Source organism: Neophocaena asiaeorientalis, unplaced genomic scaffold (assembly GCF_003031525.2).
Source record: "Neophocaena asiaeorientalis asiaeorientalis breed wild unplaced genomic scaffold, Neophocaena_asiaeorientalis_V1.1 scaffold962, whole genome shotgun sequence".
Taxonomy (NCBI): Eukaryota; Metazoa; Chordata; class Mammalia; order Artiodactyla; family Phocoenidae; genus Neophocaena; species Neophocaena asiaeorientalis.
Window position 1 is genome coordinate 1 of NW_020174277.1, and position 72,089 is coordinate 72,089.

General features: G+C 41.4%; 2 protein-coding genes and 2 pseudogenes across 2 annotated transcripts; 2 read left to right on the forward strand and 2 right to left on the reverse strand.

Moving 5' to 3' along the window:
• Positions 1 to 5,862: 5,862 nt before the first annotated feature.
• LOC112406854 (mediator of RNA polymerase II transcription subunit 1 pseudogene) lies at positions 5,863 to 14,314 on the reverse strand (annotated as a pseudogene).
• A 4,178-nt stretch (positions 14,315 to 18,492) lies between these two features.
• On the forward strand, positions 18,493 to 25,288 carry LOC112406839 (butyrophilin subfamily 1 member A1-like; annotated as a pseudogene).
• A 2,423-nt stretch (positions 25,289 to 27,711) lies between these two features.
• Positions 27,712 to 41,184, reverse strand: BTNL2 (butyrophilin like 2). Its single transcript, XM_024755848.1, has 10 exons — positions 41,106 to 41,184; positions 38,374 to 38,721; positions 36,412 to 36,693; positions 35,211 to 35,231; positions 31,742 to 32,089; positions 30,433 to 30,714; positions 29,631 to 29,729; positions 28,975 to 29,039; positions 28,507 to 28,564; positions 27,712 to 27,773 (listed from the first exon to the last, which is right to left on the reverse strand). Exons 1-10 carry the CDS (start codon positions 41,182 to 41,184, stop codon positions 27,712 to 27,714), a joined length of 1,644 nt encoding a protein of 547 aa, XP_024611616.1.
• A 19,603-nt stretch (positions 41,185 to 60,787) lies between these two features.
• LOC112406844 (HLA class II histocompatibility antigen, DR alpha chain) lies at positions 60,788 to 65,523 on the forward strand. Its single transcript, XM_024755850.1, has 5 exons — positions 60,788 to 60,965; positions 63,008 to 63,253; positions 63,695 to 63,976; positions 64,276 to 64,441; positions 65,114 to 65,523. Exons 1-4 carry the CDS (start codon positions 60,887 to 60,889, stop codon positions 64,428 to 64,430), a joined length of 762 nt encoding a protein of 253 aa, XP_024611618.1. The 5' UTR covers positions 60,788 to 60,886; the 3' UTR covers positions 64,431 to 64,441; positions 65,114 to 65,523.
• The last annotated feature ends 6,566 nt before the right edge of the window (positions 65,524 to 72,089 follow it).

Genomic DNA, 72,089 nt, shown 5'->3' on the forward strand with positions numbered 1-72,089 from the left:
CCCCTAAACCTAACCCTAAGCCTAACCCTTACCCAAAGCCTGACACTAACCCATCCTCTAATACTAACCTGTACACGAACACTAACGCATACCCTAACACGTGCGCTCACCCTAAAGTGTTTTTGTACCATAATCTGTACCCTAAATCATCCCAGAAACCGAACTCTAACCTCAACACTAAACCTAACCCTAACCCTAACCCTTACCCAAAGCCTTACAGGAAGCCTTACCCTAACCCGTGCCCTAATCCAAACCCGTACCCTTACCCTAACACATACCCTAACACGTACACTCACCCTAAACTATTGTCGTACCCTAAGATGTACCCTAAACCGTCCCCATCCCCTAACCCTGACCCTAACCCTAACCCTTACCCAAAGCCTTACCCTAAACCATCCCCTAATCTTAACCTGTACGCTACGACTAACAAGTACCCTAACACGTACGCTAACCCTAAAGCGTTGTCGTACCCTAACCTGTACCCTAAACCATCCCCATCCAGTAACTGTAACCTAACCCTAACCATATCTCTAACCCTAATCCTTACCCAAAGCCTTACCCTAACCTGTCCCCTAATCCTAACCCATATGCTAAAACTAACACATACCCTAACACGTACGCTAACCCTAAACCGTTGTTGTACCCTAAAATCCACCCCAAAACATCCCCATCCCCATTCCTTTCCCGTAAACCTAACCCTTACCTGAAGCCTTACCCTAACCCTTTCCCTAATCCTAATCCATACGCTAACACGAACCCGTACACTAACTTGGACGCTAACCCTAATCCGTTGTCATATCCTAACCTGTACCCTAAACTGTCCCCGTCTTCTAACCCTAACCCTAACACTAACACTAACACTTACCTGAAGCCTTACACTAACCCGTTCCCCAATCCTAACCTGTACACTAATACTAACCCATTCCCTAAAACGTACGCTAAACCTTAACCATTGTCGTAAACTAACCTGTACACTAAACCGTCCCCGTCACCTAACCCTAAATCTAACCCTAACCCTAATCCTAAGAATTACATGAAGCTTTACCCTAAGCCGTCCCCTAATCCTAAATCGTATGCTAACACTAACCCGTACCCTAACATGGACGCTAACCCTAAACTGTTCTCGTATGCTAAACTGTACACTAAACCGTCCCCGTCTCCTTAGCCGTACTCTAAGCCTAACCCTAACCCTAAATCTTACCTGAAGCCTTACCCTAAACTGTCCCCTAATCCTAATCCGTACGCTAACACTAACCCGTACCCTTACACTTACGTGAACCCTAAACCATTGTTGTACTCTAACCTGTACCCTAAACCATCCCCCTCCCCAACCCTAACCTTAACCCTAACACTTACCCGAAGCCGTACCCTAACCCGTCCCCTAATCCTAACCCGTATGGTAACATTAACCCATACCCTAACACGTACACTAACCCTAAACCGTTGTCATACCCTAACCTGTACCCTAAACTGTCCCTGTCCCCTAAACCTAAACCTAACTCTAATAATTACCCTAAGCCTTACTCTAACCTGTCCCCTAATCCTCACCCGTACGCTAACACTAACCCGTACTGTAACACGTATGCTAATCCTAAACTGTTGTCATACCCTAACCTGTTCCCTATACTATCTCCGTACCCTAATCCTAACCCTTACCACAAGCCTTACCCTAACCCGTCCCCTAATCCTATACCGTACGCTAACACTAATCTGTACCCTAACACATACGCTAACCCTAAACCATTGTCGTACACTAACCTGTACCCTAAACCATCCACGTTCTCAAACACTAATCCTAAACCAAACCCTAACCCTTACCCGAAGCCTTACCCTAACCCATCCCTTAATCCTAACCTGTACAAAACCCTAACCTGTAGCGTAACATGTAAGCTAACCCTAAACGTTTGTCGTACCCTAAACTGTACCCTAAACCGTCCACGTTCTCAAACACTAATCCTAAACCTAACCCTAACCCTTACCCGAAGCTTTACCCTAACTCATCCCTTAATCCTAACCTGTACAAAACCCTAACCTGTAGCGTAACATGTAAGCTAACCCTAAACGTTTGTCGTACCCTAAACTGTACCCTAACCCGTCCACGTTCTCAAACACTAATCCTAAACCTAACCCTAACCCTTACCCGAAGCTTTACCCTAACTCATCCCTTAATCCTAACCTGTACAAAACCCTAACCTGTAGCGTAACATGTAAGCTAACCCTAAACGTTTGTCGTACCCTAAACTGTACCCTAACCCGTCCACGTTCTCAAACACTAATCCTAAACCTAACCCTAACCCTTACCCGAAGCTTTACCCTAACTCATCCCTTAATCCTAACCTGTACAAAACCCTAACCTGTAGCGTAACATGTAAGCTAACCCTAAACGTTTGTCGTACCCTAAACTGTACCCTAACCCGTCCACGTTCTCAAACACTAATCCTAAACCTAACCCTAACCCTTACCCGAAGCTTTACCCTAACTCATCCCTTAATCCTAACCTGTACAAAACCCTAACCTGTAGCGTAACATGTAAGCTAACCCTAAACGTTTGTCGTACCCTAAACTGTACCCTAACCCGTCCACGTTCTCAAACACTAATCCTAAACCTAACCCTAACCCTTACCCGAAGCTTTACCCTAACTCATCCCTTAATCCTAACCTGTACAAAACCCTAACCTGTAGCGTAACATGTAAGCTAACCCTAAACGTTTGTCGTACCCTAAACTGTACCCTAACCCGTCCACGTTCTCAAACACTAATCCTAAACCAAACCCTAACCCTTACCCGAAGCCTTACCCTAACCCGTGCCCTAATCCTAACCTGTACACTAACACTAACCCGTACCCTAACAGGTACACTAACCCTAAACCATTGTCTTACCTTAACCTGTACCCTAAACTGTCCCCTTTACCTAACCCTAACCATAACGCTAACCTTTACCCTTACCCGAAGCCTTACCCTAACCCTTGCCCTAATCCTAACCTGTACACTAACACTAACACTTACCCTAACATGAACTCTAACCCTAAACCGTTGTCGTACCCTAACCTGTACCCTAAAACGCCCCTGTTCCCTAACTCTAACCCTAACCCTAACCCTAACACTTACCCAAAGCCTTACACTAACCCGCCCCTAATCCTAACCCATACACTAACCCTAACGTGTACCATAACATGTACGCTAACCCTAAACAGTTGCCGTACCCTAACCTGTACCCTAAACCATCCCCATTCCCTAACCCTAACCCTAACACTAACCCTAACCCTTACCTGAAGCCTTACCCTAACCCGTCCCCTAATCCTAACCCGTTCGCTAACACTAACCTGTACCCTAACATGTACGCTAACACTAAACCATTGTCATACACAACCTGTACCCTAAACCATCCCTGTTCCCTAACCCTTACCCTAACCCTTACCTGAAGCCTTACCCTAACCCGTCACGTAATCCTAACCCGTACACTAACACTAACCCGTACCCTAACACGTACGCTAACCCTAAACCGTTGTCGTACACTAACCTGTACCCTAAACCGTCCCTGTTCCCTAACCGTAACCCTAAACCTTACCCTAACCTGTACCCTAATCCTAACCCATACACTAACACTAGCACATACCCTAACACGTACCCTAACATTAACCAGTTGTCGTACTCTAAACTTTACCCTAAACCGTACCCATTCTCTAACCCTAAACCTAACCCTAAGCCCAACTCTAACACTTACCCTAAGCCTTACCCTAACCCATACCCTAATTCTAACCCGTACACTACTACACACCCATACCCTAACACGTACCCTAACCCTAACTCTTTGTCACACCATAACCTGTATCCGAAACCATAACTTTCCCTAACCCTAACCATAAACCTAACCGTAACCATTACCCTAACCCGTACCCTAATCCTAACCTGTACAGTAACACTAACCCATACCCTAACACGTACCCTAACCCTAACATATTGTCATACCCTAATCTCTACCCTAAACCGTACCCATTCCCTAACCTTAACCCTTAGCCTAAGCCAACATCACTAATTATTAGAGAATTGCAAATCAAATCTACAATGAGGTATCACCTCGCACCTGTTAGAATGGGCATCATCAGGAAATCTACAAACAACAAATGCTGGAGAGGGTGTGGAGAAAAGGAACCCTCTTCCACTATTGGTGGGAATGTAAATTAATACAGTCACTATGGAGAAGTTTATGGAGGTTCCTTAAAAAACTAAAAATAGAATTACATTATGATCCAGCAATCCCACTACTGGACATATACCCAGAGAAATCCATAAATCAAAAAGGCACATTCACCACAATATTCTTCGCAGCACTATTTACAATAGCCAGGTAATGGAAGGAAACTAAATGCCCAGAGACAGACGAATGGGTACAGATGTAGTACATATATAAAATCGAATATTACTCAGCCATAAAAAGCAATGAAATTGGATCATTTGTAGAGACGTCGATGGATCTAATGACTGTCCTACATAGTGAAGAAACTCAGAAACAGAAAAACAAATATTGTATATTAATGCATATATGTGGAACCTAAAAACTGGTACAGATGAACCGGTTTGCAGGGCAGAAATAGAGACACAGATGTAAAGAACAAACGTATGGACACTGAGAGGGTAAAGCCGTGGGGTGTTGGGTGGGAGGAGTTGGGAGATTGGGATTGACATGTATACATTTATATCTATAAAATAGATAACCAATAATAACCTGCTGTATAAAAAAGTAAATAAAATTAAATTTAAAAATAAAAAAAATAAATAAAATTTAAAGAAACAGAAAAAAGTTATTCCCTTCACATACATGTATTTATAGGAATGAATTATTTCCATGCTTATATCTATAAATACAAAAAAGAGGAATAAAATCTACCTTGAGCCAAAAAAGAAAATAAACCAAAAAGAATCCACCAGATATACAGAGGAAAACCCTATCAGGGCACTTGCTCCAGTGGTAAACAATTCTGAAGTTGGTCAGTGATGTGGAATCATCTCCCATGCAGCCAGCAGCACACCCACAAGGAGCATCCTCATTGCAAAGCTGGGGGACCATGCCGAGGCATCTGTGAGTAAACGTGAGCTGAGCCCCAGGCCAGATGCTGCTGAACTGTTCCCACCCTTCCCAGGTAATGGGAGGAGTTGGGAGATTGGGATTGACATGTATACATTTATATCTATAAAATAGATAACCAATAAGAACATGCTGTATAAAAAAGTAAATAAAATTAAATTTAAAAATAAAAAAAAATAAATAAAATTTAAAGAAACAGAAAAAAGTTATTCCCTTCACATACATGTATTTATAGGAATGAATTATTTCCATGCTTATATCTATAAATACAAAAAAGAGGAATAAAATCTACCTTGAGCCAAAAAAGAAAATAAACCAAAAAGAATCCACCAGATATACAGAGGAAAACCCTATCAGGGCACTTGCTCCAGTGGTAAACAATTCTGAAGTTGGTCAGTGATGTGGAATCATCTCCCATGCAGCCAGCAGCACACCCACAAGGAGCATCCTCATTGCAAAGCTGGGGGACCATGCCGAGGCATCTGTGAGTAAACGTGAGCTGAGCCCCAGGCCAGATGCTGCTGAACTGTTCCCACCCTTCCCAGGTAAAACACCTGAATATGTACAAGGACTTGAAAGCCTAGAGGAAGGGCCGTGGAGCCACACCAGCGACAGCACGCCAGCCAACTTGGTGCCTGCAGGCCAGCCATTATTGTCGTGGCCCCGGGTGCTCTTCTGGAAGCTTTCCATTTCCCTGCCTGAGATACCCGTCCTGTCCCGGCCCCCACTGCTTTTTTCCTTCCTCACCTCTGCCCAGGGAGAAATTCCAGTGGCAGTTACGGGTGACACATCCTCTTCTTTAGCAAGTGGCAACTTGGCAACTCCTGCAGAAAGTCCAGCAGAGCCCCACTCACACCAGGCCACCCAAAAAGCCGTAGCCCCTCACTCCCACGCACCAGCCCGGCCCCAACACTGCTGACGGGAAAGAGAATATGGCGTCAGGCACAGCTGCAGGGGTTCTTGCTGCCTGGAACAGTGTTTATATTGACCTCAACCCAGGCACACCTGGGGAGGGCTGGCCCACATGGTCAGGCTGCCCAGTTCAGCCAATCCTCACCCCTCAGGGGCTCACAGTTGCAGAAAATGGAACTTGCTGAACCGGCCAGGTCCAAGGAACAGGTGTGGCTCCTAAGAGTCAGGATAGACAAGGGGCTGCAGCTCTGCCTTGTCTTGTAATCATTTTATCTGGCCCATGAGTGGGAGACAACTTCAAGAAGACCCTCTCCTAATGAGAGAAACCCAGGAATCAGGGAGAGGAGGGGTGGTGGGTGGAGACAGAGGCCCTGTGCCCCAGCTGAATTGGAAGTCTCTGGAAGGCCAGGCAGAGGGAGGCCGCACAGAGTGATGCCCAGGGTCACAGACCTGTTGGAGCTGCTGTTTGTTAGTTCAAGTCCTGCTCTGAGGTGTTCTGTGTCAGCTCTGACCGAAAGGTGAGCTGGGGTTGCTCTGTAATCAGGGCTATGTGCACGGTTCCTGTGTGCTCAGCCCTGCTGGGGTACCTTCCCAGGGGAGCTCTGTATCATGCGAAGGGTCTGACCACGAGAGCCTCATGGGCTGCTGGGTAGCTGCACAGGTGAGCTCCATACCCTGGGAGAGGCCTGACCACGAGAGCCCCGTGGGCTACGGACAACCTGCCCAGGTGAGCTTCATATCCTTGGAGGGGCGTGACCATGAGAGCCCTGTTGGCTGCTGGGGACCTGCCAAGATGAGCTCCATATCCTGGGATTGGCCTGACCACGAGAGCCCCGTGGGCTGCTAGGGACCTGGTAAAGGATGTCAGGACAGTCAGTGAAGCCACTGAGGATATACATCCAGTAGTTCCTAATTCCTACACCCTGCTGGTCATTCTACCATCCAGCAGGACATGGTATTCTGTATTAGACTTCAATGATGCCTTCTGTATTCCATTAGTCTCAGAATCACAAGAAATTTTGGCTTGTGAGTGGCAGGACTCAACATACAACAAAAACAATATGATGGGCCGTCCTGCCCCAAGGGTTCAAAAATTCCCACAGCATCTTTGGGGAAACATTAGCTAAACACCTAAAAGTTCTACCTCTGCAAAAGGGAACTCTCCTTCAATATGCAGACGACATTCTGATTGCCAGCCCTACTAAGGAGGCCTCTGAACTACCTAGCCAATAAAGGATAGAAGGTGTCGAAGAAAAAGGCTCAAATATCACAGACTAAGGTGACCTGCCTGGGCTTCATTCTCACAAAAGGTCGGAGAAGCTCATCCCAGGAAAGGGAAGAAGCCATTTGCAGCCTTACCCCTTCTAAAACTAGAAGACAACGTAGGGGTTACTGGGGAGGCCAGGGTTTGCTGCATCTGGATCCCTAACTACAGTCTAATAGCTGGGCCTCTATATGAAACACTGAAAGGAAAAGATGATGATCCTTTTGAATAGAATCCAGAAGCAGCCTGTCAAGAACGCAAAGAGCAGTCAATTCAGACCCTTGCCCTGCAACTCCCTAATTTAGCTAAGCCCTTTGACCTTTACATCCGCATAGAAGGTGAATCACCCTTGGAGTATTAGTGCAAAAACTGGGACCACTTGAAATGGAACAACGCAAGAATGCCCTCCAGGTAGGATAAACTACAGTCACCAAGGGCTTGGCCTACTGCCCCATCCGGCCAGGGTCTGGGGGTATCTAAAAACCTGGAAATCAGCAGTCCACAAGGCCAACTCCCTCCTAAAGGAAAAGGACCCGATGTGGTGATCCTAACCACCCACCATGCCCTGAAGTTGCAGGGGTCACTCGATGGGCACACTGACCTCGAGTGAGGAGGCCCACCAGCTCCAACCTCCAGAGAGACAACCGGGGGCAACAGGCCCCCATGACGACTCGTGTGTCCATCACTTGACCTGGAGTTTCTCTCAGAAAACAAGAGTGTGCCCCAAAAGAGCAGACTACTGCTTGCAGGAGTTACTGCACCCAGAGGGGAGCTAATAAGCTTGGTGGAGGAACCGTATATCACGCTGTCACCATAGAAAATCCTACAGACATCGCAGTGACGGCAGTCAATGAGACCAGCTGGACTCCTGGTTACTTCAAAAGACCATTGATTCAGTGGCCGTCATGGTCATGGATCACCACCGGCCCTGGACTGTCTGGGAGTTGAGTGGGCAGGGCTCTGACATCTGGTGCTGTTTGTACGTTAATTCAGGGACCTAATTGATGAAAGCACAGACTACTGGTCAGAGCATCTAGGCTGGCAGAAACCGTCAGCCTAAGGTGGCCGAACAAATGTGGGGTGGGGTAAAACCGGCCCCCACAGCGTCTTTGCGCATCTATTTCCTGCACCCTTAAAGGTCATTAGAATCTATAACACTTCCAATGCTGGCACTCAGGCAGACGAGCAGTGAGGCAGGAGGCCTGGGGACAATCAACCTCACCTGGAGGCTGCTGGGGAGAAGTTCTGCCCCTCCCCACGAGTATGAGGACTCCCAACTCAGCACGAAGCAGTTACAGAAGAGGGGTCTGCACCCACAGCGCCCCAAGAATGAGGAATGGGACAAAAGGCAGAGGAGGGGCTTGTCACCGCCAAAGCCCATGAAAAATTCCTGGGAGATAAAAATAGAATCTGGGCAATAAACTAAAGTCTAACCTTTTTTTCCTTTGTGCTTTGTCTAATTTCACGTGCTCCTAAGGTTCCACAGGCAGAGGTCCCACACCCGGCACTTCAGACCCGATTTCCTAGTGCAGAATGGCTGGGTCGACACTTCAGCTCCCGGGGCTCCATGCACACTCTGCGACCTACAGCCTTAGCTGCAGCCAACCGGCCCTCGAGAGCTCCGCCCCCTCCCTCCCGCTGACGCTGCTGGGATCCCTAAACAGCAGCCCAGCCCACAGCACGCGTGGGAGCGCACGCTCTCATCTCTCCATTCTCTGATCAAAATATAAATTTTCGCTTGCTTCTGAACCAAACTCAGTCTCGATCTGTTGGCTCCAATGACACTGGGCAAGGGGAGCCTTGTTGGGGCCCACTCTAGAGGATCAGTAACAGAAATTGAGAACATTGTAACTTCAATGAACAGGTATGTGAGCCGCACTGTAATTAATATATAGCAGTGTACAAGGCTCGGGTAAAATAAGATGTTTCTAACACTTTCATTGGATATTTCCATCACTTTATATGGAGCACAGGGGCACTGCAATTCACCTGTTCCCTAACCCTAACCCTAATTCTAACCCTAACCCTAACCCTAAGCCTAAACCTAACCCTTACCCGAAGCCTTATCCTAACCCATACCCTAATCCTAACCTGTACACTAACACTAACACATACCCTAACACATACGCTAACCTGAAACCATTGTTGTACCCTAACCTGTACCATACCCGTTCCTTAACCCTAACCCTAACACTAACACTAACACTAAACCGTACCCATTCCCTAACCCTAACCCTAGCACTAACCCATCCTTTGTGCTTTGTCTAATTTCACGTGCTCCTAAGGTTCCACAGGCAGAGGTCCCACACCCGGCACTTCAGACCCGATTTCCTAGTGCAGAATGGCTGGGTCGACACTTCAGCTCCCGGGGCTCCATGCACACTCTGCGACCTACAGCCTTAGCTGCAGCCAACCGGCCCTCGAGAGCTCCGCCCCCTCCCTCCCGCTGACGCTGCTGGGATCCCTAAACAGCAGCCCAGCCCACAGCACGCGTGGGAGCGCACGCTCTCATCTCTCCATTCTCTGATCAAAATATAAATTTTCGCTTGCTTCTGAACCAAACTCAGTCTCGATCTGTTGGCTCCAATGACACTGGGCAAGGGGAGCCTTGTTGGGGCCCACTCTAGAGGATCAGTAACAGAAATTGAGAACATTGTAACTTCAATGAACAGGTATGTGAGCCGCACTGTAATTAATATATAGCAGTGTACAAGGCTCGGGTAAAATAAGATGTTTCTAACACTTTCATTGGATATTTCCATCACTTTATATGGAGCACAGGGGCACTGCAATTCACCTGTTCCCTAACCCTAACCCTAATTCTAACCCTAACCCTAACCCTAAGCCTAAACCTAACCCTTACCCGAAGCCTTATCCTAACCCATACCCTAATCCTAACCTGTACACTAACACTAACACATACCCTAACACATACGCTAACCTGAAACCATTGTTGTACCCTAACCTGTACCATACCCGTTCCTTAACCCTAACCCTAACACTAACACTAACACTAAACCGTACCCATTCCCTAACCCTAACCCTAGCACTAACCCTAAACCTTAACCTAACCCGTACCCTAATCCTAACCCGTGCACTAACTCGTACACTAACCCTAAACCCTTGTTGTACCCTAACATTTACCCTAAACCATACCCGTTCCCGAACACTAACCCTAACCCTAACCTTAACATTAACCCTAACACTAACCCTAGACCTTACCCTAACCCGTACCCTAATCCTATCCCGTAGACTATCACTAACCCATTCTCTAACACGTATGCTAAAACTAAACCCTTCTCATACCCTAAACTGTAACCTAAACCATACCAGACCCTAACCCTAACCATAACTCTAACTCTTACACTAACCAGTACCCTAATCCTAACCCATACACTAACACTCAACCATACCCTAACACTTACCCAAATCCTAACCCATTGTCATACCCTACCCTGTACCCTAAATTGTACCCATTCCCCAACACTAACCCTAACAATAACTCTAACCCTAAATCTTACCCTAACCCATACACTAACACTAAACTGTACCCTAACACATACCCTAACCCTAAACATTTGTCATACCCTAACCTCTACCCTAAACCATACCAGTTCCCTAACCCTAACCTTAACCCTAACCCTAACCCTTATCCTTAACCTATCCTGTACCCTAATCCTACCCTGTATACTAACACTAACCCATACCCTAACACGTACCCTAACCCTAATCTGTTGTCGTATCCTAAACTGTACCGTAAACCGTACCCATCCCCTAATCCTAACCCTAACCCTAACCTTAACCTTACCCTAAACCATTCCCTAATCCTAACCCATACACTAACACTAACCCATACCCTAACAAGTACTCTTACACTCACGCGTTGCTGTACCCCACCTCTATCCTAAACCGTACCCATTCCCTAACCCTAACCCTAACCCTGATGCTTACCCTAATGCACACCCTAATCCTAACCCTTTCATTAACACTAAACTGTCCCCTAACATGTACCACAACCCTAACCCTTTGGCATACCCTAAACCATACCCGTTCCTTAACCCTAACCCTAACCTTAACACTAACCCTAACCCTAACCTTAATGCTAAACCTAACACTAACCCTAAACCTTACCCTAACTTGTACCCTAATCCTAACCTGTACACAAACACTAACCCATACCCTATCATGTACCCTTACCCTATCCCCTTGTCGTACCTAACCTGTACCCTAAACAGTACCCATTCCCTAAGCCTAACCCTAACCCTAAGCTTAACCCTAAACCTTAACCTAATGCATACCCTAATCCTAACCTTTGTACTAACCCTAAACCATACCCGTTCCCTGACCCTAACCCTAACCCTAACCCTAATCCTAACCCTAACCTTTACACAATCCGTACCCTAATCCTAAGCCTAACACTAACCCATAGCCTAACATGTACCCTAAACCCAACCTGTTGTCGTACCCTAACCTGTACCATAAACCATACCCTTTCCTTAACCCTAACCCTACCTTAACCCTAAACCTAACACTAACCCTAAACCTTACCCTAACCCATACCCCAATCCTAACGTGTACACTAACTCTAACCCATACCCTAACACGTACCCTAACTCTAACTTGTGTCATACCCTAACCTGTACCCAAAACCATAACTGTTCCCTAACCCTATACTTAACCCTAACCCTAACCCTTACCCTAACGTTTACCCTAATCCTAACCCATACACTAACACTAACCCATACCCTAACACGTAACCTAACCCTAACCTGTTTTCATACCCTAACCTGTACCCTAAATCATACACCATTCCCTAACCCTAACCCTAACCCTAACCCTAACCCTTTCCTTTGAATACTAGGTTGGGGATGAATTACTTGTTGTCGGTAATTTGTTGGGAGATTGCTACACTGACTTGGAGCTGGAATGATGTGTGGCATATCCAGTGTGTCAGCTGTCATGCTGACATCAAAGATAGGGTCTGTGAGTCAACATCCATTGAAAATAGCTCCCTCTGAAAGTCATCTTCAGTCCAGTGCTTGGGTTTGTCAGGGGATAATCTTTATGTCTTCTTCTTCTTCCTCTGGTTGCTTCTCAAGCACATTTCCATCCAGGGTGTGCCAGAAGAAGAATTCTGCCTTTCTAAAGGGCTGCTTCCATAAAGGGTTGAGAAATCCTGGGCAGGAATATCTTTAAGAAGATTCATGAGCTTCAGGTGGTTCTTGGTGTTTCCAGCCTTCGAAGAGACAGGTGGCGGCATGTGATGAGGAGGGTCAGACTTGAGCCAATGGTAGACACCCTGTTCCCTGTTATTTGCAACAAACTGGTAAGAACTTGGTTCTGAGACACCTTGCTGAAGTCCTCCCCATGGCCCACAGACTCGTGCCTATCTTTGATGCTCATGCTCATATTAAACAAGGTAATATGGACCCCCAGAAATGTGTTGGTTGGTGTAGTGGTACCACTCATTGGGTTGTTGCCTATGGTCATGCCATACCCTGGGCTGCTAGCCAGGGGCAGGTTCTTTTTCACCATGTCTTCAACTGTCTCTGCAATGAGGGACAGTGCTGGGTGTTGGTCTGAATGGTTTCAGCTTTCCTCCGAATAGCCCTCATTGTCACAGGGATGGACATACATATTTGAACAACTTTGGCAATGAAGTCATCTGTGAAGATGAGTGCATCTGACAGTCCCTTGTAGAGTTTACAGCTCACATGTGTTGAGTCCTGTACATCCATTACCACAGACACCAGGGAGTCATTCACAGGGTGCTGAAAAGATATGCTGAAATGGGACTCTGAGAGCGGACACACTTCTAATTGGAGGAGCCCAGGAGAATCTTCTTTCAGAATAGTTCTTTTGACACAGCTTCCAATTAGGGTGTATTAAGCCCCTTGGTGTCTGATCAGATTCAGGATAAGGGGAACCCAGCCAGTGTGCTGAAAGGTGATTTTGCTAACAAGGTTCCTGGTAGATTTCTACCTTCTGGAAGTGGAACATCCTTGTTGAGGAAATAGCAGTGTGGCTGACCTGGAACAGCAGCATAAAATCACATGTTGTGATTCAAAGGTACAAGGTCAGGGTCCTTTGACATCTCAAAGTGAGTGATCGGTTCATAGATGGGTACATAAGTTGCCTGGGTTTCAAACAATGGAATTCCTGTGCAGTTCTGAAGTTTCTGAACAAATGCTCTAGATACTGGGATTGGCTGGGGAAATTTCAAGAAGAAACAGGAAGAAAGATCCACACTCTTGGTACTCGTGATTGAGGAGAAGGAGGGAGTCCATTTGTTGTCAACTGGGTGTGACCCCATAATTAATGGTGCAGTTGGGAGTTTATACATAATAGATGTTCCTTCAATTGTCACTGATGCATTCATGCCCAAAGATCAAGGAACATTATTCTTGTGCAAAACGATAGAGGATGTAGTCTTATCATCCAGCATGTCAGAAGGAGAGGCATAATACTTTAAGTTAATTAAATGACCCCCACTTCTTGGAGTGAGATAGCCAACACTTCCATGAAGAATCTTATCCAAGGGACCAGCATTCGTTACTTTCCAATACATAACTGCCATTTAAAATAGATCTTGTTCTAAGGATTGGAGAGCCAAGTACATTTTAGTCTTCAGTTTGTTGTCCCCTGGAAGGTTATAAAGATTAACAAGACCCTTAAGGTGCTTAGAAAATTCATCAAAAATTTTTCCCCTTAGCTGCTGTACAAGCTCTGGACAGCTCACAGGATTCTCTCCATTGTGAGCCACTTTTACATCACAAAACTGTCCTGCAGGATCTAACTGCACTTCCACATAGAACATATCTGATGTGATGTAACATTCAATGTCACTGGCACTGAGATGACAGCCCAGTCCATTCTGGCTTGCTATAGACTCCAGTCAGTCATTGCTGGTAAAGATGTTACATGAATTGACGCACAAGCTTAATGGTTTCACTCCAAGTTCTACTTTGGTTAAATTTTGCATGGAGCCGTTCCAAGAGAGAACTCATCTTACCCACATTTTTGGACTCCTCGGTTTCCCCCTGAGCCCTCATCCTGACGGCAGGGAGAGCCTGAGTCCTACACAAGAGGATATGTCTTTCCCCACCACTAATTGAGGAACCAAGTTGGTTAGGGCTCCTGGGATGCAGGGTGCCTGCAGTCCCCACTCTTCCCAGGAAGGCTCAGTCAGAAGTCCCTGGGGACAAGAAGAGAAGGGTGCTCTTGGCTGCCGCTGTCTTCCCCAACAGAACCTGCACCACATCTTCTTTATCCATTTGTCTGTTGATGGACATTTAGGTTGCTTCCGTGACCTGACTATTGTAAATAGTGCTTCAAAGAACATTGGAGTGCATGTGTCTTTTTGAATTATGGTTTCTCTGAGTATACACCCAGTAGTGAGATTGCTGGGTCATATGGTAATTCTATTTTTAGTTTTTTAAGGAAACTTCATACTGTTCTCCATAGTGGCTGTATCAATTTACATTCCCACCAACAGTGCAAGAGGGTTCTCTTTTCTTCACACCCTCACCAACATTGTTTTTTGTAGATTTTCTGATGATGATCATTTTAACAGGTGTGAGGTGATACCACATTGTAGTTTTGATTTGCATTTCTCTAATACTTATTGATGTTGTGCAGCTTTACATGTGCCTCTTGGCCATCTGTATGTCTTTGGAGAAATGTCTATTTAGGTCTAATGCCCATTTTTGGATTGGGTTTCTTTTTTTTAATATTGAGCTGCATGAGCTGTTTATATATTTTGGAGGTTAATCCTTTGTCCATTGATTCCTTTGCAAATACTTTCTGCCATTCTGAGGGTTATCTTTTTGTCTTGTTTATAGTTTCTTTTGCTGTGCAAAAGCTTTTAAGTTTCATTAGGTCCCATTTTTTAATTTTTGTTTTTATTTCTATTTCTCTAGGAGGTGGGTCAAAAAAGATCTTCTGTGATTTATGTCAAAGAATATTCTTCCTATGTTTTCCTCTAAGAGTTTTATAGTGTCTGTCTTACATTTAGTTCTTTAATCCATTTTGAGTTTATTTTTGTATGTGGTGTTAGGGAGTGTTCTAATTTCATTCTTTTACATGTAGCTGTCCAGTTTTCCCAACACCACTTATTGAAGAGGCTGTCTTTTCTCCATGTTATATTCTTGCCTCCTTTATAGAAGATAAGGTGACCATATGTACATGGGCTTATCGCTGGGATTTCTATCCTGTTCCATTTATCTATATTTCTGTTTTGTGCCAGTACCATATTGTCTTGATTACTGTAACTTTGTAGTATAGTCTGAAGTCATGGAGTCTGATTTCTCCAGATCCTTTTTTTCCCCTCAAGATTGCTTTGGCTATTCGGGGTCTTTTGTGTCTCCATACAAATTTCAAGATTCTTTTGGTCTTGTTCTGTAAAAAAATGCCATTGGTAATTTGATAAGGATGGCATTAAATCTGTATATTACTTTGCATAGAAGAGTCATTTTCAAAATATTGATTCTTCCAATCCACGAACATGGTATATCTCTCCATCTGTTTGTATAATCTTTGATTTCTTTCATCAGTGACTTAAGAGTTTTCTGAGTACAGGTCTTTTTCCTCCTTAGGTAGGTTTATTGCTAGTTATTTTATTCTTTTTGTTGCAATGGTGAATGGGATTGTTTCCTTAATTTCTCTTTCTGACATTTCATTGTTAGTGTATAGGAATGCAAGAGATTTCTGTGCATTAATTTTATATCCTGTAACTTTACCAAATTCATTGATTAGCTCTAGAAGTTTGCTGATGGCATCTTTAGGATTGTCTATGTATAGTATCATGTTATCTGCAAATAGTGACAGTTTTACTTCTTCTTTCCCAATTTGTATTCCATTAATTTCTTTTTCTTCTCTGATTGTCCTGGCTAAAACTTCCAAAACTATGTTGAATAATAGTGGCGACAGTGGACATCATTGTCTTGCTCCTGATCTTAGAGGAAATGCTTTCTATTTTTCACCACTGAGAATGATGTTGGCTGTGAGTTTGTCGTATATGATCTTTATTATGTTGAGGCAGGTTCCATCTATGCCCACTTTCAAGAGAGTTTTTTTTAATCATAAATGGGTGTTGAATTTTGTCAAAAGCTTTTTCTGCATCTATTGAGATGCATTTTTCTGCATCTATTGATCATATGATTTTTATTCTTCAGTTTGTTAATACGGTGTATCACATTGGTTGATTTCCATATGTTAAAGTATCCTTGCATCCCTGGGATAAATCCCACTTGATCATGGTGTATAATATTTTTAATGTGCTATTGGATTTTGTTTGCTAGCATTTTGTTGAGGATTTTTGCTTCTATGTTCATCCGTGATATTGGTCTGTAATTTTCTTTTTTTTTTTTTTTGCAATATCTTTGGTTTTGGTATCAGCATGATGGTGGCCTCCTAGAATGAGTTTGGACGTGTTCCTTCCTCTGCAATTTTTTGGAAGAGTTTGAGAAGAATGGGTGTTAGCTCTTCTCTAAATGTTTGATAGAATTCACCTGTGAGGCCACATGGTCCTGCACTTTTGTTTGTTGTAAGATTTTTAATCACAGTTTCAATTTCATTACTTGTAATTGATCTGTTCATATTTTCTATTTCTTTCTGGTTCAGTCTTGGAAGGTTATACCTTTCTAAGAATTTTTCTGTTTCTTCCAGGTTTCCATTTTATTGGCATAGAGTTACTTGTACTGTTCTCTTAGGATGCTTTGTATTTCTGTGATGTCCATTGTAACATCTCCTTTTTCATTTCTAATTTTATTGATTTGAGACCTCTCCCTCTTTTTCTTGATGAGGCTGGCTAAAGGTTTATCAATTTTGTTTATCTTCTCAAAGAACCAACTTTTAGTTTTATTTATCTTTGTTATTGTTTTCTTTGACTCTATTTCATTTATTTCTGCTCTAATCTTTATGATTTCCTTCTTTCTACTAACTTTGGTTTTTGTTTATTCTTCTTTCTCTAGTTCCTTTAGGTGTAAGTTTAGATTGTTTATTTGAGGTTTTTCTTGTTTCTTGAGGTAGGCTTTTATAGCTATAAACTTCCCTCTTACAACTGCTTTTGCTGCATCCCATAGATTTTAGATCATTGTGTTCTCATTGTCATTTCTCTCTAGGTAATTTTTATTTCCTCTTTGATTTCTTCAGTGATCTCTTGGTTGTTTAATAGTGTATTGTTTCGTATCCATGTGTTTGTATTTTTTACAGTTTTTTTTTCCTGTAATTGATATCTAGTCTCATAGCGTTGTGGTCAGAAAAGATGCTTGATATGATTTTGATTTTCTTAAAATACTGAGGCTTGATTTGCGGCCCAAGATGTGATTTATCCTGGAGAATGTTCTGTGTGCACATGAGAAGAAAGTGTATTCTGTTGTTTTTGGATGGAATGTCCTATAAATATCAATTAAGTCCACCTGGTCTAATGTGTCATTTAAAGTTTGTTTATGTATTTTATTTAAGTTGTTTATTTATTTTATTTAAATTGTTTATTTATTTTATTTAAATTTTTTATTTATTTTCTGTTTGGGTGATCTGTCCATTTGTGTTAAGTGGGGTGTTAAAGTCGCCTACTCTTATTGTGTTACTGTTGATTTCCCCTTTTATGGCAGTTGGCATTTGCCTTATGTATTGAGTAGCTCCTATATTGGGTGCATAGATATTTACAATTGTTCTATCTTCTTCTTGGATTGATCCCTTGATCATTATGTAGTGTCTTTCCATGTCCTTGTAACAGTCTTTATTTTAAGGTGTATTTTGTCTGATATGAGTATTGCTACTCCAGCCTTTTTTTGACTTCCATTTGCATGGAATATCTTTTTCCATCCTTTCACTTTCAGTCTGTATATGTCCCTAATTCTGAAGTGGGTCTCTTGTAGACAGCATATATGTGTGTCTTGTTTTTGCATCCATTCAGCCAGTCTGTGTCTTTTGATTGAGGCATTTAATCCGTTTACATTTAAGGTAGAGTCGGCGGGAAGATGGCGGAAGAGTAAGACGTGGAGATCGCCTTCCTCCTCACGGATACACCAGAAATACATCTACGTGTGGAACAACTCCTACAGAACACCTACTGAAGGCTGGCAGAAGACCTCAGAGCTCCCAAAAGGCAAGAAACTCCCCACGTACCTGGGTAGGGCAAAAGAAAAAACAAACTTTGTTATAAATCAGAAACTAACACACCATTGTAAAGCAATTATACCACAAAAAAGATGAAAAAAAAAAAAAAAAAGGAAGTGATTTTGAAGAAGCCGTTTTGGAGCTAAAGGTGATAAGTGAGTAATATCTGAGAATACATATCACTCTAAGGGAAATCTAAGTGTTCTGTACTTGATTTGGGGGAGGAGGATGGTGAACAGGACAGAAGCAAAAAAGCAGTTATCCTTAGAGCTAGTCAACATCTTAGACAGTGGATTTAACCCCAAATCCTCTTCATGTATTTATACATTTATTGTGCTGTACTTTAAAATTAAACTATTTCCATAAATATCTACCATAAAAATTGATCATTTATTTCCCTCTACATTTCCCCTCACATATTTTGAAGAAAGGCACCATGATTAGCAAAAAGTACCATTACTCTAAGAGACCAGAATTCCATCTGGGTACCATGATGGACAGAGGCTTAACAGGGAGTGTTAGTGGTCCAGAACCAAATCCACTGTTTGGAGGAAGTGACTGTGAGGGTTTGACAGAGTAGATTGAGGTGCTGGTTAGTTTTATTGTTTTTTAATTTCACATTCATAGGCTCTTTTATGTCTGGCTTTTTTTGTTGTTGTTCACCATTCTGTTTGAGATTTTTCTATGTAGTTAATTGAATGTAGCTGTAGTTCATTTCTATCTCTTTTTTATTGTTTTGCTTTTTACGTTTAGATCTTTCATCTATAGAAATGTATTTTTGGCATGAAGTTTAATGAAAAGCTCAAAATATTGTTTCATAATGTATATATTCACTTATCTCCATACCAGTAGTGAATAGTGTAGAAAATTTCCACCAGTTTTCAATGCATTGTTTCCCATAAACTTCTCATAGGTACCAGGGTAAGTCTAAATTTTCTGTGTGTGGTTATAATGATTTATCTGTCTATTTCTCTGGTGTTTCCATTTCTAAAGCTATATATTCTCTGCCAAGACGAACACATTGTTTCCTTTTAGTTGTAATGTTTTTCTCGTACTGTGGCTATGTTGGGCCTACCTTAAGTTAATTCTTCTCATTTAGCACCAACTGACAAGATATCGATATACTCATTTTATCCATCTTCTTTATGTATAACTTGAATGGAAAAAATCTAATCCATTATGTCTTGAAGGAAAGAGTGACAAACTCTCCTGAGCCATGTTACTGCGATCTCACTTCAGTATCCTCCCAGTAAGAGGTCAAAGATTTCATAGTCATGGAAATAACCTCATGCAGGTGACAGCATTTTTCAGTACCTTTCCCATAACAGTTCTTTGACTTATTGGTGTAAAGACAAGTCCAACCTTTAGAAGCAGTTGTTTGATTATATATCCATGCTTATCTTTCACTCATTTAAACTTTGTCTATTTTACAGCCACTTCTAATGCTCAGAAATGGGTATTCCTTCTCCTTCCTCTTTCTCAACATAGATATAGGTTTCATCTGCTTATGTCAACTTGGAACTTAAATGATTATATTCTTCCAGGAAATGCAAGGTCTCTTTGGTTTATTTGTTCTTGCTTCCTTGGCTTTGATCTGTTCCATTTTTCTCAGGAGCAGTTTATTTCCTTTTTTCAAGAGAATTGGCAGTTCCCTCAGGCAATTCTGAGAAGATGGATTGTCTTTCAGACTGCTTTCTGTTTTCCAGAAGTATATTCCCCCAGGAAGATCAGGGATTGGTAGTAAAAATTATTAGCTCTATTATAATTTTTAGCCAAAAAAAGATGATGTAGCTGAGGTTCCTAATATATTTCCCACAACTGAGAAACTAGAATAGAACTGAGCTTATGGTGGTTCCATACTTTGTGATATCAAGTTTTAAAAAGACAAAATAATATATAGTCTCAGAAGTTAGAATATCCATCATTCTTGAATAGACAGTGAATTCATCTAGTATTCTGGTGCTGTTATATTTTGATATGGGTGTTGGTTATGTGAATCTACTAGCTGACCTAGCCTGTGCAGAGTTCAAGAAGAGGAGGGGTAGTGGAAGGAAAAGAAAGGAGTGAGAATGGAAAAGTAAAAAGATCTTGACTCTTTCATGGACTCACTTCACCTTGTTACCTTCATGTTTTAGATAATCTTTACTCAGTGGAAGAAAGAAAATTTGGAAAAATGACAAAAGAAGATTGTTTAAGGAAGTGACTACATGTAGTCTCAATTTAAGCACAGAAGAAGTCTTCCTTGAAACTCCAATAAATGGAATAGACATATGATATAGATACAGAACAGATATAGATAGAGGGGCAACATGTCTACATTGGCAAATTTTACTCTGTTCCTTCCCTATTATCCTTCTATGGCCAATTGCAGATATGCTTGTGTAGAGGAGATATGACAGGCATTGGTATAAGTTCCAGTATCAGCTTCAATGTTCTTGTAATTTTTGAACTTCAGATACCCATTTATCTCATGGGAAAAGAAAAGAACCCCCTTCCATCCACAGAGAGCAATGGTGCTTTGTCCATCTTCTCCCACTGGTGTAGCTGTGAAACACGAGGACAAAAAATGTCCAAGTCTCAGATGAATGACTTTCCTCTCCAGGTTTGGGTTCTGGTACTCATATTTTCATGGTGGGTCCAGAAGATGAAGGAATAAGGCTGAAGTGCACAGGCAAGGGATGGTTTCCCCAGCCTGAAATACAATGGGAAGATGCAAAGGGAGAGAAGATCCCATCTCTCGCTGAGGACAAGAGACAAGATAATGATGGGTTGTTTCAGTTTGAGGCATCCCTTCTTGTGAGAGACAGGTCAAAGACAGAAGTGTCCTGTTCCATGAAGAACCCTTTCTTTGGACAAGAGCAAGTGGAAACCATTTTTATCCCAGGTCAGTGTTGCTCATTTGAGGGGCAGGACAGGAGTAAGGAGGGGATATTTATGACCTGGGATGGGCTAGACTTGCTTGGTGTATGTTTTTAATCAGGTTTGGGGAGGGGGTCCTGTGTCAGAACCTTTCTTCCCTAGGACCTCTCCTTGGAAGGTAGCATTCGTTGTGACTTTGGTGATACTTGGGGCTTTCATTGGTGCTGTTGTGTATTTGGCTCAAAATGAACGACAGAAAAAGAAGAAACTATCAGAAGTCAAGAAGGAAAAGGAGAAAGAAAGTAAAGCCAAAGGTAAAACTGTGAATCAGACTTGGTGGGGATCTGTGAATTCATGGGTTTGTTAACATGATTCCGCATGCGGATGGCATCTTTTGGGAACAAAGAGATATGTGTAAGGATGAGTTAGAGCGCCAAGACCTCCTATAAAACATGGAGCCCAGGACCTCCATGAGAAAAAAAAAAGTATTATAAAGTCCATTGGAGAGAGAAAATATCACTGGTATAAACATAGAGGTTTTTTTTTTAATGGTCATAATAATTCTCAATTAAGGTAATTTTTTTGTTTTAGGTATATGGAAGTAGCACTTAGGATCTGGGCTTAGTAACATAGTCTAGAAAATATTTACTTTCTGTTAAATCCATTTTGTTATTTTCTTTCCTTTTTAGAATCATTTGAGAAAGAGCTTGGTAAGTCTTCCACTTTCTTTGCTCTAATAGAGGAAGTAGAGTCATTACTGTATGCTGTGTGTCTGGCCTCTCACAGGCTGTTATTCCTTTCAGCCAGAAGGAAGAAATTGTATCGGCAAGGTGAGTTATACTGATGTTATGGTTGGATGAACCATTTCATTGGCCCCTCTGTTCTGGTCACCCCCTATTTACCTTGTTGGTGAGGGAGGGATCCCATACCCTAAACAGTATAAGATGTTCAAACACATGACACCCAACACTGGACAAAAGAGATTGACAGCAGTTTTTTAGTCACATGTACCCACATCCTGGGGAAGAAAGACACCTCACACCATGCAGGACCACATGGAGAATGCACCTGGGAGCAGAACGAATTAACATGGTCTGTAGGAGCCAGGATTTTCAGGAATAAGAGAATGAGGTGGCGCTGTTTTCTGTGGAAGTATGTAATTGGCTTGTTTGATATTTTTTGCAGGCTGACAGGGAGGTAAAGTTCATTAGGTTGAAGACCAGCTGTGGTTCAGCTGTTTTGGCCAACAGGGAAATTAGCTGAGAGGGGGAGCTTTTCCTGCTGGGTGGAGGGCATACCTGGTGAAAGCAGGAGAGCTCACGATTAGGCATTTGGAGCCCTGTGAAGCTCAAAGGTATCAAGGCAGCACATAGAATTTTAGGCTTTCCAATACACTCTCACAATTTAAGCCTACTTTTCCTTTCTTCCCGCGAAAAACCAGACCCTCATATTTTAACATAGATGTAGAATGTGGAAAGTGTGAGAAATAAAACAGGAGATGTAAAAGAGGGCAAGTACATCAGAATTGTCATTGAGATAATGAATGCAGAAATATAGTACTATCATAAACCCTCAGATTTCTTGTGGTCACTGCAATTTCACACCCTGAAGTGGCATTCCAATGAATGAGAGAATCTAATTCCTTTGTTCTATCTCAGATTGGAGAAAAGCAGGGTTATATGCTGGTGAGTAACTGATGTTGTCTTGGGGCTTCACGTACTTCAGGATTTCATGAGACATTTCCAGAGAATTTTTCAGATAGGTGCCATCATCTGGAGATTTTACTTTGAATCTGGGAGTCCAAAAAAATACAAGAGGTAAAGGGATAAGCATCTCACTAGTTCGGAGGAAACGTCCTTAGCATATTTTCCCATATGATTTTCTTTTTAGACTGGAGAAAGGAATAGTTCAAAGCAGGTGAGTGCCCTTACTATTTTGTCTCACTTAATCTCTTTTATACAAATGAGAAACTACTCTATTTGTATAAATTCCCAGTAATACCTAACTGGTTTTTCATTTCATGGCTTTCATTTCAATCTCATGCAGAAATGTTAACAGATTTCTTACTGTTCTTACACCGTTCATTCATCAGCATAAAATTATACAACTATTTATTCAGTGCCCAATAAATAGAGTGGAGCTGGTCTCTAACTTCATGGAAAAGCGCATGTACAAACTGTGATGAATCTTATGAAGGAATAAAAGACTGTCATGAGAAAAAAAAATCGTGGATTAAAGGAATTACCCCAAGGAATTGATATTTAATCTGAGACTTAAGTGATATGGTAGATCTATTCATGTGAATAACATTGAAAGAATAGTTCAGTCAGAAGGAAGTCTATTACATACCCAGTCTGATACACAGAAGAGCTTGTTGCATCTCAGTGGAAAAATGGCCCCTGACCATCTTAGGGTCTTTCCAGAATTATGAGTCGATTTCTACTGCTTGCTACTTCACTCTGAATATCCCTGTATCCACACACATTTCCCAGTTAAGTTAATCCTCCAAAAATTAAAATATATTATAATTTCTAACATACAAATTCTTATGAGAAAACTTTTAATTATTGAAGATGTTCGGTTTGACAAGAAGCAGATTAATTACTACTAGTATTAGCACTATTGCTATTATGAGTACAGGTATTAGTGTTATTACAACCATCAGAAGCTAAAATTTACCAAGTGTTCATCATGAACAAGATGTAGTACTAAGTTCTCTACACATTAGCTCGTTGACTTTTCACACTAGTCCTGTATGTACTGAGGTACCATAATGATGTACATCTTCATGAGATTAAAGTGGGACAGAGAGAGACAAAGTAACTTCAACATCACTGCCATGAAAGACAGAGTGATTATCAAAATCCAGCTCTTTCTGACCACACAGCCTGGGATTTCAACCATTAGAAATATAATAAGAGTGTATGAGAAGTAGATGACTTAGTTTTTACATAAGCCTAGAGAAAAATGACACCAAAGAAGCTTAAATGAAAGTGGGTACACTGTGATTGGAAATAAGGCATGGCTTAACTATTAAGAGCAAGCAGTAGAGCAACCAGCATTTGCAGGAGGTTAGAGAAACAACAACTTGAAATATATGATCCTGGAGATTTTCAGATGAGACAGACTTCTTGGCTAAATGGTCTCAGCCTGTCTGGAACACATGGTTACCCAAGGTCCTTTCCATCCCTGGCCTTCTATGATCTACACATCATGTGTCTCCTATGAATGAACATAGGAGAGAACATGCATTGTTTTACCTAATCTTCCATTTCTCTCCCCCTTATTTTTCTTCATTCTCCTTTCCCAGTAATTTGCATCTTCCCTAAAACTAACAAGTCTCCACTGTGGAATGACCTTTATTTTTTTTCCCCCATACCTACAGTGGTTTTTACTCTGGATCCAGTCACAGCTCTTCCCAACCTCATCTTATCTGAGAGCAGAAAACATATTTATTCAAAAGAGAGTGTTTCTCAGAATGGTGATGCCCCAACACACCAAGAGCAAGGGGAGTCTGAAGCCATCTTCAGTGTTCTGGGCAAGATTTTTCTTACTGTGGAGAGACAATACTGAGAGGTAGAAGTAAATATTGGGCAGAAGTTGGATCTAGAACTAGATGGGCTCTGGGTGTTTGCTCAGACACAGCAAAGAGAGAGGGGTGGTTTTTAGAATGTCCAGAGAAGAATTTCTAGGCGGTGGTATACAAGGCAGGAGAATTCATATTTCCCACCTCCCAGAGAAAGCCTCTGTCACTGAGGCAGCACTCCTGCAAGATAGGAGTTTTCTTGGACTGGGATGCTGGGAATGTGTCCTTTTACAATATGATCGATGGGTCCCACATCTATCCTTTTACTGGAATCACCTTCTGTGGGACCCTTCATCCTTATTTTAGCCTTCAGGGTGCTGGCGCATCTTTGACCATCTGTGCAGCTTCAGATCACACTGAAAATTGTCCTGATTCTTCTCCAAAGACCTCTTTAACTCATTTAAGTAGTTGTGATATAAGCGTCCCCCAAGAAACTCTCTATTACCTCCATAAGAAGTGAAGTGTCAGCACCTCTGCTGCCTCTGCTCAAGCTTCTTATAGGTATGTTGTCCAAGAAAGCTCTTCTTCTTGAAGAGTAGGTCATTCTCACTAGGTATAAATCTGACCCCTTTCAAAGAGAGGTAGAGGGAGAAAGAGAAATGGCACAGCTAGAAAATGTCTGAGGGAATTTCCTCCAGTGCTCCCTTTGGGGAAATACTCTTTCTGGGCAGCAACGATTTGTCACGAGAAAGCTCCAAGTTAATTCATGGGCCTTTCTTCAGTTCTGGTACTTACTGTGTTTTGAAGTAAATATGTTTAAAGCTACATCTAAAGAGAAAATCTCTCTTCTTACTATTTTTGTTATCAAATATGGAAGAGGGAGTGATGTTTAAAGGGGAGGGTCTCAGTTGAGCAGTACTGTTGGAGATACACGCAGAAATCTGTTCAAGTCTTTTAAAAGTTAATGGCTCAGCTTGTTCTTTCTTCAGACTTTGGTGTCCATCAACTTCTAAACTTGGACTTTGCCAAGGTGTGTTGAAGACTGATAAATAACTGTAAAACCATTTGAGGAGAACAAGCCTCCTGGGAAGGAAGAGCCTTTTTTTAAAAAAAAGAAAAAAAAACAAGTTCTTACTGGTCAGCAAGTCCAGAACTGTATGTGAATAAAAAAGGAATGGATGTTACAATTTATGTTTTCAGAGAAAAAAAAATCATCAAATAGGAATGGAGAAACATCCTCAGACTTCATGAAGAAAGAGTCATCATTAACATTGCCTATTTTTTTCTTCCTGACCAAGTTCTTCCCGCTGTTGAGGGTTTTTCCTTTGCCTTTAATGCAGCTAAGCCTTCTCCAGGTGTTTATCACAAAGTTTATGTTTTCAAGAATATAAAATATGAGCTCCTCCTGTTAAATGAACGCTCTCTTTCTGACAGTAGATGAGATCAACTTAGATCCACTTAGGTTTTTCTGCACTTCTAGCAGATCTTTAAGTGACAAGTCCCTTTAACAACCTCTCTTGGAAGGTATACTGCCATAGCAAAAGTTCCCTAACACACAGCCACTAAGTGGCAGTCAGTATTTGAACCCAAGAAGAATAAATCCAGAGCCCAGAATATTAACTTTACTGACAATAAAGGAAGGGCTTAAATAACAAGCGAGAAATAATAAAAGCAGGAGAGAGGTAAATGAATGGTGGGGAAAATATTAATAGGTATAATCAAGTGGACATGTGGATGAGGATATGTGAGGGTAACAACAGAATGGGTACAAATGGTATTGGAAGTATGATATGGAACAGGAAGGACAATGCGTTCAGTTTGGGATATTTTACTTTTGTCATACATATATGTGTGTGTGTGTATATATGTATATATATCACACAAAATGTGAACCCTGATGTAAACTATGGACTTTAGTTGAAAATAACATACCAGTATCAGTTCATCAGTTGTAACAAATGTACCACACCAATGCAAGTTGTTAATAATAGAAGAAACTAAGGGGTGAGAGGGGAGGGATAAGGGAGTGCTCTAGATTTTCCACTCAATTTTTTTGTAAACCTGAAACAACTCTTAAAAAATAAAGTCTTTTAATTTAAAAAAAAAAGGATGAAGTACTGGTACATGCCACAACATGGATGAACTTTGAAAACATTACACTAAATTAAAAAAATACAGACACAAAGAAATCCATATATAGTATTTTATGATTCCATTTATATGAAATACCCAGTATAGGCAAATTCACAGAAACAAAGTATATTAGGGGCTGGAGGGAGAGAAAAATGGGTGTAACTGCTTAATGGTTATGGAGTTTCCTTTTAGAGTAATCAAAATATTCTGGAGCTGGATACTGATGAAGGTTGCACATATTGTGAAGGTAAAAATACCACAGAATTGGACAGTTTATTTTTTTCTTTAAATAAAATTCTAATGGATATGAAAATTAAATACACTTTGATTACATTCCTTCCTAATTTTGATTGAACTCAGATTTGAGACAACATTTCAGTAATTATATATCTTTCTCATCTTAGTAATAACATCTTTCCCATTTTGCATTCTGCCATTGAGATTTCTCTCTTCAAGAAACTGTAAAATCAGAGTCTAAAAAGGCCTGAAAACTGTTCATGATTTTTGGTTCCCTTTAAGTTAAAACAACAATAAGAATTGGACACTTTAAAATGACTAAAATGATGAATTTGATGTGTATTTTACCACTACTGGAAAAATTTAAAAACTAAATCAAATAAATGTTCAAATACTTGTGAAATAATAATACTACAGTATTACACTACATAGTTTCAAACATAAGTTTATGAGTTTAAAAATAGAGAAAACATATCGTGACCCAAAAGAGAAAACTCCAGAATGCCGCAGATGAAAAATCCTCAAAGGACAGTTAAAACCGTGACGTCTGCCTTCCTAGAAAGCAGCAGCCTGTCATTTGCGGGTATTCCTCATTCTCACTTCAGAAGCTTTTAAGACTTCTTCCAGATCTTTATTTCTTCACATTCTTTCTTGTCCTATGTGTGGCTTCTCTCTTTTAATTCATTGTGACTTTTAAAATATTTTTATTTCCATTGCATTTTATTACTTGTGTTGCATTAATTGCTTATGTTTATTCTATAATTGTTAATTTTAAACTGTGTGCTTTTTTCACTCTAAAACAGAAATTGATATTTTCATAAACATAACACATTTTTCTCTTGGACTAAAATTTCTGAAAAATTTCCTTACTCCACATTCTTAATTAACTTTCTGAAAAAGTCTGGTGCAGGAATTACACAGTTTATGTGATTTTCAAGATTATGTCTTAGTGATCAGATTTTTCTCCTTATATTCAGCTGTATTTTCTTTACCTTATTTTAACCGTATTTTTTGTTTTCTCACCCCCACTTGGATAATTAATTGCCACTTTCCTAGAGAAACCGATCAAATATTTGATCATTCCTTGCACTTCCTCCTCTAGGCTAAATTGCATTTCCCATTGGATTTTCTAAGGGTCTTTTATCACCAGATATCAGATTGTGATCCGTAGGCAGGATATCAGAGAGCTTGGGATATGATAGGTCACAGAAGGGATCAGTCTCCAGGTCAGATTTGGTGCCAGAGTAAAGTTAAAGCCTCTTGATTAGGTAAATGGGTGATCGTGTGAGACCCCTTCAAGCGGTTGGTGAAAGGGGAAAAGAGCTGGGACTGAGAATATAATTCTGGTTTCCAGAATCCAAGGTTATTGTTTTCCTTGGAGGTGTTGCTGGGGCTCTCTTAGGTGCAGGGAAAATGTCAGGAGAACCTACAGTAAGGGACCAAAGAATGAAGGGGGTGCAGAATTTCAGAGAAGAAAATTAGGGGGGTATAGATAAGGCACTTGTTCATGTTATAGAAGGAGAGACATCCAGAAGTGTAGTCCAGAGAGATTCTAACCTGTCCCAGAGACATCTTCAGAAAGCAGAGGCTTAGAGGAGAGGAAATGGCCCAGTACTCATTTCCATAGCAACTCACTGCCCGAACCCATTCTCAGTTGACACAAAGATGACTCCTTCACGACACCATCCTTGGCAACACTCAGGACCCATACTGTCCTGTCCCCAACCTCCGCTTCTTGTAACCACCTTCCTGAGATGAGCCCCTCCTGGCCCATCGCAGTGAGGATGCCGTCAGATCACTGTAGGAAGTCTGGTTGCGTGACCGTCTGTGGGCTACACGCTCATTTCCCTCAGAAAGGATCAGTTCTGAGTGAGCTGTATTTGGATCCAATGTCTCATTCACTGCAGAGAAAGAAAATCCATTCTGATAATAATCAATACAGGAATATTTTAAAATATCAATTTCATGATATTAACATCCAAACAGGAAAACAAAAGTTACAATGACTTAAGAAATTTAAAGTGGAAGAACTTTCTAGGGCACACAAAACAGCCTATCAATACATGAGAAGTCCTTCACTGGTAGAGCAGGAATAGCCAATAAGCAAGTCACCATATTTGTAATGATCTTAGTGAAATGTTCATGCCAACAGAATCCCAGTTAAGTCTCAGCTCTCAACTTCAAAGTGAGGATGGCTTTGCCACTTTTTTTCTTCCTTTCCCTTAACTAAATCACTTGGGAATGTGCACTGGGAGATTAAATTATTGTCTTTTAATTCTTTTGCTTCTATTATCACTGTAAACTGAGCTTTTTCAGCACTGATCCTCAATTACATGAATGTAAGCCATCAACTCTCATGTTCCATGAATTACTGACTATCCCCTGAATGTCTCTGTGCTTCAGTGCCTGCTGCAAAGAGAGGTTAGGGAAAGTGTACAGTAAGGCTCCCATCACAAAGTGTGCTCCACGCTGTTTCTGTTTTCCTAACTTACCTTTTCTACAGCTCTTCCTCCAGATCAAGCCTACAGCCCCAACAAGAGGAAGTAATCCCAAAATAAGCAGTATCTTCCATGAAAAATTCATCCCAGGCTCTAAAATGGAAACCCCAGAATCACATTAAATCATGAAACTGGGAAATTTTCAAGATCGTTCTTTTCATCTGAGAGCTCCTAGACTGGAGAGGAAGGTGAGAATTAGTCCTGTCAAGAAGAAAGTGGGTCTGCTTCTCCTTGCTCTGCAGAGGCTGAGGAGAGGCTGGGGGTTTATGCTAGCTTTCTTGTTTGCTCCTCTCAGAAACACACACACACACACACACACACACACACACATACAGTTCTCCCCCTTCTCTTTTCCAATTATACCACCACAATCACTGGAATAATGAGGGCAGCAAAAGGATAAATTTACTGAGTCCACAGTCATGAAGATGGTGTTAAGGAAAATTAATTTCTAATCCAGAAGAAAACCCATCATGAGGGGGAAAGAATGATGTCATTGTTTTCACATTAGAAGAAAAGAGATTATAGATATAGTGATGATAGAGTCAATTCTTGGAATTCAGTAGATAATAATGTAACCATATAACCTTAGGGCTTTAGTTGGGAATTTCAGGAAGAAACTCTAAAGAGGAGAATCTCTAGGTGTCCTGAAGACCAGCTTTGCAAGAGATAGCAAGAGACTTCATCAGAAAGAAAACATAAAAAACAAAAAATAGAAAAGCAATAAAATGAGTAAGTTTGTGTTGGTCTACATATTTATTTCCCAAAGCTGAGAGGAGCACATGGAATCACTAACCTGAAGGAGAAAAAGTTGTCATTTTCTCCTCACCAAGAAGGGGGTTGCTGATGGAGCAGGTCACATTCACAACAGAGCTGTTTTTGACCAGTAGAAATGCCTCCACATGGAACAGGCCCTGGCTGCCTTGAGTCAGGTCCTGGGAAACTGATGGTATTGTCTTTCCTTCCATGTCCCTCCATTGCACATGGGGCTGTGGGAACCACCCTTCTGAAGTGCACTTCAGCTTTGTTTCTCCATCTTTCAGTGCCTCCATGGAGATCCGAGGGGAAGAACCCAAACCTGGGAATAGAGATGAAGGAAGGCAATTTAGAGTCTCTGCAAGTGGTTACACAGTCAGTGATTGCACAGAGGGGGAAGGAAGGGTTCAGAGACTTGGAGAAGAAAGCAAAGCTTAGGGGGGAATTATACTCCACTCAGGAACGAGACTAGCTGGAGCCTTTACTTGTCTCCTTTTGTTTGCAAATTTTTATTTTTATGCTTTGTATTCCTAAAATCATTCTGGGAGAGATTAAAGGATACAATACATTTCAAATCCAATTTTTTTCCTTCTATACCTGAAACAAAGTAACTTTGACCAGGTAGGTTATGAGTCACATAGCCAGAAAAATAAAAAAGACAGAATATCCTCAAAGAACAAAATCTTATAAATACATGCGTCCAATGGCAGAAAATGATGAAGTTCATTAAAAGTTTTAACATGTGCTCTCATGGATGTTTTCTAAACATATTTATTAATTTGAATACACCATCAATGGGAGAAACAAGTAGATTTTCCTCAATTTAGGCAATGTCCTCAATGGCATTTGCTAACCTTGGAAAATCAATTCTCACCCACAAACATAGGCAGTGGGAAATCATGATGCAGGGATTGATTTTGTCTTTCCTCCTCCATCCTGCCAATACTGTCAATATTTATGATTTTTGCTTATATGGTGGATCTAGTTTAGCCTTCAAATCATCATGCTTCCTAATAACTACATATTTCCCAGAATTTTAAAAACACACTGAAATAATGAGTCCTGTGTACTTATGGAGTAAGAATCTCACATTTTACTAGGTGTATGGCCACTTTATGGAGATCCTGGGAAGGATACAAATTTACACACAAAGGATCAAATCTGGTCCTTTAGGGTTTGTGGACTTTATGTATTTATTACAGCTCCTGTACATGGGAGAGTTTACTAAAAATTTGATGAGTGAATGGACATTAAGAAAATTTCAGGTGCCAGAGAAATTTTCCATGAACTAGCAAGTTAAAGCTGTGGGAACAAATGTTGATTTCAAAACATCTATCTAGAATCCTTACCTACGATCTTCAGGTCCAAATCAGCTTCCTGGTAGACACCATCTTTTTCAAAAAGGCACTGGTACTTCCCATCATCTGAAGTCCTGGCATTGTTTATCTGCAGGGTCAGCCTCCCCTCATTGATAGCATCACTCACCAATGCAGTCCTCCCTCGGTACTCGGCCATCTGCTCTCCAGCCACATGGTCCCCATCCATATAGACATAAACAGCAGGATAACGGTGTGATCGCACCCACCTCACCTCCATACTCTGTGCATCAGTCTTTGGGGACAGGGAACAGGTTAATTGTATGTCTTCTCCCACTCTGACAAGGATGGGCTGGGAAGGTCCAATCACTTTTAAGGAAGCTGTTAAATACAGCAGACAAAAAGCAATGGAAGATCCAAACTGGAGCAAATAGTGTCATCAGTAAGAACATCTTGAGTAGGGTTTAGAACCCAGGGACATGCCAGGGGAGCCCTGAGGTTCAAGGTCATCCCTTGGAGAGGTAGAGGTTTGGTGGAATCAGGATAGAGGTTGTCCCTATTCAAGGCAGAACCATCTCATTAGGTGTGTCTGTCTGAAAATTATCACTAACAGAACCCACACTTGCAGCCCCTACCTATAATCTTATTCAGTTTACAGCCCAATAAGAAAATAATTTTGCAATTAAAATTTTATCATTTTAAATTTGCACAACCTTAAACTACTTCTTAATCTGTGTATGTCTCAGCTTCTTATACCATAAGACAAATATATCACTATCAAAATCATAAGTTTTTACTGGAGTTAATAACCATATAAAGAGTTTGATGACCATGCAGTGTGAGTGGAGACCTAAGATTATAAGACTTGAGGTCATTGGAGCCAATCCCACTCTAGACCTTGATAATGGGAAGGGAACAAAACTGAGTCAGGTGGCTTTTTAGTAATGAAATGTGAAGAAACCTTCCCTAGTTTGTTTTATAATACCTTATAAGTCAGATCCGCCACCGTATTTCAGTTTCCCAAGCTCCCACATATGTGGGGCGCTAAACACACAGCAGTCGATGTTCTCAGGTCATCTTGAGAAATGTTATAAGATCAAGAATTGGGGAGATTGGCAAAATACGAAGCCCAAAGCAAGAATGAATACATAAAAATGAGTCTAATTCCCCCATTATGAAGAATGGAGATTTTCTCTGAGGGCTTTCCTGGTTTTTCCTGGACCCAACTTGCAGTTCTCATCAGGTCCTGGCCATGTTGATTATGCTCTATACTATATTTAGAGTCATCCTTTTCCATCAAATGGTAGAACGTTTTTACCATTCTAATGCTGAAGTGTAATGATCATTTATAAAGAAATACAAGCATAAATTTGTAAACTGTCTGGACGGGGAGTCAATGATCAAAGGCAAAATGTCCTCATTATGTATTTAGCCAAAATATTCTAGGTACTTCTCTAGAGAGGAAACTCGTTGCCAACATAATTTTAATTTTCAGATCATTTCATTCTATTCTTGCTAAAATTTGACTGCCAGTTATATCCAGCATGTTGTTTGCTTTGTTCTTCAATTTTACCTAAAACATATTATCTCTACTTCATATGTATCTGTTTAAATATAAAGACAAAAGTAGGAATCAGAAGAAAAAAAAAGAACTAGTAGTTAGTTTGCTGCTATTTCTCCATCCATGTATCTTATAGTAATAAAGCAGACTGTTTCCTCATCTCTGTTATCCATATGAGGTTTTTTTTTACTCCTGTCCATGACCTGTGGTACAAATCAACTCAACTGAATTACTCTTCCAGATATTGGTAATTAAGAGCTAAAATTGACTGTTTCCCAACTGTAAAATGATGATAAATCTATTCACCTTTAAATTATTGTAAGAAAAGAAAATAATTCCTGAAAAGCACTTAGCATCGTCCCAGGCATGTTATTACCATTTCAAAAACTTAGTCATTATCTGTATTACCAACAACATTATTTGCCAGAGAAGGGAACTAGGATTTCAGTCTCAGGACTTCTAAGGAAATCTCGGTTCACCAGCAGCCTCTGAGCTCTAATTCACAAGCTCTAAAAACACAAAGGTAGCTGTGAATCTCCTACTCTACTCTCTATTAGGAGCTCACCCTCAAAGCTCCTGAGGGCACAGCCCTCCTCCTGACAGGGAACCCACGGAAGCTTTGTCTTTTCATATTGCTTCAATGTGGGTCCAGAAGGTGTGCACAACTTAGAAACAACAAGACATCAGATTGTATTTTGTGTGCTAGGTGTCCAATGGGCATGTCAATTTGGTTCAGATAATTTAGAGAAATGAGCCTTCACTTAAATTTTTCTTAAGGGACAGAGACGTGGGTCAACCTGCCCAAACACTAGCTTGGCTTTCTGATCTGTAACTAACAAGCTCTGCCAGCCAAGGTTTCTGTCCTATCACAAGCAGATGTCACCTGGGTGGGAGGGTATCCGACTTGGAAGGTAAGACTCGCAGATGTGCACTCTCTTCAAACTGTGGAGTTACCTTTGACCATCCCAAGGCCCTTTCCTTTATCTTTATGGTCCAAAGGGGTCCAAAGTGTCACACTAGACTCTGACAGAGATTGGGGTGTGTTCGCCGCCCTAATTTTCCTCAAAAACTCCTACATGGGCCGAAAAGTGTGCTTAAACTCACCTAACATGTGCACAGGCACGCACCCACATAAGCATATATTCCTGTAACAGGTGACTTGAGGGAAAGCAGAGTACTGATGGAAGGAGAAAACGAGCAGGTAGGGGGCAGGTTGGTTGTCATGGGCTGGGAGAAGAGGTCACAGAAATGAGGAACAGGAGGAAGATGATAAGGCAACAAAGGAGAAACTGAAAGAGGTTCAAAAATCAGTTGGTTACTGTTTAAACCACTTATCTTAGGTACAGTAAAATCATACCTGCAGTCCAACTATTAAGTAAAGAAATAAAAAGGAAAATGATAACCCCAAGCACAGGGTCCCAGGCTGCATCTAAGAAAGTCACAGCTCCCTCCCGACAGTGATGAGGTCAGACTTACTGGGGTGAAGAGCAGGTACAGAAACCGTAGCAGGGCCAGAGGTTGCAGGTGGTGGGTGAGGACCGCCAGTTATCGTGATGGCACTGCTTCCTCACACTAGAAACTCACACTAAGGCCTCCAGAGCTGGGCCAGCTGTCCTTTGTCTTGCCCTACACACTCCCTTTCCTCCCACCCAGAAGGACAGAGCTTAGGTCTGTACCCATTTTAGGCATCCATCTGAGGCTCATTGGGGTCCCATGAACACTGAAAGTGGCAGGTTACGAGGTGCAAAGGTGCCTTCAGGAAGCTGCACTTTGCTGGTCCCTCTACTACTAAATGTGAGACTTGGGAAGGTCATGCCTCAGTTTCTCATCTGGATCACGAGGTGTCACCTTCTCTGTGCACGCTTTGTCCAAGGAGCACCACCCTCCCCTGGAGAGGGCAGAGGCTCGTGTATACTTGTGAGAGCCACCACCTCTACTTACCCAGCTCTGTCTGGAGTTTTTCTGGAAAAAGAATGAAAATAACATATCAAGGAATTTGGTCTAAGGGAAAGGAGAGAAAATATTTCCCAAAAAAAACCCCCAAAGTTCTACATCTTATGGAAACACTTGATTCATAAGAAAAATAAAATGTAAAAAACTAATGATTTTTCCCCATCCACCTCCTGGTGGTCCAGCTGTTTTTCCCTTTCTCTGCACAACAAAAATGCTCTCATTTCTACCACCCCATGATTCTGCTTGTTTCTGCTTATATTTAACATATCGATATTTAACTATTTCATAAAAATAATAATATTCTTTTTATAAATGCATGAAAAGTATAAAAATATATGGACATAGACAATTATCACCCATAATTACAAACTGAGAGATATATAAATATATATGTTTTGCAATTATGTGTATATATGTATTGTTCCTTTTAACATTAACATATAATATTTATTTTAACTTTTTTTCCTGTATCCATTTATATGAATAAGTATGTACTTATTTCTTTATATCTAAATGTAGAGGGTGTCCCAAAAGTCTTAGTGAAATTTTAAGTTATTTAAAGCCAATAATCTTTCCATGATTGGAAATATCTATTTATAGATAGATAGATGATAGATAGATAGATAGATAGATATAATCTTTATCAATTAAGTAGTCCATCAGGGGGATATTTTCAACCATTAAAATTATTTGAAAATACCATTTTTCATCAATACTATAAGTAACATAAGACACTTAACACTCCACTGCTGTATTGGATTTTTGGCTGTTGTTTTTGTTGCTATTTATAAATGAGGCTATAATAAAGATGCTGCTATGTAAGCAGCTGTCTCCATCTCTGATTATGTTCAGATGATAAGCTCCTAGAAGTAACTGGCACAAATACAGCACAAGAAAACATTTCAGTTGAAAGAATATAGTTGTATTTCCTTTATAATGTAACACATACTTGTGAGTAAAGAAAATTAATAAAGAAAGAAGAAAAGGCAGAATCTGAAAGAAACTGGAATGCCATTAACAATAGCTATATAGTGTATATATTTCCAGCCATAAATGTTTTATAGTTTTTAATGCATATTACAAAATATTAGATATTCTTCTTGATTAAAAAATATTAAGTGCTATGGAACAGTCCCTGCAACCTTTCCTGCTAATCAGAGCATCTTGATCCTAGAGGCAGAGCACTGACCTGGGATGGAGATGTCTGAGCCCCTCTCCTCAGTGAGTGTGGGGCTGTAGATAAAGCAGGACACAATCTCTGTAGAGACATTCCTGACCACAAGAGTGCTTTCTACATAGAACAAGCCATCTTCATCTTGGATGCTATGCTTAGAGATAGTCAGCAACTTTTCTCCCCTGATGTCTTGCCAAGAAATCTGAGGTTCTGGGAACCAGCCTTTTGCAGTGCACACAAGCTGGAGTCCGCTTTCCACAGATCCATCCATGTGGATGTAAGGGTCAGACCCCAGACCTGTGGTGGAAAGACACAGCCCTGAGTCCCAAAGCCCATGGAGGCACAAATCACAGAGGCTGGGAGTCCAATGACATTGTATAGGGAGAGAGCAGAAGTTCAAGGTTCTGGGGAGCAAAAGATGGCCCAAAGTCCTCTTCCCATTCAAACTGGAGTTCACATACACTTTATTTATACCCCAGTCTGGATTCTTAAATTTTAACACATGAGCAGTATTTTTATTCAGACCCAGACATGAAAATAAGAGAAAGGGACATAATAACATTTTGCTTGTGTCTCTAGCACAGCAAACTAAGATGTGTTAAAATTTACTCACGAACTCCCTCACGCCACAGACTCTGCCTGTTTCATCTTAATATTATTGTGTCAGGCACTTTGACTTGTTGGATAATATCTTGACTCCAATTAAATAGAATATTTAATATAAAGTGAGACATCATTTCCAGGGAGAATATTTTTCTCATTTCTTCTGTTGGTGGTTGTGAACTTGGGGTGCAAACAGATAATCTGGGCCATGTAAAATGGGAAGCTTCATGTTGAGTTTCTGTATCTAAATATTCCATTCCATGGGAAAATGTTGTCAAGACATCCCAGTTTTATATAATCCTGAAATTCTTTCTCTATTCAACACAACTCTCAAACCCAAATGAAGAGGATTCTATTTTCCATAGATGGTCGTTCTGTCTCTATCACTTGCTGGGGACAGAGACACACTTTCTTCACCTAGAGGCTTAGAAAATGCATGGTTTCTTTTCAAATGTCCCTGATAGTGAAATGCCTTAGTACGTGCCCTCCCCACTCCACATCTCAGAAGTATGTGGATTATTTCATCCATCTTGAATCAACTTGAACATAATAACATTAATAATCATACATAGGTGTTGAGACAAAATGTGTTAGGGAACAGAAAGAGGTCACATCAGCCAGAGATGTTAACATCTCCAGAGAACTATTTCCCTGATAAGGCAAGCCTGATTTTCTCTTTAGCACATGGAGGAGTTATTCCTGCCAGGGAACCATACGATAGTTTACTTTTCAGATATTTGTTTCTCCACAGAGACATCCTTTCTTCAGTCGTTCCCTTCTTCTGACTCTGTCCTACTTTGCTAACACAAAAACATCATGCAGACCCTTGTCACTCACAATGGGTATGTCCCCAAAACAGCTGTGAACCCCCAATTCACTGAACACTAGTATACAGTAATCTCCATAAACGCATCATGTTCTTAATGTCTTAGTCTCATCACTAACTTTCTAACTTGAGGTGGCGTTACACAAAGAAACAATGTGTTCACATCTCAGTGACTGTGTACTTGAGGCTGAGTAGAGAATATGGATGCAGGGCAGTCCGCTAGGGTTGCTCACCCAGCAATTGACTTGCCCTTGTGCACTAGCCTATATGGCACAAATTCTTGCCTCAGCAAAACTGCTAGTGACTACATGTCATCAATGTTAAATAATCCTCAAGAATAGTCAAAACTGTGTAAGTTAAATTTAGGGGAATTGTTTGTGAGTTCACTTTAAAGATTTCAGAACCACTTGCCTCCAAATGAATCAGGATAGAGGACTGGACAGGAGCAATTGCCTTGATGATTCAAAGGGAATTCTTCAATTGGAACCAAGCTTAACACAAATTAATACACTTCTTCTGAGTCCCTATGTCTTTTCTGAGATGCTCACCTGCTACGTTGAGCAGCAAGCTTGTTTCTCCACAATAGTTTCCCTCTTGGAAATGGCACCAGTACTGCCCATGATCAGATGGCCGGATGTTGTGTATCTTCAGAGCCACACTTCCCTCAGTAACGTTGTCCTCTATCCACTCTACCCGGCCTCTGTACTCCTCCATCTGCATCTCCGTCACCTCAGCTCCATCCCCATACAAAAACACAGGTGTGCTGAGCTCTGAGCGGTACCACCTCACCTCCATGTGCCTCGTGGTCCTCTTAGGGAGGAGCTGACAGGTTAGTAGGGCATCTTCCCCGACCATGACCAGGGTAGGATGGGCGGAACCAATCACTCTAAAGTCATCTACAAAAGAGTGACAAAGAGAAACCGGGAAATGCCAACCGGAGGATCAATATGATTGTTTTGGGATGTCTACTCTATGAAAATGGAGGCACCTGGAGGAGGGAAAGTTTTATTTGCAATGTTTTAGAGAAACCCAGCATTATGATTTGCATCTTTGGTTGTACAGAGACAATCTTGTGTACCGAAAATAACACGCAGTTCAAAAATTTTAGTGTGATGGGCTTCCTTGGTGGCACAGTGGTTGAGAGTCCGCATGCCGATGCAGGGGACACGGGTTCGTCCCCTGGTCTGGGAAGATCCCACATGCCGTGGAGCAGCTAGGCCCATGAGCCATGACCACTGAGCCTGTGTGTCCGGAGCCTGTGCTCCGCAACGGGAGAGGCCACAACAGTGAGAGGCCCACGTACCGTAAAAAAAAAAAATTTAGTGTGCGTGCTAAATCTATTACTTACCAGCTGTGTGATTCAGGGGCAAATCCATTATTCTCGATGAGATTTTAAGATTTGCAATCTCAATTTATTCATCTTTAAGATTTTAAAACCACCGTCTCTGGGTTGCTTTTATTCTCAAATAAGTTAATGTGTAAATTGATTTTTTTTATTGGGAACTTTATTAGTTAGTGGTTTATTTTATATTTTACAGTGATTTATTTTCTAGTTAGTAATTTCACTTTGGTGACTGACATTGTAATCACTTTTCCTAAAATTTAGATAATAGATTTATTCAACAGATTTTTCAGCTTTTCAGAATTGTTTTTGTCTTGTCCTATGTAACAAACTGGATTTGTTTTGCTTTGTTTTGTTTCATTTTGTTTTTGTCTGGACTGGGCAAGAATCTAGTTACTGGGGCTATGTAAAATGCAGTTTTTGCAAGGACATTTTGTGGTGGATTAAGGGTAGTGATTAGTGAAGTAAGTCAGAAAGAGAAAAACAAGTATCATATATTAATACATATATGTGGAATCTAGAAAAATGGTACAGATGAACCTATTTGCAGGGAAGGAATAGAGACGCAGATGTAGAGAATGGACATGTGGACACAGGGGGGAAGGATAGGGTGGGACAAACTGGAGATTAGGATTGAAATATATACACTACCATGTATAAAGTAGATAGCTAGTGGGAGCCTGCTGTATAGCACAGTGAGCTCAGCTCCATGCTCTGTGATGACCTAGATGGGTGGGATGGAGGGGAGGTGGGGAGGGGAGGTCCAAGAGGGAGGGGATATATATATACATATAGCTGATTCACTTCGTTATACAGCATAAACTAACACAACATTGTACAGCAACTATACTCTGTGTAAAAAAAAAAAAAAAAGAAAGAAAGAAAAATAAAAGGCAGTGATTAGTATAAAGAGTTCAAGCCTTCCAATAAAATTTTAAGTCATGTTTGACGTCTTCTTTATCTGCAAATTGAAGAGCTGTTTAATAATTCTGTATGTTCCTATGCTTAATAATTTCATATGTCATGTATATTATGTTTTTTCTCATCCTAAAATGCTCCAGGGCCATTTGCACTTTGTGCAGATCCAACCCTCCTAAGAAGGAACTTCATCTCGTTTAGTTGATGCTCAACATCAAGTAGATGGTGCTCAAAAGGTCACTATGGAACATAGATAGACATCTGTTTGCATTGTGTTTATGGAATCCGAGTATAAAGCTAGAACTGAAGTCATACCATTTGGGTGACTTCTTTTACAGGTTAGGAAGTTGCATCCCATATCAGGGAGGGAAGCCTCACCACATCATATAGTTTCTGACAGCCTCAGTCTGGAGCCTGTGTCTTCTGATGTCCTATCCAATGTTTTTTCCCACCTTGCAATCCTGCATTTTCCTTGGGGCTCTGATATTACCCACTGACATTGAATTTTCACAATCCCTTTTCAAGGTACAATATTTTGACCAACAAAATTCAGCTACTGAGATTTCCAACCCCATTTCTTAGAAGTCTCCTTTTAGTTCCTTATTTCCAAGTACTTTTATGCTGTTTAATTTATGGTAGGAAGCAGCCACTTTTTTCTCACCCCGGAAGTGTTGTCCTAAATAGAAGCAGGAGAATGGATGACTTACCATGTTCCAGGTACTGATTCAAGTGTTTTCTATGTACAGCCTGATTTAATCTTAAAGGCTGTGCTAAGCTATGAGATGTAGGTAGGTTGTTATTCTTATCATAAAGATGAGAAAACTAAGGCAGAAGGTATTCAAGTAACTTTCCAAAGGTAACACAGCTGGAGGTGGAGGAGCCCTTTTTATAACACAGGTGCTTTGACCCCTGAATCCCCACTCTTAATATTGTACTAGCCCTTTTGAATTTAGAACTCTGCACCCAGACTGGACCTCTGAGACACTCGAATATGCAGTAAAGGGAAGAAGAGCATCCTACCTGACTGCTTCATGCTGAGCAGTACAAAGAAAAAGGAGGCAACTACACCAGACAGACTGTACCCTGGAAAATCCACCATCTTCCCTGGAACAAACACAAGAGAAAATATGACTGTACCTAAATGAGGCTGTAATACAGCAAGCACTTCCGTGTTTCCAGTGGTTACGTAGACATAAAGAAAAATCAACATCAACACCTTCCACAATCAAATGATGAAATGGGCTTGGTTCCCTTTCTCTGCATTTATCGATCATTTCCAAACTCTTACTTACTGTGTTGTACTTTAACCTATTTGGGGTCCCCGAGGGAAGATTTCTGATTTAAATGAAAATGACTTCTGGGCCAAAGGGACAATAATATTTAGATAATTTTTTTAAATCTCCTTAGATCCATTTATTCTGAGCATGCAGAATTTCAGAGACCTCCTTCCAGTCCCTCCTGCAAAGTCCTTCATCTCTACGGTCTCCAAGATGTAAAGGAAAGAGCAGAAAGGCTCTGCATCCTCACGCTATAGCCAGGAAGCCATTACTAGGGCCTCGGGAGGACCCAGGGACAGGGGATGCCTTGGAAAGGAAAGGAAAGAATAGTGGAAATGGTGATACAGAAGAAGACTGGCAAAGAAATGACTTGAATGACCTTTCAGTATCATCTAGAAGACATATAGAAATGAATTTTTAAAAATAGCCCAACTGGCAGAGATGGGCAAACCCAACATGCCCATTGTACCAGCATTATAAAAATACTTCTACACAGGGCTTCCCTGGTGGCGCAGTGGTTGAGAGTCTGCCTGCCGATGCACAGGACATGAGTTCGTGCCCCAATCCAGGAAGACCCCACATGCCGTGGAGCGGCTGGGCCCGTGAGCCATGGCCGCTGAGCCTGTGCGTCTGGAGCCTGTGCTCCACAACAGGAGAGGCCACAACAGTGAGAGGCCTGCGTACCACAAAAAAAAAAAAAAAAGCTTCTACACAGATTTTAAAAAGTTTTAAAACTACCAGGAAAAAAAAATAGAATGCTAACTTTAGTTTTGGAAAATGAAAAATTCAGAGTGAAAGACGTCTAAGACTTATTCTATCTGCTGTGTCAAGTGTTTTATGGAAAGAAAAACTTGCTTCGCACCAAATGGAAGAACCTGCACAGGAGCAATGATAAGTTACTGCTTCTATCACCCCGTAAACTAATGTCAATACGATTTTATAGAGCGGGGCGGCAGGGGGAACAACAGTCATCTGAAATGGGGATGATGAACCATGTGGTTCAGGAGATTATTTTTACTCCATTATGACTATTTACTTTCTAAAGTGATGCATACTTTCATCTAAAATATCTCTAGGAAAAGTGATACAAACCCAGTCACAAAGCCACAATACCTGAAAGAGTGCTCAAATATTTATGGAAAATTAGACTGAGCATTAGAAGACAGCACAGAACAGTACTAGTTTGCCACTTGAAATAGATCAGTCATGTCCCCTCAGATGAAAGGAAATTGCCTTCTTGACTCCTTGACTCCTCCTGTGAAAAGCAGAAACGTGTTATTCCACCAAGTAAAAGCAAAGAAAACCCACAAAGACCGTGCTAAGCTTCACTGCCCTTTCCTGTGAGAAAGAAGGACTCACACCTGCTACAAACCAGTTTATAGGTTTGTGTTCCTTTAGGCTGTTTATGTGAAAGCCAAGGGGAAACCTACAAATGCCCTCTAGAAAGAAAGCTGTCCAAATCATTGAAGCTTTTGAAGAAATTTTGAAAATGCATCTTAACCTTCAGTGATGCTCAGAAAGAGATTTGTGAGAGAGTATAAACAGGGTGAATAAATGCCTTAGACCAGGGTTCTCAAAGGGGATGGAGATGGTTTTGCCCTTGAAGGACATTTGGCCAATGTCTGCAGACATGTTTGGTTGTCACACCTCAGGGGAGGGGACGCCCAATGGGTATTAGCCAGGGATGTTGCTAAACATCCTACAATGCACAGGAAAGCCCCTACAGCAAAGAATTACGCAGCCCAAAATGTCAATAATGCCAAGGAAAAGCATTGCCATAGACCATCAGCTGTCAGCGTGCTGAAAATCTTTGGCACTTTTTTTTGTAAATAAATAACTGGACTCACATTGTAAGCGTTAAATCAAAACATTTTAATAATAAGCTTTTGACATCTCCACGTTACGACTTGAATGTAAGCCAAGAATCTTCTGAAACCGCCATTGATATTAAATATGGTAAACTTCGATATTGTCAAGTGATATGACCTGATATGCATGTGTTCCATCAAATTCTCAAAAATCCATGTTTCATTTAGTTTTCTGGATAAAGTGCAACTGTTAAAATGAGGTGATAAGTGGTGGTATTTAGGCATTGGGTAAATAACATTCCAGATTTCAAGATCTATGCATGTTCTATTAAAATTCATGCCAGGGCTTCCCTGGTGGCGCAGTGGTTGAGAGTCTGCCTGCCGATGCAGGGGACACGGGTTTGTGCCCCGGTCCGGGAAAATCCCACATGCCGCAGAGCGGCTGGGCCTGTGAGCCATGGCTGCTGAGCCTGCGCGTCCGGAGCCTGCGCTCCGCAACGGGAGAGGCCACAACAGTGAGAGGCCCGCGTACCGCAAAAAAAAATAAAATAAAATAAAATAAAATTCATGCCAAAGAAAATTACAAGTTTCTACACGTCATTGGTTGTTAGAGGATTTTTTTTCAGTAAAAAACCTCAAAAGTTAAATTCTCAAAATGCCAAGTAACCATAGTAATTAACTGGTGATAATGAATTAAATCAGTTCATGAAGTTTGAAGCTTATTTACCTACATACACTTGAACAACAGATCCCCATTTTATAGAGAGAAAGCAAAGTAACATGAGATTTCTTGGAGCCAAGGTGACTTGGTATTTACTTACGTGACCTTGAGAATCTCACTCTATTTCCTTGAACCTCTCCTTTCTCTCCTCTCTGAAGGAGACAATCGTTCCTAAAATTTTTCCAGCTGTATCATCGCCATGTGACAGACAAGGAAGCAAGGCTCAGAGGCACAAGCACAACATCCGACATGACAACGGAGTCATGTGATCCTGGTTTTCTGAGGTTTAATCTAGAGCCCTTTCCTCACCCAGCCCGCTTCACAGCAATATTGTGAGGCTCGAATACACTATGGCAGCACTTTGAAAAATGTAAAATGGAGTTGAGTATAAAATAGAAGTAGGGGGAATTCCCTGGTGGTGGAGTGGTTAAGAATCCGCCTGCCAATGCAGGGAACACCGGTTCGAGCCCTGGTCCGGGAAGATCCCACATGCCGCAGAGCAACTAAGCCCATGCGCCACAACTACTGAGCCCACGTGCCACAACTACTGAAGCCTGTGCTCTAGAGTCCACGTACCACAACTACTGAGCCCATGTGCTGCAACTACTGAAGCCCGCACGCCTAGAGCCCATGCTCCACAACAAGAGAAGCCACCGCAGTGAGAAGCCCGTGCACCACAACGAAGAGTAGCCCCCGCTTGCCGCTACTAGAGGGAAGCCTGCGCACAGCAACGAAGACCCAACGCAACCAATATTAATTAATTAATTAATTTAAAAAATACAAGTAGGTGATATGACAACAAGGGGCAGAGGACCCCTGACAGGTGTCTCTATGCCCCGCTTCATCATCTTAGCCAACTTCCCTTTCCTCCCCAAGCTGTCCTCTACCAGAGAGTCTCCAAACCACTCACGTGTCCCCCTCTTTGCTTGGGGGAGAAACCTGGGGCTGCTGGGGCTTCTCCTCACTGCGTCTCAGCTGTACCCTGCATCAACAGAGCAGATGTCCAAAGACAGGTCAGAGCTTGAAGTGCTGACTAGAGCAAGAATTGAGGGACAGGCAGATGGGGTGGAGGCAGGACCCGTCCCCCAGGGAATTGGGCGGAGGAGGATTTAAGCCATCTCACCCAAACTGAAGGAAGAGCCCGATCCCTGAAGATGAGATTCCAGTCAGAATTGCATGTTAACCTCCTGGCTGTAATCCTCTGGAAAGTGAAACTGAGATGGTGAGTGAACTTTGGCTGGGTTTAGTTATGAGTTCTTTAGAGCTGCAGACCAAACCGTGACGTTTACACTCCTCACCCTTCCCCAGAAAGCCAGGTCCCATTGGACAGCCATCTGTGCCATCTCGTCAGGTCCTCACACAGCACCTCAGGCTGGCTGTCTGTCTACAGCATCCCCTCTACCTACACACACGTCAAGGATGTCCATCTACTGCCAAGTTTCTACCAGAATACAGTGTGCATGGGGCTTAGAGTTGGAAGCACGGCTGAATACCAAATATCCTTTCCCTTCTTTTTTTTTTTTTTTTTTTTGTGGTACGTAGACCTCTCACTGTTGTGGCTTCTCCCGTTGCGGGGCCGCTCCCCGGCATGTGGGATCTTCCCAGACTGGGGCACGAACCCGTGTCCCCTGCATCGGCAGGCGGACTCTCAACCACTGCGCCACCAGGGAAGCCCCCTTCCCCCTCTTTTTACTGATGAGAAAACAGAGGCCCAGAGAAAGGAATTACCTTCTCCTGGATCAGAGCACCAGGCCAAGGTCTCCTCCGTGCTAGATTATTGCTCTTTTAACTTTGGTTCTTTATCTTTGCTGGGTAATAAAGAGTTTAATTATTCTCAGACATTAAACCAAAGAAATTTAATAAGCTTCTCAACACAATGTTCAGGCACAAAAATTATAATGATGGAAGTTATAGGTACATTTTGTGTGTGTGTGTGTGTTTTGGTTTAAGTTAGATTTTCCTTTAAAGTCATCTTAAGTCCATTTTCTTGAATCAGAGTGCAAGTACCCCTGGGGGTCTGCAGATACAGGCATACTTCCTTTAATTATACTTCCCAGATATTGCATTTTTTAAAAACAAATTGAAGGTTTGTGGCAACTTTAAGTCAAGCAAGTCTATTGGCACCATTTTCCCAACAGCATCTGTTCACTTCATGTCTCATGTCACATTTTGGTAATTCTTGCAATACTTCTAACTTGTTCGTTATTATTATTTTTGAATGGTGATCTGTGATCAGTGATCTTTGATGCTACTCCTACAGCTCACTGAAGGCACAGATGATGACTAGCATTTTTTAGCAATAATGTATTTTTAATTAAGATATGTACTTTTTTAGACATAATGCTACTGTACACTTAATAGACTACAGCACAGTATAAACATAACTTTTATAAGCACTGGGAAGCCAAGAAATTTGTGTGACTTGCTTTATCGTGATACTTGCTTTATTGTGGCGGTCTGGAATCACACCAGCAGTATCTCTGAGGTATGCCTGTATATTCTCAGGAATTCAAGAGTTCTCCAGAACAATTTTTTCTTTTTTAAATTTTTATTTATTTATTTATTTTTGGCTGCATTGGGGTCTTCATTGTTGCACGAGGGCTTTCTCTAGTTGCGGCAAGTGGGGGCTACTCTTCGTTGTGGTTTGCGGGCTTCTCATTGTGGTGGCTTCTCTTGCTGCTGAGCATGGACTCTCTGTGCGTGAGCTTCAGTAGTTGTGGCACACGGGCTCAGTAGTTGTGGCTCTCAGGCTGTAGAGTGCAGGCTCAGTAGTCGTGGCTCGCAGGCTCTGGAGTGCAGGCTCCGTAGTTGTGGAGCACGGGCTTAATTGCTCCACAACGTGTGGGATCTTCCCGGACAAGAGCTCGAACCTGTGTCCCCTGCATTGGCAGGTGGATTCTTAATCACCACGCCACCAGGGAAGTCCCTCTCCAGAACAATTTAAATTTAATTTAGGTGTTCATTTCAATGTAAAATAGAAGCATATGCAACATTATGGTGTGGTAGTGTTTAAGCTGATTTTTTTTCCTGAAGTTTCTTCCTTTCCTCTGGTATGATCAGCCCATATTTGGGCCATCTAACTTGAAACTGCTATTCTTAATGAAGAATTTTTTCCCTCCAATCTTCAGTGTAGATAAAGACCCCTCCCATTGTGGAGGATGAGGGGTTTGAAAAGGAGAAAAAAAAAATTAAACATTGGTGAAAGTTCCTTTACCCTGTTTCTTTCTTTCAATGAGGGTAGAAGGGACCGTGCTCCACTTCACCTCTGATTCCCAGAATGGCAGTGGTGCCAGAGACGTCTCTCTCCTACAACAGAACCAAAGAGCAGCAGCAAAGGGAAAGCTACCCAAGGCAAGAAGAATTGGGCCCGGGAAGCTTCAACTATTAGAATGAAAATTTGCTGCCTAATATGCTGGCATGGGATGATACAGGAAGAAGAAAGCGATGGTATGGATATAACAGTCATCATCACCAACATGGGAAGGGCAGGGACGAGCAGGGGCAGTGTGACCATGACATAGAGTGGGAGCCAACGCTGTAAATATGAGAAGAGCCTTCTGCACCAGTCCTGCACCACCTCCTACCTGGGGACTTAGAAATAACCCTGGGCAGAGAGCTGTTTTTAATTATTAATTGTTGTGAAAGCCACGGAATTTTCTGGAAATTACTAGATTGACCCCTTTGCTCTAAGACATTATAGGGCTTGACATAAAAATTAGGATCAGTGGGCTTCCCTGGTGGCGCAGTGGTTGAGAGTCCACCTGCCGATGCAGGGGACACGGGTTCGTGCCCCGGTCCGGGAGGATCCCACGTGCCGCGGAGTGGCTGGGCCTGTGAGCCATGGCCACTGAGCCTGCGCGTCCAGAGCCTGTACTCCGCAAGGGCAGAGGCCACAGCAGTGAGAGACCTGCGTACCGCAAAAAAAAAATTAATTAATTAATTAAATTAGGATCAGTAATAGGAAAACACAGAAATTTATTTTTTTCTCACCCAATTTTGTGGTATGAAAATATTCTACCCATGACACATATTCTGTATCATCCTCATGGTATATGCTGTCGGGATTTTCCCAGGACCTTAGGACTTGTCTTTGCGCTTTTTTTATGGTCAGTCACATTAGCACCAACTGACCACTTAAAGAAGCTCTATTTAAAATTTTATGCATCTCTTCACAAAGGGCCCGTACATACACTTTTTCAAGGGGACCCCAGTTTTGAAATAAGAACTGTGTCCTGAATTATGCTGTGGATTATGGATACTCATTTTGTGTAGGGACATGTTGGTATGTGGAAGGGAGAGGCATGAAAACAAGACAAATGCTCCTATCAGTGAGGAAACCAGGGAGAATGAGGATTCCAGAGAAGGCAGGAGGGAGGATGGAGGGAAAGGGTGTCATACATCAATATGGCCACCAGAAGGCAGCAGAGACATGTTCACTGTCTGCCCCTCAAAGGCTTTTGTTCAAAACCTGATTCACTTCAGACCTTTCCTCCTCCAAATGCTACTGTCCTGTATGACACACATTCGTGACTCTCTTAGCTGGTAGATGACAAAAGGAGCCCTGAACGTAGGATGCCTGAGATTTAAATTCTAGTTTTGCTATAAATTTGGGCAAGCTTCTTCTTTGGATAAGTCTGTTCATTTCTGAGGTTTCAATTTCATTAGCTTTAAAATGTGCGCTACTCACATTTAAACATTTCTAAAGGGTATGTGAAAATATAACTGTGACACAAAATCCCTATTTAGGTTTCATTATTGGGAGTAGAGAGTCTTGGAAAGGCCAGAGGCTAAAACAATAGGGGAGATAAATGAAAATAAGAAAAAAAATGTCTTATTGAGAGAGGACATCAGGGCTCTGGCTATGAATTCAGAGAAATTCAGGTGATCACTGTCAACTTCTATTTGGGGGACCTGGTGGAAATCTATTTTGAGAGTTGTCAGGTGGACTCACCATAAGGGTAATAATTATTTCACAGACTCCCCTAGCAATGGGTCTTAAAGATGTACAGTTCTCTCTGTGCAAAAGAAAGAAAAAGTATCAACTCAACTCTCATATCCTCGTGGCATAGCAGTCTATCATTCTACTGTCTTCTTCGTTTGTTTTCTGACTAGAGGGGAGAAAGCACTGGCAGGGCTCTGAGATGCCCACCCAAATGCTGAGGCACGTGTCTAATGGTCCCCAAAGCACAGAGTGGGGAGGGGGGTTGATGCTCAGAGTTGGACGGTGGCCTTTCTTCATATGTATGACCACAGTGCAGTTGGCACCTCGGGAAGGGTAACCTTCTATGTCTCTCTTCTCCATTACCCTTGACGCTCTGGAACAACTGCAGATAGGAAAGTCTGACTCTCACTATTGTTTGGAAGAAGCCCGAAGCTCTAAAATCTTGTTTAAAATAACATTTCTTGGATCTGTTCCTCTTGCTAATGTGTTTTTCTGACACAGGATAAAAGATAATTAGCTTTGATAGAGAGGGATGATTCCCTTACTTGAAGGTAATATTTGAGCCTAAAATGAGGAGTTCAAGCTACCCGTAACAGGGACAGTAGGGGGAGGAAGTAGACCCACCAGGGGGCTTAGTGTGCAGGAGGAAGCTGACCAACCAGGTGCAAGTCAGCAACCCTGACCTCTGGGAATGTTGCACCCCAAAGGGTGGTGTGTTCCCAGGTATAGACAGCCTGAAGATTAACCCAAGTCCTGAAGGGGTAGAAGCAAGTTATTCTGTGTCCGTGGCCATATTGGAGGCCCCGCTGTGATATCTCAGGTTCATATAGATGAAGGTGATGTGGTAATAAATGCTCGGGGAAGAGCTCTGAGAACTCCTTGGTGTGTATGCCTCCCTGTCCTACTCTACCTTATCCAGTGTCACCTTGGCCTCAGTAGGGGACACAATGGACATGGAATTGTGCTTCCCTTCCGGAGATCTGCAGGGCTTAGGGCCATGACCATGTTCCTTTAAATCAAAGGGAAGCACGGCATTGCCGTCTGGCCAAAACCCAGGAGGAAAAAGAATCAGTGACAAAGTGAGATCCTACAGACTGAGGAATCATTTAAAGGAGAAGGAAGAATATAGTGATTTCTAAAGTTCCTGCCACAAAAGTAGGGTAACTGTAATACTGTGATCGGCCCCAAGGACTCTCATTCAGATCCAGCTTTCTTAATAAAATCTCCCCATCTTACAGATTTTCCACCAGAAGTCAGTATAAAAATAAAAAGCAGTGGAATTTCTGCACAGCGGTGCTTAAAATACCGAAACATTTAGGGTTGGGGGACTGAGCTAAATCCTAGCTGAAGAGCTCATTGTACTGTTAGAGCCATCCCAGTCTTAGAATCCAAAAAGTGTCTGACAAACCAGTTCCTCCTCTGAAGTGTTTAAATTTTTTAAAATGTACTTTTAAATTTCAGTTTTTACTTTGAAATTTACTTTTGTGAGAAAGTTACAGAAGTGTAAACACAGTCACTAATTATCATCCATGACTTTTTGAAAGTGATAAAATTATGTAAAATTGATTCCGCTGCAGGTTTAGCCTGTAGGAGTGAAGCTCATGGGAACAGTTGGTGAAACACACACTGACTCACTAGCAAACTAGCACAGATGCCTCAGTTTGGGAATTAGGAGGACCACAGGATGTGTCTTAATAACTACAAAGTCCTCCCAGGACCCGAGAGAATGCACAATCACAGAGATAGCCAAGCATCTCACACCGGAAATAGGAGAACCTTCTGAATGTTGGGGAAAAGAGGGTTAAAGAAAAGCACACCAACCTAGCAAGCCTCCTGCCTTTGCACCCTTGTACCCTGCCATACTTCCTTGGTTCAAATACTGCGCTTGGCCCTCTGGCACAGTCCCAAGCAGGCTATTGCAGTTCTTCATGTGACCAGTAGATGGCATGCTTGTCCAAGAACGTGCACCAGGTTTCAAGGAGGCTAGCGACTTTCTGAGCGAGGTGGGGAGGGCTGAGAGCTGGGTCCTAAAATGTCCCAGATCCTAACTTCCAATCTCTTCCTTTCATAAATTTTGCGAAATGGGAGCAGAAATAGGAAAACTGATGCTGCTGAATCTGCTCCAGTCTCCTGGGGCTCCAGAATTCGGTGACTGAACCACCCTGTAGATACTGGTGGGGATGGGAAAAGAAGAGGAGAGAAAGACACGGAAAGAGAGACTGAAGGGGAGGCAAAAGGAAAAAGGAAAGGTTTCTTGAGAGAGAGGCTGCTTCCTTATCTTACATTCACTCTTACCGTGTTTCATCATCAGGTACTCTTAAAGAAGCAACGATGAAAAAATTATAAATCCAGTTCTCAAGGGCATTTACAGTTTTAAGAGGAGAGAACATAGGCACTAAATTATAATAGTTCAGTGACGAATGAGGGAGTCAAGAAAATCTTCATGGAGGAGATGCTTCACGGGATGGAACATGCGGCATAGTTCATACTTCACTGAGAGCTGTGAGCCACAGGTGTAGGAGCTGGCGGGTGTGGAGCATCTATCAGGGACACGGAGCTTTCAATATCAGAGAAATATCTACTTGTGGACACATGTGAGAATAAAGAGTATTCCAGATATTGGCAGAGAGAAAGGAAATCTACACCCTGAAGGCTATGAAAATTATTTAAACTGGAACATGGAAACAATTTGTGACTAGTTCCATGATCATGTCTAAGACGTTTAATTAACTGTATCTGGTTGTAATTTAACATAAAATTGGGTATGAGAAACACTCTTTAAAATATTCTTTAATGTTTTTGATTAATCAGGCTTTATTTCTCAAAATAATATTACTTTAAAGTTTAATATGAGTCAAGCAGATTTCCCGTTGTTTCAGACTCTTTTTGACAAAGAATGAACATTGCAGCCTGGAAAGCATTTTATATGATTACATAGAAAACCCTAAGAAAGTTATTAAAATGTCTAGAATGTGTGAATTTAACGAGGGCAATATACAACAAAACAATTGTAATCTTATATGCTAGCAGCAGAATACTGCGTATAAAATTAAAAAGCAATTCCAATAGCAATAAAAACATAAAATACTTAGAGATGAATTTAACCAAAATATGTTTGCTCTCTCTACAGTGAAAACTATAAAGCTCTGATGAGAGAGATTAATGAAATCTCAAATATATGGGGAGATAGTATATGGCTGGTTGTGGAAGAATTGATATTGTTGAAACACCAGTTCTCCTCAACATAATCCTGATCAATGTTCCCAACAGGTTTGCTTTGTAGAAATAAACAATTCTAAAACTTATAATATGCAGGGTGAAAAGAAAAAGTGGTAAAGGCAAGAAGAAACATTCTACAGCAAAGATACCTAAATTATATACAAATATGAAAAGTTGTTCAACCTCCTCAGTACTAATCAGAGGATTGCAAACCAAAAACACACTGGAAAAATAATAAAAATGTCAAAACATATCAGTTGTAAGCAAGGATGCGGAACACTGTTTCTGCCAGTATACAGCTGGTGGGAGTATAAATTGATGCAGTCATTTTGGAAGTCAAAATTACATAGTAACATTGAAAATATGTACATACTGCATTACGCCTTAAATATACACCTAGAAAAACTGTTGAGAGCTCATAACTTTATTCATAAGAGCAAAACATTGAAAACAACTTAAGTATCTGTTAACCATTGAATGGTGAAATAACTTTATATATCTTCATATAAATTATAGCTAAATTCACAAACATAAATAAGTTTTTTAGGGCTATTGAAAGTGGCCTTCACCTGGATTTTCGGAGTGGTGCGTATTCGGCGTTGGCTCCTTCCTGCTGGCCACTGTGTAGGGCGTTAGAGTCACGCTCGCACGGTAAGCAATCACTTTCTGATAGTGTTCCGTGCTGACGGTCTTCTTAAGCAGCTTAGTGATCATAATTCCCTTATGGACGTGACCACCCCCTGGAAGGGCTCAGCAGTCCCACAATCCTCACTTCTTGCCTAAATAAGATCAGCTTAGCTGAAATTAATTCCTGGTTCATGATGACTGGTGTGTAGTTGACATAATCAGAAGACATAAAAGCAGGAAACATCACCAAGGAGGAGCATGTCCACGTGGGGAGAACACTGTCTGCAGCTGCTCACACGGTCAGATTTTTTTCTCTGGTCTGGAAACCATTCAGAGATTTTTATCATAAAGAAACATTTACATCAGCGGAGGAGAAGAGTGAGGGAAAATCCAGGAACCGGTGGTGAAATTAGGCAGCTCTCCACGATAAGCCCTATGTTTGGCTCCATGGTCCAGTGACGTTATTTCTTCTGGGAACCAGTTCCAGCTTCTGCCTTCAGTTGTAGCTTCTGCTGCTCCAATTACCGATACCTGCAAAGCCCAGGCCAAAAGTCCCTTATTCTAGGGCTTCTCTGCTTGTCCTCTCCTCCCTCATGATTACTTTTAACAGCTTCATTGCACTGTTGTGTGTCTGTACTTTATTTGTTCAACCTGTCACTTGAAATGGACATCTGAGCTGTTTCCAGTCTTTTCCTACTGCACATAATTTTGCAGTAACTAGACTCATATGCCCCTTGGGCAATTTTTCTTGGGGAGCAATAAGACTGGCAGGACCGAGGAGAAATAAATCTAAACAGAGAAGAGGAATGGCAAAAAAATTTTGTCAGGAAAGTACCAAAGCCCCCTCCAACCCTGGCCTGCACCCTAGCACATCAGAGCCAATCTGAGAGACAAACTTTATAGGCTTATGGACTCTGACTTTCTGCACCAAACTTGCTCCAACTTTCCAGAGCCATCACCTTGAAGCATGCTGAACATATAGGCAGATTGTCAAGGGTGAGAGATGCCTCCAGAACAGGAATATAATCCAAAGAACCTGCTTCTCTCTCAGGGCAACTCACAATAATATATCAAATCCTTCACAAAAGAAAAAAATATGTATATCTCTAGGGCTCCTACCTTTTCTCCAGGGTCTTCTGTGTTGTGTACTGGACCTCTGGTGAGACCCATCCTTGTGATTTCAGATTTGGGGTCTGAACAGGCTGAGTGGGTATGGGGGTCATTGGCAGCCCTATCACCTCCCCTCCACCCTTATCTCACTGCCCAGCACCACACAGCCATCCCTACTTGAAACTTTATCCTTATACCTTCTCCAGGTGGGAGCCAGCATAAAGCAGAAATTGGTTCTTTGTGCAGGGTTAGTGCCTGATCATCACTCCTGGCTTTCTCTCTTGGCCTCCAGACATGCCCACAAGGCTCTGCATAAGCAAGTTTGGGTCTCTAGCTGCTGACCATTACCAGCAGTTGCTCTGCTGTCTCGTCCAGGGCCAAACAGCCCATGCCACAGCTGAATATGTTGAGTTATTTCCCCACATGTGACATCAGTTTCACAGAAGCCTGACAGGAAGTCTACCCAATTGCAACAGGAGTGCCACTGAAACCAGCCTGATGAGGGGACACGTGGGAACAGTGTCATCCAGTGCCTGGTTGTTTAATGATGCCCAGTGAGTACACTGGTGCATGATCCAGGTGTGACATGGTGCAAGCAATATGAATGGAACATACCTCCACCATTCATGTGGGGTCACCATCAGGGACACATCCTAAGTGTCGTAAAAGCTCCTACCCAAGACTAGGTTTTCCAGATCATGGACTTTACATGCCTAAAGGTTTAATGATGGTAACTCTTACCTCACTTTTTCACAGGAGACTTCCTGTTCACTGTATGCCCCACCCCTTTCCCCAGAATCCCAGGGATATCTGCAGAGTCCAGGTGAGCATCAATCCATGTGAGGGATGGAGGACCCTTTGCCCACACCCTCCTTTGGGGGCTCTAGAGAGCTTTTTAAGGAAAGTCCCAGCTTTGTAGTAGGGAGGAGGCTACAGAGGTGGTACATCTCCCTGGCATTGAGCATCAAGACGATCCCAGACAGGTAATGCCAGAGGAAGGGGTGCTCTCCTGTGCTGTGAGTGCTTTCAGAGTAGACAGAAACATGTTTCCTGCAATCCACATATACTGAAAACCTAAATTATCCATGCAGGTAGGAGCAAAGCAATTCACAAAGAGAAATGGTAGAATTTCTTGATTCCCAAAGCAGCGTTGATAGACAGCAAGAGTGATGTCATGCAAAAAAAATGTATGAGTCTAAAGATAGAAATAGCATCTTAAGGATATTCAAGTACCGATTCCAAAAGTATTATTTAAAAAAAATTTTTTAGTGTTTTCACGTGATGTACATTGGGACAAATCAAAAGAAATACAAATATTAAATGTCATATGGAAGTTAAACCCACTGATTATTAGACTTAATCATGAACATATAGGGAAACTACCTGCCTCAAACTTTCTGCCACTTTGATAAATCACAAAGTGGTGGTGATAAGGAGACTTGTTTGGGGCTATGGTCCTACTACAGGAAAATGGGGGAAGAGTGATCAAAGCAAGATGGGACATTAGTAACCCCTTTATCTGTGTAAATGTAGAAGCAGACACTTCTTAGAGGGGGCTCTCTAATAACACTGAGGATGTCTCATATACACATATTTGTGCAAAACTAAATAAAATGAAAGCGGTCCATGTATGAAGGCCCAGGGAATCTTCTTAGGTTTAATCAAATAATCAGGCTTACTTAGCTCTCAGATTCACTCAGAAGGATAGCAGACAGAATCAAAGCATTTCAAGGGAGCAGCATCTGATCATTCTCTTCAGTGGGAGAAGTTCTTGAAACAGTCCATAATGCAGCCCAGGTGCTGGTCTCTGCCCACCTCGTCCCTAAGTGACAGCTTAGGTGGAAGATGAATTTACACCTGTGAAAGTGGCATCTACCCTGTGGTAGAATCCTCATCATTTTGGAGTCAATGCCTTTTGCATCAAGTTCATGTGCATAGCTTCCAGACCCCTGGTAAGTGCATGCCCAATTACAAGGGTCACTGCATTCAGAGATGCCCAAGCTATGTATGGGTTCCCACACTTGTTATAATTCGTCAGATATTCCTCCTAGCCAAATACAACTGACCAAGCAGAAGCCATTTTTACAATAGATAATTTTGTCTAGAAAGTTAGCTGACATTCTTCCTTTCTTAGGTTTCCTAAAAAGAGCTAGAGATTTAGTCTGAGATTAAATTTGTCCTGGAGAAATAGAAAGGGTATTAAACTTTTACCCGCAAGAATGAAAGTGATTTACAGTTACTTGTTTTCTTTATCAAGCATCATTTTATTTTTCAAATTACTTAAAAGAAACACATTCCATGTTTTGTTTGTGTGCTTATCCAAAAAAAAAGCATTGTGATGCTTAGTGTAAAAAGAGTTTAAAGGTTTTTAAATTGTAAACCATTTAAGCAACCTAATTAGATCAAACACATCTGGGAATTTCTGAGTATGTACACGAGGAAAAAGTTAGTTAAAGCAACCTGACTTTTAAAATCTTGGATCATTCACTAGCTTTCTGAACGCTCAATGTCAAAAAAACTGATATGAAGAATTAAATACTATTGACCACAAGAGGGAAGCCTAGTCCCGCTTTTACTACGCTTTAGGAAAAAACAAAAAACAAAAAAAAAAAACCTCAAAGGAAAGCCATGTTTACTAAGAAGCTTTAAAATATTCACCAATAAACACAGTTTACAAGACAAAACAACTGTCATCCCCACCTGAGGCTGCATTTGTGATGGGAGTGGTTTTAGTGTTTTGAATGGACTCGTTCTTGGACTCCACATATTACTGGCTATAGAGTTAGAGACGTGATTTACAAAACTACCTTCCCACTTTCTAAGTGAGACATTGACCAAAGGTCTAGACTTCTGTAAATCTTGGTTTCCTCAGAATAAATTGGAAATATAATGGTAGAAAATATAATGGTAATATTTAAGATGATATTTACTATTTTATTAGTAATATTTTAATTGGTAAGGGAGAAAGACAGCACCAAAAAAAAAAAAAAAAGACTTTCAGTAAAACCAGTGACAGTTCTCTGGCCGATTTCTCACCTTTCTTTCTACCATAAAAACTTCAAAGTTCAAAAGTAACCTTATATCAAAAATAGGTAATTCTCTCTCATCATAGTTAGATAAAAACATTGATTTTGCTAAAGCATTTTACGGCATTGGTCATTTCTCATGTATTATCCTATCTAAGTCTTGAAATGCCCTGTGTGTTAGATGACATTCATCCACTCATGTTCTCCCGTGTTCTACTGTGCTCACCTAACAAACTTCCCTCTTACGCTGCACGCTTGACCTGTGCTATGTCAACGCGAACGAGAGCCACCTTCTCATCATGACCTCTATTTTTTGAAAATTTCTTTCATTTGTCATAACATTCAGACTTGAAACCTAACTACAAGGTACTTTTTGATCATTTTCTACCACCTTCCTTATCCTAATCCAGCCAGTAAGCAGTCCTAGGGATTCATTCCTCACGTTTAACTTTGCCACGGGGTGGCAAAGATGATAGATGGAGCTGGAAATGGCTCTGAAAATAATTTGCCAAAACGTGGAAAGAACAGAAGGTTGAAGGAGTGAATCAGCCATTGTCCAGGCGCAAGGAGGCAGCTGGTGAAGGCAGCCACTCTCAGGCTTCACTGGTGATTTTTCGAATGAAACTTTTCCTTCACAGTCTCTCAACTACCAAGTTCAGCCTATTAGAAGAGAAAAGAAAATTGGGAATTATACAACAATCTGACTCTAGATGTTCAAATCATAACAATGGGGCCTGTGGAAATATTCTGAGATGTGGATTTGAAGTTTCCAACCCCTCTCCCCACGTGTGTGTGTGTGTGTGTGTCTGCAATTCCTTATGTACAAAAGCTAAACAAAGAAAAGTGATTTTGCACCCCTGAGAGCCTGTACAAACTCAGGCCTTTGAAACATCAGATTTCAAGTGGAGGTAAAGAAAAAAATGAATCAAACTCTCAAACTCTCATCCTCCCAGGGTAGAGATGAGCCCAAACACCACGGACCCCTTTATTCACACAGGACATCTTAGGAAGGTCCATTAACCCATCATCCCAGCACATTTGTTGATGTCATCAGTTGGCAGTTTTCAGTCTGACACGGGTTTATTTCAGCAGATTAGCCTTTGCCCCCTCTCAGGATGGAGAGGAGACATGATAGAGAACAAGGAGAGTTTTTTACATGGGGACTTGGGGAGGAAATGCCTAGATCAATATCCTCAAAGATCCTCTGGTAGGAAGTCCCCAGCAGGAGAAATACCATGAAGACTCTGAATGCTAGAGGGAAAAGGAGGGAAAGGCAGATAAGGAAGGGGCTGGAGGCTCTCAGAGCTCAAACCACACAAACATGAAGCAGAGAGGTCCCAGACTTGACCTGGGTCCAAGGAGAAAGCGATCTCATTTCCAAGCCCTCACCTTTTACTCCAAAATAACATTTTCTCTGGTTCTAAGTTTGGACTGTGGGGAGAACCCGAGTGAACTATGGGGGAAATAGAGATACAGAGATAGAGGTAGAGAGATATATTTGCATTTAGTAGTTCTTTTTTTTTAATTCCTATTTGCTTCTATGGTCTTGTCTGTATAGTAGGGAATAAAACCAAGAATATTACCTTTCCCAGGCTCTCCCTACCCCCGGTTTCTGAATGTGGTCTACATTCTGCCAGTGAAACTTAGGAGCGCGAGATTCGGGAAGCAGAGACAGGCTGAAGGTTTCTCAGGTCGTGGATACAAGGATTCACAGACAGGGATCTTGTGTTGGCAGCATCCTTGTGTTCCCAAGACATTCCTTCCCCCTGAGCTCTAAAGGAGCCATGATGTCAGCAGTGGTTCCTACAGGTCCCTCCCTCTCAAAGTTAGGGGTCTGTACTGACTTGTGCTCCTCCAGGCTTCCAAAAGTTTTGAGGTGTAATTCCCTATAATAGAGTAGAATTGTAATAAATAATCCCATTTAGGGTGTCCTCAGGGATTTCTACTTCCTGAATGAACTCTGACTGGTACAGAGGCTCCTCGCCTTTTAACGCTACCGAGACAACCTCATTCAGGTGCCCTCAGAAATTCCCTCAAACACACAGGAAGTTAGGGGTCAGGAGGAAACAGGGAACCATGATTAATGTCCAAATAGAAAGTTCTTTCTCATCACAGAGAAAGGGAACTCAAAGTCTATTCTAAAGATTCCCCAGTTTAGTAATCTCATGAGGAGAACCAATCAGTGTTTTAGGACTAAACGACATCATAAGTTGCTGAGCAACATCTTGGGTTGAAGGTGCTATTACAACATGTAGAACACAGAGACATATATAGTCTCTGAGTTTACTGTACATATATTGAGCATCTTGTAAGAACAAGGCATTGTGGCAGCCAGCAAAGGGCAAGCACAGAAAAATTATATTGGTTAGGTGTGATTAGAGGAGGTTAGGATAGAGAAGATTACAAACCTAAATTATAGGATCAGACTCTCAGCAGAGACTGATACTGTAAAAGTCTCCTCTGGCCCATTCCATTGCCTCCAGGACACACAGTCCTCAACAATTTTAGGGCAGAATTGTGTGTGCGTCCTCCCAGGCATCCAGAAGTCAGGATCAGAGGATGTTCAAAGCCCTTAGATACCGGCTTCCCTGGTGGCGCAGTGGTTGAGAGTCCGCCTGCTGATGCAGGGGACACGGGTTCGTGCCCCGGTCCGGGAAGATCCCACATGTCGTGGAGCGGCTGGGCCCGTGAGCCATTGTCGCTGGGCCTGTGCGTCCGGAGCCTGTGCTCCGCAACGGGAGAGGCCACAACAGTGAGAGGCCAGCATACAGAAAAAAAAAAAAAGCCCTTAGATACAATCCAAAAATCAGCCATGTGTAGAGTCTTGGCTCTTCTGAACTGGGAGGGGAGTAGTAGGGCAGGATGAGACCTCAGCAGTGTAAAAAACACTGTGGAAAACCCACCCTAAGTATATGTGTCATGACTGATCTTCAAGAGTAAACTCACCGTCTCATGAGCCGCCACACTGCCAGGTCTCTCCTCCTTGGAAGTATTTGGATTCCAGCCCTTTCTAGGGTTGGTTTAACACTTTCCTTTCTGTTTTGCTATATTTTCAAAAAATGAGGGTCAGTCAACATGTGCTAACTTTCAGTATTCTCAACAGTGAACATCAAGATAAATTCTTTGAATCAGAACTTTCATCATGAGGAAGTAATGGTAAAGCCCTCCTACCGGTTGTTATCTCTAGTCTTCCAGGAAATAAGCTCTGCCCCATTTACTCTCTTTATTCATCTATCTGATTCTTCAGGAAACGTATGTGCCCAAAAGTCTTTTCCAATCTCAGGACATATTTAAGGTAATGGGAGTTAGGAATAGGTTTCCCCCTTTCCGGTCTACTATCTCCAGTAACCACTACCTACGTTCCAAGGTGTAGCTTTCCATACATCTCCAGCTTTGGGAGTGTTGGAACTCAGAGTTTCTCTTCTGATGTTCTCCTGAACTGTCAGGGATCCCAAACTCTTGGGTAGAGTTGGCCACCTTGGAGTCTAGGACACTGGAGGGAGCCTGAAGCAGTAAGAGACGCCTTAAGGGCAGCTCTATCACCCAACACTGCCAAGATTCAGGCATTCCTCATAGCCTGACCATTTACCTTCTTTTTAGATGAACTACTGTCCCTTAAATAAATTCCCCGGCTGTCACAGCACAGAGACATGACCTGCCACTAACTCTTATCTTAGGATATTTCCATTGATTCTATCCTCACTAATGTGCTTCAGGCAGATCCATTTCTGGCACTGGGATTGGGATGGAAGAGTCTCTGAGTGATTGCCCATCATTCCTGAAAACTCGATTTTTTTGTTCTTTTTGTTTGGTTGTGAGTTTGTTTGATTGATTAAGAAGTTCCTTTTCATCTAATGAACAAAGCATCACCTTTCCTGGACCCTTTGCAAAAGCCCATCCCTTAGCAACAGCAGTGTCATATCAAATGATTTTTCTGATTGGCTGCAGCTCAACTAATTTTAAATTTTAATCAGTCGGACTCTGAAACCCTACATTCTCTTTACTTGTATTCCAGTCTGTTGTGACCCATCTTGAGCTCTACTGACCCTCATCGAGACACCTAAAAAGAAAATGGCCATAATTGGAGTCCCAATACCAGGATTTTTCATCACTGTCCTGATAAGCCTTCAGGAATCATGGGCTATCACAGGTAAGTGCTGAAAGAATCAAAAGTAGGGATAAATAAGTTCTGAGAGCATCGCAGAAGTGAACTGTGGACATTTGAAAGACAATCTTTGGAGTGAAAAAGAAGAGTGACAGGTATTTTCTCGGTCTAACTCTAATGTTATAATAAATTGTAGTTACAAGAGTTCTCTGCTCACCAGCAATTGAAGTAAAATTTAGATTAGAGAAGCAAAACTCAATTGTATACTGATTAATACTATTGACTTTTATATAAGCCAAACTTTCAGGGAAATATTTTCTGACAGGCATTAACAAGATACCTTTCTGCTCTTTAAATTTTCATTCCTGGAAAATTAGTAAAAATTAAAAACCTCATGTAATTTCATGAGGATTAAGTCAGAAAAAAATATGAGATTTCTTGGCGCCTGTTCTTAACTATTTTTGCCATGGTAGCTATCTTTTGGCCTGTCAATTCTGTCAGCCTATTTGGAGCACAGACATTATACTAAAGATCACTAGAAAGGAAAATCACCAAAAAGCAACCGTTCACCCAAGGGAGGGGGAAGGGCAGCCATGCTGATATGAATTGCATTTAATTTACTGTCTCTTGGGACGGTGATAACCCCAGTTACAGTGGATCGTAAAAGGATCTTTGGTCGCTGTAACTTAATAATATTCTTAAGAGAGTAGAAAAATTGAGTAAGGAAGTGAAGTGTCTGATATTACTCTCTACCATCTCCAGAGCAAATATTGTGCCGTTGTGAAGGTGTACTGTGAAAAAACATTCTTCGCCCAGAGTGACCCCCAAAGAAGGTGGCAGGTAGACTGGAAATAAGTAAAGTAATAACCTAACTCCAAGACCCATGATGACAGTGTAGGTTTTTATTGCCCAGAAAGAGCCACATACAAGGATGCCTTCCAGGAAAGATAGCTTCCCCTGGAGCTAAAAGAGGAAGTTAGAATGTGTGTGTGTGTGTGTGTGTGTGTGTGTGTGTGTGTGTCTAGCTGCAAATCCTAAATAAATCCCTAGGTTTATCAATAGACAGTCAGATTTTAAAAGCCACCGCTCATTTACATGCACCACAGAGACAGCATACTCTTCAATTGTAGCTTTCTTATTTCAAGTCCATTATTCCCTTGGTGTAGATTATTCTCACTATCAACCATAATAGAATATGTCCCTCAATGACAGTCTCAATCTAAAGATCTTTAAGGTGCAAGGGAATGTTGGTGAGGTCAATCCAAATATAGTACTTCCCTCAGAGGGATGCAGGGTGTGGGTGTGGATACAGGAAAGTGAGTGCTCTACAATGCTACAAGATCTCAAACTTAATTATTTGCGTACCACAATCTCCAGTTATATAGTCCATGGGTCTGGCCCTTAAACATAAAGCAGTTTCTGATGCTAAAGTACTTGTTGTAATCCCGATGATATACTAAGAAATTACTTAAAACTAGTCTCATTTCATCTTAAAAACAAACCCAACATGGAAGCAAAACCACAGTAGAATATAATGGGAAAACTGCATATAAATAGATAAAGTAATCTACTCAAGATCACTAGGTAGCTGAACGAGAATTCGAGATTTAATTTGATTCCAGAGTTCAAACCCAACCTTTTAAACATTGTTTCTCTCTTCTTAGAGTTATGGTGCTCTGAGACATGCCCTGGGATTCTGGCTTAAATTATTTAATTCCTAGGTCAAGAGAGTGAGAGAACATTTCTCTCTTAGGGGCGACTGCTGAAATTCTAAAGAGGGAATCATTTCTCAGGCAGTAACATAGAGACAAACAAAAGCTTCACGAGACTCTAGTTTTTCAGCCCTCATTTCCTCAATCCACACTCTCTACATTGAACCTTTGCTTGTCCACTCCCAGCTCTGTTGAACACGAATGTCCTTCACCCAGGCTTCATCTTCCCACTCATCCCTACTCTCCATCACTCCTCCTTTCCACTTGGCCCTCTCTTTCCACTACCCCTGCCCACATGTGTGTGTCTCACATCCTGGGTTCTTCTTCAACTCTCTCTCCTGGTTCCCACCCTAATTCCCTTTCTTGTCTTTTCAGAGGATCACGTGATCATCCAGGCTGAGTTCTCTCTGTCCCCTGATCAATCAAACGAGTTTATGTTTGACTTTGATGGTGATGAGATTTTCCACGTGGATATGGAAAAGAGGGAGACAGTGTGGCGGCTTAAAGAATTTGGAAATTTTGCCAGCTTTCAGGCTCAGGGTGCATTGGCCAATATGGCTGTGGGAAAAGCCAACCTGGACATCTTGATAAAGCGCTCCAACCACACCCCAAACACCAATGGTAACTCTCTCTGCTGCACTCCTAGGCTTGGGAATTATAGCTTTAAATAGATACTTCAGCTCTTTGGGTTATGTTACTGTGACTGCCTTTCCCTCCCAGGGACCTGTTCTTGCCATATGCTAGCTCCAAATTCTCATGCCACCAGCCCAAGAACTTTATGAGTTTGTTTCTTTCTTGATGTGCTCACATCTCGTCTCTAGCATCTACAGTCTCTCATAAAGTCATTGCCCTGAATCCATGCTGGGGGAGCCAGGAATGAGGTCCTTGGGTATCTTACACCTCAATGTTGGTTCCCGTTCATGGGGGAGGGTATCAGAGCTGGGTATCTGAGACCATGACACAGATTCTCAGGGCACAATTTCGATTGCTTTTTCAGCCTTGGTGGGAGGGAGAAGGGCAGGGTTAAGCAGGGGAGGCTAATTTCTGTCACCTGTCCCCCAGTACCTCCAGAAGTGACTGTGCTCTCAAACACCCCTGTGGAACTGGGAGAGCCCAACATCCTCATCTGTTTCATCAACAAGTTTTCCCCACCAGTGATCAATGTCACATGGCTTCAAAATGGCAAACCTGTCACCACAGGAGTGTCAGAGACAGTCTTCCTGCCCAGGAATGACCACCTTTTCCGCAAGTTTCACTACCTCCCCTTCGTGCCCTCAGACGAGGATGTCTACGACTGCAAGGTGGAGCACTGGGGTTTGGAGGAGCCTCTTCTCAAGCACTGGGGTAAGAACCATCCTTCAATCTCCTGTATTTTACGGTTTTCTCCTGTGATGCATGTGTCTGGCCCTTTGGGGCCACAAGTCCCCTAACTGTTTCATAACAGCTGCTCCAGTTCCTGTTCCTGGTCTCCCATTGCTCAGCTTTCCCCACTTGTAATCTGTAATTCCCTTAATACATCATCCTGTCTTCCTCTTATTTAGTTGATGAAAAAATATTCTTTTGACTAAGTACCCTATATTTGATCCTAAGTGCTGCTCCCTACCACATGCATTACTTCTGTACTCTGATTTATTTTTCCCCAGAGTATGAAGCTCCAACCCCCCTCACAGAGACCACAGAGAACGCAGTGTGTGCCCTGGGCCTGGTTGTGGCTCTGGTGGGCATCATTGTTGGGACGATCTTCATCATCAAGGGTGTACGCAAAGGCAACACTGTTGAACACCGAGGGCCTCTGTGAGGCACCTGCAGGTGGGTTTGATGTGGTCAGAGGAAGACATATATGGAATGATCCAGAGGAAGGAAACAGAGTGAGGGAAAGGACATGTGATGCCTTTAAGGGAAAACAAGTGCAAAAGTCATGGCCCTTGATTTATCTTTGCTGGACAAAATCAGACATTGCCGTCATCTGATATTCCAAAGCCTCACAGTCCTATGTCCCTTTCCATACATGTGCCCCTAAAACCACACCTCCTGTCTTAGAACTTATCTCCAGTGCCTAAAATAATTGTTTCACATTAGAATACTGAGTCCTGTGATCTGGGAAAGTCAACTTCAAGATTAAGACTCTTCCTGGCTTATATTTCCTGAGCAGGATATCTGTTCTGAAGCATTTCCAGAGCTTCACTCTTTGGGGTTTAGGGTAGAGTCACTGTATGAAGTGGAAATCTCTTGGAGGCCAAAGCCTGTTTTTGCCCCTCCATTCTGAAAAATAGTGTCAGAAGGTCTAAGAGAAAGTAAAGCGTGGTCTGCTCATTCACGCTTACTTGGAAGGTTTGAAAGGTTGTATTTACAACCGGTCACACAAATACTAAGAGACTGTTCCAAAGTCAAAGGATTAAAGGTGAAGAGGAAGGAATCTAAAGGTGAGAGCTCAAAATATTCATCTTAAACTCTATAGTAACTGTGTGTGTCCTGCTACAGGTAATGGACTTTGTTAAAGAGAAGATCGGTGAAGATATTTCTGCTTTAATAGCTTTACAAACCCAGCAGTACTCCGATTTTTCACCTCAGTGACAGCAACCATCCTTCAGCACTTCCCAACCCTTTAGCTACTCTAAGAGTAAAGACGCCTTCTACAATCTCCAAATTCTAATGTCTAGTTATTCCCTATCTATTGCTCCTTCCTGTATTGGCTTTCCCTCCATTTTCCACTGTCTTTTTATTATCACCATGTAATGCCTTTGGAATAGAGCCCATAGGATCCTTTCTCTGCTATGGAACCTTTTGAATATTCTATGGGCTATCTCTTGTAAAGTTATTATTTTGAGTTTCTTCTGACTGCAATTGTGATTTTTCTGAATACAATAAACTTTGAGTCGGTCTTCAGTGGAGTTTTTGGTATCTGAGCCAATTCTTCATGGTGGCTGGGGAGTATATGTGATCCTTTCATCCTGAAATGTCTGAATGTTAAATGTATCTTATAGGCTCTGTAGTTAATCAGAAATAGCCTGGTTCATTAGGACTCAAGTCCATTCAGAGGATCTTCCAGCAATCCAGTTGCTGTGGTCTGGTCCTCATATAGAAAACCCTAGAGTAGAGTTTATTTGTTGAGAGATGACTTAGCAACAGGTTCATAATCTGGTTTGGATTCTTCAGCTTCCAAATCAATGAGATATCTGGATCTTCAGGAGAGTGAATCTTAAATCCTAAGGAAGACTTCTGATAACGGATGAGACAGATGGTGGGGAACAGATGGTGGTGGAGCGGTGAGAAGAATAGAGGAGCGTTCATATACATAACAGGATATCTAAATCAACACCACGCATTTTAGACTTAAGGAGGCATGAGATTGGACACTGAGATTGACATTACCACTTTCTTCTTTTTTTTAAATATCTTTACTTGACTATAATTGCTTTACAATGTTGTGTTGGTTTATGCTGTATAACAAAGTGAATCAGCTATACGTACACATACATCTCCAAACCTCCTCCTTCTTGCATCTCCCTCACACCCTCCCTATCCCACCCCTCTAGGTAGTCACAAAACACAGAGCTGATCTCCCTGTGCTATGTAGCTGCTTCCCACTAGCTATCTATTTTACATTTGGTAGTGTATATATATTAATACCACTCTCTCACTTCATCCCAGCTTACGCTTCCACCTCCCCGTGTCCTCAAGTCTATTCTCTGTGCCTGTGTCTTTATTCATGTCCTGCCCCTAGGTTCATAGGAAGCATTTTTATTTTTTTTTCCATATATATGTGTTGTGTTAGCATGCTGTACTTGTTTTTCTCTTTCTGGCTTACTTCACTCTGTATGACAGACACTAGGTCCATCCACCTCACTACAAATAACTCAATTTTGTTTCTTTTTATGGCTGAGTAATACTCCATTGTATATTTGTGCCACATCTTCTTTATCCATTCATCTGTCGGTGGACACCTAGATTGCTTCCATGTTCTGGCTATTGTAAATAGTGCTGCAGTGAACATTGTGGTACATGACTCTTTTTGAATTAATGTTTTCTCAGGGTATATGCCCAGTAGTGGGATTGCTGGGTTGTATAAAAGCTCTACTTTTAGTTTTTTAAGGAACATCCATACTGTCCTCCATAGTGGCTGTATCAACTTACATTCCCACCAACAGTGCAAGAGGGTTCCCTTGTCTCCACACCCTCTCCAGCATTTATTTTTTGTACATTTTTTGATGATGGCCATTCGGACCAGTGTGAGCTGATACCTCATTGTAGTTTGATTTGCATTTCTCTGATGATTAGTGATGTTGAGCATCCTTTCATGTGTTTGTTGGCAATCTGTATATCTTCTTTGGAGAAATGTCTGTTTAGGTCTTCTGCCCATTTTTGGATTGGGTTGTTCGTTTTTTTGATATTGAGCTGCATGAGCTGCTTGTATATTTTGGAGGTTAATCCTTTGTCAGTTGCTTCATTTGCAAATATTTTCTCCCATTCTGAGTGTTGTCTTTTGGTCTTGTTTATGGTTTCCTTTGCTGTGCAAAAGCTTTGAAGTTTCATGAGGTCCCATTTGTTTATTTTTTTTATTTTCATTTCTCTAGGAGGTGGATCATAAAGGATCTTGCTGTGATTTATGTCATAGAGTGTTCTGCCTGTGTTTTCCTGTAAGAGTTTGATAGTGTCTGGCCTTACATTTAGGCCTTTAATCCATGTTGAGTTTATTTTTGTGTGTGGTGTTAGGAAGTGTTCTAATTTCATTATTATCAATTTTGTTTATCTTCTCAAAGAACGAGCTTTTAGTTTTATTGATCTTTGCTATTGTTTCCTTCATTTCTTTTCCATTTATTTCTGATCTGATCTTTATGATTTCTTTCCTTCTGCTAACTATGGGGGTTTTTGCTCTTCTTTCTCTAATCGCTTTAGGTGTAAGTTTAGGTTGCTTATTTGAGATTTTTCTTGTTTCTTGAAGTAGGATTGTATTGCTATCAACTTCCCTCTTAGAACTGCTTTTCCTGCATCCCATAGGTTTTGGGTCATCGTGTTTTCATTGTCATCTGTTTCTAGGTATTTTTTGATTTCCTCTTTGATTTTTTTCAGTGATCTCTTAGTTAACTTTTTGTAGTGTATTGTTTAGCCTTCATGTGTTTGTATTTTTTCAGCTTTTTTCCTGTAATTGATATCTAGTTTCATAGCATTCTGGTCAGAAAAGATACTTGATACGATTTCAATTTTCTTAAATTTACCAAGGCTTGATTTGTGACCCAAGATATGATCTATCCTGGAGAATGTTCCATAAGCACTTGTGAAGAAAGTGTATTCTGTTGTTTTTGGATGGAATGTCTTATAAATAATCAATTTAGTCCATCTTGTTTAATGTGTCATTTAAAGCTTGTGTTTCCTTACTTATTTTCATTTTGGTTGATCTGTCCATTGGTGAAAGTGGGGTGTTAAAGTCCCCTGCTATGATTGTGTTACTGTCGATTTCCCCTTTTATGGCTGTTAGCATTTGCCTTATGTATTGAAGTGCTATGTTGGGTGCATAAATATTTACAACTTATGGATTGATCCATTGATCATTATGTAGTGTCCTTCTTTGTCTCTTGTAATAGTGTTTATTTTAAAGTCTATTTTGTCTTATATGAGAATTGCTACTCCACCTTTCTTTTGAGTTCCATTTGCATGGAATATCTTTTTCCATTCCCTCACTTTCAGTCTGTATGTATCCCTAGGTCTGAAGTGGGTCTCTTGTAGACAGCGTATATACAGGTCTTGTTTTTGTATCCATTCAGCCAGTCTATGTCTTTTGGTGGGAGCATTTAATCCATTTACATTTAAGGTAATTATTGATATCTATGTTCCTATTACCATATTCTTAATTGTTTTGGGTTTGTTTTTGTAGGTCTTTTCCCTCTCTTGTGTTTCCTGCCTAGAAAAGTTCCTTTAGCATTTGTTGCAAAGCTGGTTTGGTGGTGCTGAATTCTCTTTGCTTTGGCTTGTCTGTAAAGGTTTTAATTTCTCCGTCGAATCTGAATGAGATCTTTGCTGGGTAGAGTAACCTTGGTTGTAGGTTTTTCCCTTTCATCACTCTAACCATTTTCTTAACTTAGACTGAAACTAATTTTTATCACATTGAGTTATTATGAAAATGTCAAATTAAAATGCAAGCAAAATAGTTAGATATCATGCTTAGTGATATTATAAATTCCATTAGTTTTCTTCAAAATTTTTACAGCCTATTGATAAAAATCTAAGAGAAGCAAAATAAAAATAAGCCAAACAAGCACAAATCATGGCAGCATGACCTTTGAAGGGTAGCAGAATATGCCACCACACAATATGCCTCTTTGGCATAAGGATTATTTTGACCTAACAGGTGGCTTTAGATAATAGAATTTAAATTACTTGTTGGCCACAGGAGTCTGCAATACCAAATATCTCCTGCAAATATCTCTGGTATTGTAGAAACTCAAATACAAAAAATTATTAAGCCACTTGGTTAAAAGAGATTAGTGCCTCTTCATGTACATTCTTTTATTTATTTGGTACAGAATGGTTTGGTTCATGGGGCCTATGAATAGATGCCTATTTCAGCCTCTTGGTATTTTCCTTCTGATAGCCATCATTGTTGACTCCCTGACAAGCTGTGTTCTCTCAAGAGTTTTATAGGTGTTCACAGCACCATTAATACATCAGATTGTCTCACTGTGCTTTGAGAAAGAGAAACAAGATGAACAATGAGATGAACAGCAAAAACCTTCTTCAAAAGTGATTTCATAACCTGTAAGTTTCACAGTGAAAAAAGTCACCCTGATGATAACAGTGTGCTAATAACAAACACATGAGAGGATGACCAAAAGGGGGGGACTGCTGAAGTAATTACAGAAGGAGGCCATTAGACTGAGATGGCTTGAATGCCTTGGTAGCCTGCATAAGCAAACCCAAACCCAAGCCAGATCTAATATCCGTTAATGCACTCGTATCCCAGAAAACAAATTTAAGAGCAACCAGTCACAAACACCCAACTAGGCTTTTGCAAGTAAGGCGGCCACTTAAGTTATAGCCAATCAAATAATTTCCTTTCTTTCCTACTGCCTCATTTTTATAAAAGTCTTTCCCCCAGCTTATGTTGATGGAGTGCTCCTAACCACTTTCGGTTTGGCACTGCTGGATTTGAGTTGATATTCCCTCAAATAAAGTCTTGAAAAAATTTTGGTGGGTCTCAGTTTACCAGATTGTAAATGATATTGTATACTTAATTTTTGTTTAATGCCTTCATTGCCATATATAGAATATAAATCGATTTTTTGGGTTGATTTTGAATTCTGCAACCTTGATGAACTTTCTTATTAGTTGTAGCAGTGGGGATTTTTTTTGAGGGGGGGAAGCATTCCTTGGAATCAAGAAAATGATACCATTTGCAATAGCATCCAAAAATGTCAATTATCAAGGAATAAATCTAATAAAAGATGAGTGAGATTTCTATAGTGGAAACTACAAATCATCATTAAGAGAAATTAATAGAACTACATAAATGATGAGAATACAAAATTTGGAGATCGATCATAAGAGTAAATATTTTAAAGATGTCAGTTCTCTCTAAATTAATCCAAATTCAGTAAAAATCTCATTAACATCATGGCAAGGAATTTTGTTTGCTGGCTTTCTTGCTAGTTTTGTTTCTTCACTGTTTTGGGGTTTTCTTGTTGTTGTTGTTGGTGGTGGTGGTGGTGGTAGTGGTGGTGGTGGTGGTGGTGTGGGAGGATTGCCAAGCTGAATTTAAAAATTCACATGTAAATACTATAGTCTTAGATTAGCCAAAAACATTTTGAAAAAAAAACTGGAAGAAATTCAGCACAAGATAATGAAAGCTATATGAATTAACATTGTGTGATATATTAATTGATATAGTGTGGTGTTGACTCAAGTATAGACAAACTGCACAACAGAACAAAAGAGAAATTCTAGAAACAGATCCCCTCACAAATGCAATGCTCTGGTCTACGGTGACACTGCAGAGCAATGGGGGAAAGACGGTCTTTTCAATAAATGCTGCTAGGTCGTTTGAAGGTCCTTTTAAGGAAATTTAATGTGACACCTACTCAAATTTCAATAAAAACCAATTTCAGATGGATTGGAAAAATTTAGTAAGATTTAACATTGAAGCAAACGGGGCCTTGGATTTCAATTGACGGATGATCTAAATTTCTTTATCAGATGTACCACTATACAGATTGTCTTTTTTTTTTTTTTTTTTTTTGCGGTACGCGGGCTTCTCACTGTTGTGGCCTCTCCCGTTGCGGAGCACAGGCTCCGGACGCGCAAGCTCAGCGGCCATGGCTCACGGGCCCAGCCGCTGCACGGCATGTGGGATCTTCCCGGACCGGGGCACGAACCCGTGTCCCCTGCATCGGCAGGCGGACTCTCAACCACTGCGCCTCCAGGGAAGCTCCCAGATTGTCTATTTTGAGTCAGTTTTGGTAAATTATATGGAGTAGATTAAAGAAGGGTACAAATTATTTGCATTTATCTCATGGAGACGTAGATTGTATATCCCCTCCCCTTAAATCTGGACTGACCCTGTGCTCACTTAGACCATTATAATGTGATGGAAATTACTCCACACAAGTTCTGAGGCTAAGTTTGAAGAAGTCTTGTAGCTTTTACTTTCCTTTCTCGGGAGTCCTGAGGCATCAGGCTTGTCTTCACAGCTGATGGGACCACATAGCCCACGTTAGAGGCACTGGAACTTCATGCAGAGGGAGAGAGTGTCTCAGTGTCCCAGATGAGCCTCCAGAGGACCCCAGCCCCAGCTACTGTCTGACTGCAGCCATGTGAGAGACCCTCCATGAAAACCACCCACTAAGTTCAACCAACTCTTAGAATTGTGAAAAATCATCAAATAGCTACAGTTTTAAGTCACTAAGTTTGGGGATGATTTGTTACACAGAAATAGATCATGAAATTTAGTGTTTTTCAATGAATTTCATCTAAAATATCAAATCTACTGGCATAAAATTCTTTATAATATCTTCTTAGTATCTTTTTAATGCCTGTAGGATCTTTAGGAATATTATCTTTTACATTCCAGGTGTTAATAATTTGTAATTTAGATTTTTTTTCTGCTTTAGCAATCTTGTAGGTGATTTATTTAAAAAGTGAAAGAAAGAAAACCTTCTAGTTTTGTTAATTTTCTTTATTATACATTTATTTTCAATTGTATTAATTTTCTCTTTTACCTTTATTATTTCCTTTCCTCTATTTTTCAAGTTAAATTTACTTTTCCTAGATGCTTAAGATAAAAGTTTAGGTCTCGGGCTTCCCTGGTGGCGCAGTGGTTGAGGGTCCGCCTGCCGATGCAGGGGACGTGGGTTCGTGCCCCGGTCCGGGAGGATCCCACATGCCGTGGAGCAGCTGGACCCGTGAGCCGTGGCCGCTGAGCCTGCGCGTCCGGAGCCTGTGCTCCGCAACGGGAGATGCCACAGCA

What these genes read in the sequence shown, in the direction of transcription:
- BTNL2 (XM_024755848.1), bottom strand. Translation starts at nt 41,184, where the DNA reads ATGGTGGATTTTCCAGGGTACAGTCTGTCTGGTGTAGTTGCCTCCTTT. An exon ending in CTTGCTGCTCAACGTAGCAG is followed by an intron (nt 36,694 to 38,373) that starts GTGAGCATCTCA and finishes TTTCCACCACAG; the next exon opens with GTCTGGGGTCTGACCCTTAC. An exon ending in CTCAGACATCTCCATCCCAG is followed by an intron (nt 35,232 to 36,411) that starts GTCAGTGCTCTG and finishes TTCTTTTTCCAG; the next exon opens with AAAAACTCCAGACAGAGCTG.
- LOC112406844 (XM_024755850.1), top strand. Translation starts at nt 60,887, where the DNA reads ATGGCCATAATTGGAGTCCCAATACCAGGATTTTTCATCACTGTCCTG. An exon ending in GGAATCATGGGCTATCACAG is followed by an intron (nt 60,966 to 63,007) that starts GTAAGTGCTGAA and finishes TTGTCTTTTCAG; the next exon opens with AGGATCACGTGATCATCCAG. An exon ending in GCCTCTTCTCAAGCACTGGG is followed by an intron (nt 63,977 to 64,275) that starts GTAAGAACCATC and finishes ATTTTTCCCCAG; the next exon opens with AGTATGAAGCTCCAACCCCC.